At 46.4% G+C, this 72,089-nt stretch overlaps 1 protein-coding gene across 1 annotated transcript; it reads left to right on the plus strand.

Annotated features, from left to right (window-relative positions):
* Nucleotides 1–3,011: 3,011 nt before the first annotated feature.
* On the plus strand, nucleotides 3,012–60,189 carry LOC146026965 (cadherin-related family member 3-like). Its single transcript, XM_083157995.1, has 19 exons — nucleotides 3,012–3,054; nucleotides 5,302–5,498; nucleotides 6,483–6,648; nucleotides 14,306–14,394; nucleotides 17,663–17,763; nucleotides 19,740–19,844; nucleotides 21,873–22,063; nucleotides 27,215–27,392; nucleotides 29,400–29,562; nucleotides 38,648–38,738; nucleotides 42,843–42,941; nucleotides 44,459–44,688; nucleotides 52,575–52,743; nucleotides 52,966–53,210; nucleotides 56,628–56,821; nucleotides 56,913–56,932; nucleotides 57,026–57,057; nucleotides 58,341–58,389; nucleotides 59,918–60,189. Exons 1-19 carry the CDS (start codon nucleotides 3,012–3,014, stop codon nucleotides 60,064–60,066), a joined length of 2,511 nt encoding a protein of 836 aa, XP_083014121.1. The 3' UTR covers nucleotides 60,067–60,189.
* Nucleotides 60,190–72,089: the final 11,900 nt, after the last annotated feature.

Here is a 72,089-nt window from a genome sequence, read left to right on the forward strand (position 1 = left end):
ATTTGCTGCCACAAGAGGGTAGCAAATCTTTTTCAATGAAATGTTAATAGTTATTTGTTGAATAGCCAGAAGGTGTCAGCAGAGCCCTAAATATTGATCCTTTACGAAGCCGTTGTGCGTTCGGATTTATAACTTGTGTAAGCAGTGGTTCCCAAACTTTCTGAATCACGGTGCTCCTGGGTTTCAGAATTTGTTTCAGAGCAACTGAATTTGTTTTCAAAGCCAAAAGTTTCTTTACTGATAAATGTAAAAAGATTGTGTTTATGCTATGCTCAAATTTAATTATGGTGAGGATTTTTGTTTTGAGAATATATTTTATGATTGGTCGCCACAAGCAATGGTTTTGCCCTTTATATTGACCATAATTCATTTTAATTGGTTTTGGACCACCAACCCGAGTCACCCCTGATATTTGTACCTTATCATTACCTGTCCCTTATCATAGTACCATGCCTTACACCAGTGGTTCCCAAACGGGGTGCCTTAGGGGGTGATTCACGTTGGCTCGGTAAGCTGCATACATTAGCAGCTTACCGAGTGGTTAGACACGCCTCCCTGGCCGTGCGAGCTCACGCACGGTTGTCCCCGTGTGAACGGCCGCATTTGCCTGCAGATGGATGTGTACGGTCACACATCCATTTGCATGAGAGTGTACGGGAGGAAGTATTATTTGATGATTCTAATGATTGTTTCATTTGAATCATAAAATGGACATAGTTTTGTCCATTTCAGAAGGAATTTGCCTTTGCAAATGAACCAGAATAACCCCCAATAAATGTTCCCTACAACATGTACAAATAACACACTAGGTAAATTTTAACCTACCAGCAGGCTATTGGATTGTGGGAGGAAACCAGATTAGCCGGAGCAAATGCATATAAAACTGGGGGGAGAACATACAAACTCCACTTATTTTGGATTCTACATTCCAAGCCTTGGAAATGTATAAAGTGAATAGTGACCAAGTACCAGCCAATCAGCTCCTAACTGCTATATTACAGTAACAGTTGCACACATCGGGGTGCCCTCAAAAACGGTGGATGAAAATTGAAACAGAAAAATGCTGCGTGTCCCCATGCCATTGCAGGCATGATGAAGCTTGCATGGGTGGGCGGCTGACATCACACGACATCAACCCTCCGTTCTCGCCCATACCTGTGGTAAATAAAAGTCAGGCTAAAGTGACTTTTAATTACTAACAGGGAAAAAAAATCATTCAAAGGTCGATGACCGATGGAATGATTTTTCAACCGTACAGCCACATGCGAATGAATGTGGATGTGTACACATCCATTCGTATGAAATCACAGGCGTTCGTGTGGCGGTGGGGGCAGCATTCACTCCCCTGGCAGGTGGCATTTAGCCACTCGCTAAGCAGCGAAAGATCACTGCTTAGCAAGTGACTCTGAATCAGGCCCTTTATCTCTGTCCACTTTACCTCTTGCCAAGACTTATAGGCCCGACACACATGCTGATGTGTGTAGACTTTCTGGCTGCGCTAGTTCGCTCAGCACACAGCACTGACAGTCCACACACACAGCGCGAGCTGTCAGTGATGTGCGCTGAGCGATCCGACAGCGCCAGTGTTCTCCGGTGACAGAACACTGGCGATGACAATATCTATGGTCCTTGCTCATTCTACCGGCGATAGCGCTGGGCTGGGCCACACACCGCTATCGCTGGCCCCTACACACACAGCGATGTAGGGTGATTTTCTAAGCGATCTAGTGAGATCACTTATAAATTGGCTAAAAATAGCTATGTGTGTAGGCCCCATAAGTACATAGATCGCTTAGGACCTTGATGGGAATCAAACCCAAGACTTCAGCGCTGCTAACTATTGCTCCAGACAATATTTTGCTCTCTGAGCAGTGAGAATCTCAGCTCGATAGTCAGGTTGGAGTACTGCTGAGTTCAGGGTTGGACCTTTCATGGCTCTACAAGCTGTATCTGACAGGGAGAAGTGAGACAGGGGAGAAGTGGCCAATGGCAACCAATCAGCACTGAAGTAACATCTATCATTTGCATAATATAAAATTAAACAGAGCGGCTGATTGGTTGCCATGGGCCACGTCTCCTCTGGCTCACTTCTCCTCCCTTCGCACTGCTTCACACATCTACCACTGGTGAGTTATTTTAAAACATACTTGTGGACTTTCTGGCTGCTCCCCTCTGGTAGGACATGGACAGCGCATGGAGATTTAAATACTCTTCTGGACGCACAGGATTGCCACCTGAGATTCTGAAGCCTCCTGCCCATTCCTGGGAGAGTAGACAAGTCAGCTTTCAGATAGAGCTGGAAATGTATCAAACCTTCCAAAAAAGACAAATGAAGGTGTTGCCCATGGCAACTAAATGGATTCTAGTTATCATTTTATATAATGTATCATATAAATGATAGAAAAAAAATCTGATTGGTGTTGCTAGAGGCAACACTTCTCCATCCTCTTTTTAAAAGGTTTGATAAATCTCCCCCAGAATCCCCTAGCTAAGCAAGAAGATATCAGCTCAATATGGCTGCTGCATAGCCACACCCCTGCCGAAAGTATGTATTTAGGATGAGATCATCTATTTCCATTCCTTACAGAGAAAGGTTACAAACAGATGCACAGGAGATGAAGAGTAGAACACCTTGTAACCAATCAGAGAGGTGGAATTTGCAGGTGATATTAACGGCACACCATATTGTAACAATTACCTGTGCTTTTGTAAATACATACGGCATATTACAGAGGGAAATGTTTGCCGAGTCAGGGATGAGTTCCTCTGAATGCTGCTGCTGTGATCAGGAAACAAGTGGACATATAAATATATTTAGCAATATTTTCCAAGTGATTTGCTGTTCATTGTTAGTGTCTGCAACCAAAACAAACCGTATGGTGTATAGAGTTTCAGTGCAAGAGGAGTGTCCCGCTTTATATACCAAACCATTTGTATAATTGCTGTATAGAACTGAGGGCACCAACATTGTAAGTTCCCAGTATCAGAGATCTGCTCTGCGTACTGGAAGAATGAGCCTACTACTGGTGTCGATACTTTTCAGCATTTTTCAAAGTAAGTACATATAATATAAAGGGAAAAGACTTCTGTCTTGCAGTTTTTGGGCAATGTATTGCTGAATGGGGGGCAGGAGTTATGATGAGAGTCATTATGTGCTGGGGACATGAATTATCATGACAAGTTTAGAATATTTCTCTGCTTGTCACAAATAATGCAACTAGCCTTAGGAATCTGAGACCGACAGGGGGAATCCTGACGGACGGAATCTCGACGGATCCCGAAAGTATTTTCACCCTACCACTAATCCTTAACACAGCAGCCTAACCCTAATTCCCCCTCTCCAGCCTAACCCTAACCCACCCCCTGCAGCCTAACTCTCTCCCAACCCTAGCGCATAACCCTAACCTTAGTGCATACTTTGTTGGCATTCTGTCTGATGGGATCCCGACAGCTGGGATTTTGACTGCTGGGATATCGAGTTCTAGGAATTTGACTGTTGGGATCTCAACTTCTTAGATTTTGAATGTTGGGATCTCAACTTCTGGGACTTTGAATGTTGGGATCTCAACTTCTGGGATTTTGTCTGTTGGGATCTCAACCTCTGGTATTTTGACTTTTAGGATCTCAACTTCTGGGATTTTGACTGTTGGGATCCTGACTTCTGGGATTTTGATTGTTGGTGCAGTGTCTCGACTTCTGGGATTTTGAATTTTAGGATCTTGACTTCTGGGGTTTTGACTGCTGGGATCCCGATTTCTAGGATTTTGACTGTTGGGATCTCGACTTCTGGGATTTTGACTGTTGATATCTCGACTTTTGGGATTTTGACTGTTGGGATCTCGACTTCTGGGATTTTGACTTTTAGGATCTTGACCTCCTACTCCCTAGCTCCGTACATCCCCTTCTGTGTGCATGGAGGAGGAGTTGGAGTCCCCGGCCCTGCATCAGCAGCAGCTAGGTAGGAGGAGGGGGCAGAGCCGCTGGGGACCCATCCACCCTATGCCGGCTGCTTCGCAAAGGTCAGCTCTTATTGCAGCAACCTTTGGGATACTAATCACATATGTTAGACCATATGCGATTACTATCACTACAGTAGCTGGCGGAGGGGGCGTAAGGGGCTGAGGATGTTAGTACATCCAGCCCTTGATCTACGAATTCAACTGATCAGTTATGACCTTTGAATCAGGCCCTGTATACAGTAGTAAGGGGCAGGGCCGTCTTAACAGCAGTGTGGGCCCCTGGGTAAAGCAATGCACTCGGGCCCTTACCCATTCTCCCCTCCTAGGGGTGGGGGGTGCTATTAACAGCAGCTTTGATGTCCCACGGGTGGCAGGGGCTGCTATATCTTCCATTCAACATGTAGGACCTGGAGCAGTAACTTCTGCTAATTACTCCTTTACTGCACAGGTGGTGGGAGGGTGAACACTAACGTGTGGAAGGGGGCACTGAGCTGAATGAAGGGTCCCTTGTAAATGACTTCCAGGGAGGTAGGGGTGTTTTATACACAGGGGAGGGTTGGATAATGGAGTGGGCTTAATATTTGTCATTTTCCGGTAGAAGGGCAGCTTGTTTGACTGCAGATATCGGCAATTATCTGTAAATAGATTTCTTAGCCTTCAATAGTATAAAAACCTAGAGTCCCATCTTTCAGGAGGTGCTGGGAACTTGGGGATCAGAGATCAGGAGCCAGAGCAATCCATTGACAAAAATATAAAACTGTACACCAGACGTTTGGAGCTGGAGCAGGGACCGGCTGCTGGAAGGCTGATATCTCTGGTTCTGGGCATGATAGAGACAAGCCGCTAGTGTTGACAGAAAGGGGAGAGTCCCAGCTTTTGGACTATACTCTCAGAAAAACCAAGTCAGAGAGAACCTGAGAAATATGACTGGGAAGTAAATGAGTAATTAGCAGAAGTTAATGTGGACTGCTGCTTTGAAGTTGGATATCTCCAGTTCCCCAGGGCCGATTTTCAAAATTCTGGTATCCCTGGAAAAAGGGGATCCTCAGCTATCAGAAAAGGGCCCTTATACACCTGGGGCCCCTGGGCAAGTGCCCATTAAGCCCATACGAAAAGACGGCCCTGGTAAGGGGCTTGGCACATTGTTGGCATTTTAAAATCTTCTGTAAAGATTCCATGCGAAGAAGGCATCTGCTATTAGGTGAATCGTTCCATTATTCATCCTTGCAAAGTAAGCTGTAAAAATCAGGCACATTTATTTTGCCAGGAATGTATTAAGTCCCTTATATAACAGTGACATGTGCCTCTAATCTGTTTGTGTCCCCCCCCCCCCCCCCCCTAGTGCTCTCCGCTGCACCAAGATTGTTTCTGCCTAACAATGTGACTCTCCCGGAAAATGCCCCCCAAAGCACATTGGTAGCCAGGATGTCTGCCACAGTTGGTCCGTTTGATGACATTGCGGGAGCACCTTATATAGTGAATTCAAATCCAGTGGTGCACCCCTTCATCATTATTCCAAAAGCTGACAAAAATTGGGAGGTATGTACCATATAAAACTACAAAGCAAGATCCTAATTTCTATAGTCCACAACTATCAATGTCTTAAATAAAAAACATTAACCTCATCGCATTTCACCACCATAAAAGACCAAGGGGCAGATGTACTAACCCCCCCCCTTTGCGCTTCTGAAATAATGTCCCGCTTCTCCTGCATAATGACGAGAAGCGGGCACTCGTTATGGGGAGATGTATTAACATCCCCCATGCCGATAAGGAGAGCCGTTATCCCCAGCGTTAACGGCTCTCCTTATCGGCTCCCTCGCCGCCCCGCACATGCGCACTCGCCGTCGCCCCCCCTGCCCGGCTTACTGGGCATGCGCGAGATCTCGCTAAAACCGCGAGATCTCCAGCGCAGCCCAAGCCAGACGCAGGGCTAGCGTTGTCCCCATAGTGGGGGATAGGACAACGCTAGCCCTGAGCTGGCGAAGCGGCCGGGGCGAATTAACGCCTTGAAGGATGTTAATACATCGCCCCGGCCGTTAATCCCTGGGGGGGATTGCAGGGACAGCCCCGCCGAACGTAACTCGGCGGGCTGTCACTAGCGCACGTTAGGTGCGCTAGTAATACATAAGCAAAATCGTAAACCCCCCCAGTTAACCAGCGTTAAGTGCATTTTTGCACTTAACGCTGGTTGATACATCTGCCCCCAAGACCCCAGTTTAGCGCAAAGCCTTACTTGCTTGGAAATTTTAGTAGACTCCCAAATTTCTGGAAGTTCACCCGGTTCCCAGAAGAATGCGCAACCCGACTGCCTAACCCTAAGCCTTCTTTAAGCAAGCAGCCAATCAGCTCCCACCTGTAATTTTTCAAACCCAGCTTGTAACATGGCAGTTAGGAGCTGATTGGCTGGCTATTTATCACTTTCCACTTTTTGAAGCTTGATACATCTGGCCCATATTTGATTACAAGTCTGGTGGAATTGTATATATTCATTTAAAACTTCTCTTTGATTCTGCTTTCTAGTTAATAACAACCAACACTCCCAAGCTGAACTTCGAAGCAGTCCCGCTATACACTCTGCAAATACTCATTAAAGACAGCAAAGGGACAACAGCGACGTTGTCCATTGTTATCGAGATTTCAAAGGTCAACAAAGCCCCGGTCTTCACTGGAACCTTGGCTAAAAGAGGTACTACACATTTTACCAGGTCAGGAGGGTTGTGCAGACTTTCTGTCAATGTTGGACTAGGGTATGTAGACCATTCTTAGTTGTTGACCTAGTCACTGTCCACCATAAGTGGTCGACCCAGTGACTGTTGACATCATGACATCATTACCGTAACTGTCAGGAGTTTCTTTATTATTTTGGAAGCATTTAATTGCAGCCTAAGCCTACAGCTGACTCAGTCGCCCCCACTAGTGACCAAGATAACTAGGCAATCAGCCAGATACAGCCATCCATTCGGCCAGTGCGGCAGCCTTCATGGAGATGAGCTTTTGCTCTGCTGCTTATGGGTGAGGTGGAGGTGTCACCTAGGAGACGTAGACCGCGGAGGAGGCACCAAGACATGTGGCACACTGAGAGCTCATCAAGCACCGGCATGAAATGGATCGGCACGTAATGATTGGTGTGCAGTGTAGATCATTTGACCTGCTGCCACTGGAAGGGGAGTAGGAGTGGGCAGGTTGCCGCTGGACTCTCCCTGGACGGGGCCTCAGACAGCTCCTGGCACACTGGCAGGCTGTGTAGCAGGAAAAAACTTTCCATGTCTACACAAGCAAAGCCGATGCTCTGGGCCTATTTTATATTAGCAGCTTCCGTCCCCAGCCCAGCCCTCACTGTTGCAGTGCAGCGGCACATCAAGCATTAGCAGCTTCCATCCCCAGCCCACTGTAGCAGTGCAGCGGCACATCATGCATTAGCAGCTTCCGTCCCAGCCCAGCCCTCACTGTTGCAGTACAGCGGCACATCAAGCATTAGCAGCTTCCATCCCCAGCCCACTGTAGCAGTACAGCGGCACATCATGCATTAGCAGCTTCCGTCCCAGCCTAGCGCTCACTCACTGTAGCAGTGCAGTTGTACATCATGCATTAGCAGCTTCCGTCCCCAGCCTCACTGTTGCAGTGCAGTGGCACATCAAGCATTAGCAGCGTCCATCCCCAGCCCACTGTAGCGGCACATCATGCATTAGCAGCTTCCGTCCCCAGCCCAGCCCTCACTGTAGCAGTGCAGCGGCACATCATGCATTAGCAGCTTCCGTCCCCAGCCTCACTGTTGCAGTGCAGTGGCACATCAAGCATTAGCAGCGTCCATCCCCAGCCCACTGTAGCGGCACATCATGCATTAGCAGCTTCTGTCCCCAGCCCTCTCTGTTGCAGTGCAGTGGCACATCAAGCATTAGCAGCCTCCATCCCCAGCCCACTGTAGCAGTGCAGCTGCACATGCATTAGCAGCTTCCGTCCCCAGCCCAGTGCTCACTGTAGCAGTGCAGGGAAACATCATGCATTAGCAGCCTCTGTCCCCAGCCCAGCACTCATTGTAACAGTGCTGTGGCACATCATGCATTAGCAGCCTCCATCCCCAGCCCTCACTGTAACAGTGCTGTGGCACATCTGCAATAGCAGCCTCCATCCCCAGCCCAGCCCTCACTGTAGCAGTGCAGCAGCACATCATGCATTAGCAGCCTCTGTCCCCAGCCCAGCCCTCACTGTAGCAGTGCAGCAGTACATCATGCATTAGCAGCCTCCATCCCCAGCCCAGCCCTCACTGTAGCAGTGCAGCAGTACATCATGCATTAGCAGCTTCCGTCCCCAGCCCAGCCCTCACTGTAGCAGTGCAGGGGAACATCATACATTAGCAGCCTCTGTCCCCAGCCCAGCCCTCACTGTAGCAGTGCAGGGAAACATCATACATTAGCAGCCTCTGTCCCCAGCCCAGCACTCATTGTAGCAGTGCAGCAGTACATCATGCATTAGCAGCCTCCATCCCCAGCCCTCACTGTAACAGTGCTGTGGCACATCTGCAATAGCAGCCTCCGTCCCCAGCCCAGCCCTCACTGTAGCAGTGCAGCAGTACATCATGCATTAGCAGCCTCTGTTCCCACCCCAGCACTCACTGTAGCAGTGCAGCAGTACATCATGCATTAGCAGCCTCCGTCCCCAGCCCAGCGCTCACTGTAGCAGTGCAGCAGTACATCATGATTAGCACCCTCCATCCCCAGCCCAGCGCTCACTGTAGCAGTGCAGCAGTACATCATGTATTAGCAGCCTCCGTCCCCAGCCCAGATCTCACTGTAGCAGTGCAGCAGTACATCATGCATTAGCAGCCTCCGTCCCCAGCCCAGCCCTCACTGTAGCAGTGCAGCAGAACATCATGCATTAGCAGCCTCCGTCCCCAGCCCACGGTAGCAGTGCAGCAGCACATCATGAATTAGCAGCCTCCGTCCCCAGCCCAGTGCTCACTGTAGCAGTGCAGCAGTACATCATGCATTAGCAGCCTCCGTACCCAGCCCAGAGCTCACTGTAGCAGTGCAGCAGTACATCATGCATTAGCAGCCTCCATACCCAGCCCAGAGCTCACTGTAGCAGTGCAGCAGTACATCATGTATTAGCAGCCTCCGTACCCAGCCCAGAGCTCACTGTAGCAGTGCAGCAGTACATCATGCATTAGCAGCCTCCGTACCCAGCCCAGAGCTCACTGTAGCAGTGCAGCAGTACATCATGCATTAGCAGCCTCCGTACCCAGCCTAGCGCTCACTGTAGCAGTGCAGCAGCACATCATGCATTAGCAGCTTCCGTACCCAGCCCAGCACTCACTGTAGTATTGGCAGAGTGTATGTAAGTACGTGCAGTGTGGTTGTTAGACCTCACACTTAGAAGATATAACCAGTTTGAAGGGTTTATTCAAGTGGCAGGCTTGTAGGTTACAACAGTACTTTAGTAGTTAACTTCAAGCAGTAATACAACTTGTACATTTGGTAACGACAGTCTCTGGTTGTTACTTAGCTGTAGCGTTTTGGCGCGTGCAGGGTAAATGACAGTCTGCTGGTTTACGCTGCGGTATCTCTCCCAGTCTCGCTGCTGCCAATGATGACTGATCTCCCTGTGCAAAAGGTCACGCTGGTAACGGGTTTACAGCGGGGACTTGCTCCTATGCGCTCCGGTGCACGTGGAGCTACAAACAGCATGGACGGAGTCACACACGATCTGAGGCACACTCTAACGCGGGGACTTCCTCACAGGAAAGAGTAACGCTGCCAGCAGGGTCAGGGGTCTCTGCCCTGCTATTCGCTTAAGCGACCTGTCACTCAGGGTGACGCTTAACTACGTTGGCTGCAAGGGGGAAAAGGAAGACTGTAAGTCTTACACTAAGCAGTGTATGCGGAGACAGGCGCTGAGCGCTGCAATCTAACACTCCCCCTCGCTTAAGGCTGTCTTCGGCTACATAAAAGAACTCAATACAATGCTTTGTCCTTTTGTAATACCTGTAACCGAAAATATGGTTAGAGAGAAAAAACATTCAGAACATCAAAAACTTCAAATCAACATTTTTGAACTTAGACAAGTCCACAGTCCTTCACGAACTTAGTAAGCAAGTTTCCCGACAGTCCTTTAGTAAGCATGTCAGCGACATTCTGTTCACTTGCAATGTATTTAACATCAATGGACTTGTTCTCCACTAGTTCTCTGATGAAGTGATGTCTTATCGCGATGTGCTTTGACCTTCCATGGTGCTTGGTAGTACAGGAAAGATCTATTGCTCCCCTGTTATCACATGCGATACTGATAGTCTCTTCTTCATAAAGTAGACCTAACTCACACAAAGTCTCTTTGATCCAGAGTGCTTCTTTTGATGTCTCTGTAAGAGCCATGTATTCGGCCTCAGTTGTTGAGAGAGCAACGGTCGGTTGTTTTCTACTCGCCCAACTAACTGCTGCTCCGGCCAGTGTGAACAGGTAACCGGTGTGGGAACGACGATCATCTTCATCTGCTCCCCAGTCGGCATCGCAGAAGACTTTCAAATTTGAATTGCTTGTCTTGGCGAATTTTAATTTCAAGGAACTTGTACCTTTTAGGTATCTCAGGATCCTCTTCACTGCGATCCAATGTTGTCTTCCAGGATTTATTGCAAATTGGCTCACCCGACTGACTGCATGAGTGATGTCTGGACGAGTTCCAATACTTGCATACATAAGACTTCCAACCACGTTCTTGTAAGGAACATCTTGCATTTCCTCTATTTCTTCTTGTGTGGTTGGTGACATACCTTTTGTAATCTTGATGCTTTTGTCAATTGGTGTATTCACTGACTTGGAGTCTGCCATCCCATACTTCAAGATTGTTGCCTCGATGTACGTTTGTTGGTCAACTGTGACTGTTCCCTTTTGCAAGTCTTGAACAATTCTCATGCCCAACAGATGATTGGCTGGACCTAAGTCTTTCAACTTGAATCTCTGTTTCAGTTGATCTCTTACACTTGTGATGTGATCTTCGTGACCTGCTATAAGTATATCATCCACATAGTCAATTCCGGATCTCTGTGTGTATCCCTTAGCAACAAGACGGGCTTTGTAACGGGCAACTTCTCCGTCTGAATTTAACTTCTTGCAGAAGACCCACTTGTTCTTGACTGTCTTGCGGTTGCTTGGCCTATTTACTATGGTCCAAGTATCGTTCTCTCTCAGTGCTGATAACTCTGTGTCTATTGCAGATTTCCATTTCGCCCAATCACTGCACGCTTTCGCTTCTTGAATACTCTGAGGTTCACTGAAAGCAATATTCGCATATTCTTCCTCATATCTTCTGGCTGGTATGCCCTTGTTTCTTCTTACAGAAGCTCTTTTAGTTGGTTCGCTTCCTTCTTCAGTATTTTCTGTTGCAGGTATGCTTTCTATTTCACATACCTCTACTAGTGCTTGCTTTTCTTGCTCTTTTGCTTTTGTGGGTGATGCTGTTTCTTGAAATATCACATCTCTTGATTTCAGGAGACGTCTGTTCTCTGCATCCCAGAGCCTGTACCCTTTGCTCTCCTCACAATAGCCTAGCAATATGCACTGTCTTGATTTTGGGTCAAGTTTCTTCCTTCTTTCTTTTGGTATATGTGCATAAGCTCTGCTCCCAAAGACACGGAGGTGACTGATGTCTGGCTTCTTCCCAGACCAGGCCTCTAAGGGGGTTTTTCCCTTCACGGCCACTGTAGGTGTTCTGTTTTTCAGGTATACTGCAGTAGATACAGCTTCTGCCCAAAAACTCTTCTCCAGGCCAGCATCGTTCACCATCGCTCGTGCTCTTTCAACGATTGTTCTGTTCGCCCTTTCACTTACGCCATTCTGTTCAGGCGTGTAGGCCATCGTCAGCTGATGCTTTATGCCATGCCTTTTTAGGAAGTCGGTTAGTACTTCATTTTCGTACTCTCCCCCATTGTCGGATCTCAGGACCTTTAGTTTTAGGCCCGTCTGAGTTTCCACTAGGTTCTTGTACTCCACAATTTTCTTGACCACCTCACTTTTCTTCTTTATGAAGTATACGTGTGTCATTCTTGTGGCGTCATCGATGAGAGTCATGAAGTATTTGTAACCACTGGTTGACTCCTCTTCCATTGGTCCGCACACATCTGTGTGTACCAGAGCTAATTGCGTTTCTGCTCTGCCTGCTGACTTGGGAAATGGGTTGCGGGTCTGCTTGCCTTTTATGCAACTCTCGCACACAGGTCTTCCGGTGTCTTTCACTGTGATTCCTGTTGCCATCCCATCAGCTAATTTCTGGACATTATCATATCCTAAGTGTCCCAAACGTCTGTGCCAGAGCTCCATGGACTCATTTTCAGCAGAGGCTGCCAAAGCTACACATTCATCTGTGTCTAGGACGTATAGTTGGTTGCATCGGGTTGCTGAAGCAATTACAGTCCCTCTTTCATTATGCACCATACACTTGCCCTTTGCAAACTGGACTCTGTAGCCTTTTGCCTCGAGTACGCTGATAGCGATGAGGTTACTTCCCAATTCTGGTACATACAGGACGTCTTGGATATCTGTGACTACTGTCTGTCCCTCAATTCTTAGTCTCACTGTGATTGTCCCAACACTTGAAGCAGTAAGGATCTTTTCACCAATCCCGGTAACTGTTGTGGGGTTACACTGTGTTAAAGAATTGAACCACTCCTTGTTGCAGCTGAAGTGTCTAGAGGCTCCCGAGTCCATGTACCAGAGATCCCTCCTTGGCTTGTCTGTTACATTCAGTGCTGACTCGTTCTTTTTATCATGCCGCTTGTGCATGCCACTAGTGTTCTTCAGCCTGCATTCTGAAGCCTTGTGCCCTACTTTGTGGCACACATAACATTTGAATGTGCATTTCTTGGGTTTCGCACCCTTTGCTACTAAGGCAGAACCTTCAGCTATGGCATCCTTGTGGATTCTCTCTTGGAACTGTAGTAGCTTGGCTCTCACAACTTCAGTTGTAAGCTTGGTCTCATTTGACTCTAGTGCGACAACCAGAAAGTCAAATTCCTCTGTCAAATTCTGCAGCATTACCATTGCTACTTCTTCCTCATCCACTTTTGCTCCTACACACGCCAATTGCTGAGCTATCGATAGTATTTTATCAATATAATCGTTCATGTCCTTGCATGCATTCAATTTTGTTCCATACAGTGTGCGTCTCAGACTTATCCTTCTCATTAAGCCTTTATTTTCATAAGCACCTTGCAGAGTTGTCCACATGTCCTTAGCGGACTCCTTCCCACAGATAGTAGAATAAACATGCTGCTCCACAGCCAGGCCTATTGTGCCAATGGCCTTGTCTACCTCTTCTGGGTTTGGACTATCTCCTGGGGCTATTGTGACTTTCCATAGCTTCTCCCTCTTAAGCTGCATTTCCATAGCGAACTTCCATGTAGTGTAATTCTCTGAGCCTTTGAGCTTTGGAAAGTTCATGCTATGCCCTGTACTGTGCATTCTCGTTAACTCTTCCACAAATGGCAATTTAGAAATAATTCCTTTGTGTTCTTTTATGTACTGCGCTAGCACTTTGTCTTCAGGGGGTTAATCTTCGCGCACGTGACGTGCTGGGCCCATAACCTATTGGCAGAGTGTATGTAAGTACGTGCAGTGTGGTTGTTAGACCTCACACTTAGAAGATATAACCAGTTTGAAGGGTTTATTCAAGTGGCAGGCTTGTAGGTTACAACAGTACTTTAGTAGTTAACTTCAAGCAGTAATACAACTTGTACATTTGGTAACGACAGTCTCTGGTTGTTACTTAGCTGTAGCGTTTTGGCGCGTGCAGGGTAAATGACAGTCTGCTGGTTTACGCTGCGGTATCTCTCCCAGTCTCGCTGCTGCCAATGATGACTGATCTCCCTGTGCAAAAGGTCACGCTGGTAACGGGTTTACAGCGGGGACTTGCTCCTATGCGCTCCGGTGCACGTGGAGCTACAAACAGCATGGACGGAGTCACACACGATCTGAGGCACACTCTAACGCGGGGACTTCCTCACAGGAAAGAGTAACGCTGCCAGCAGGGTCAGGGGTCTCTGCCCTGCTATTCGCTTAAGCGACCTGTCACTCAGGGTGACGCTTAACTACGTTGGCTGCAAGGGGGAAAAGGAAGACTGTAAGTCTTACACTAAGCAGTGTATGCGGAGACAGGCGCTGAGCGCTGCAATCTAACATGTAGCAGTGCAGCTGCACTTTTTCCGGTCTTCTTAAAAGGCTGCTAAGTCCCATCCGCATGTTCCTGGCAATTATCTGGTAGCTGTTGCTGTCCAGTCTGTTGTTCGGTAAATTGAACATCTCTGATGGAATAATTGTTATGAGCACATCTGTTTTATTGTCCTTTCTTCCCATCAGACGCTGAGGTTTATATTGCTGAAAACACCATTATTTCCACAGTCATTTACAAAGTGGCAGCCAAGGATCCGGATAATGACGTACTGCAGGTAATACACAGGTTAGAAAGTGTTTAGTGATGGCCGGAACAAGAAGCCCATGTGATTTGGAATATTTTTTTTTAAGATAGTGGGGGAGATATATCAAAGAGAGATAAAGTACCGTGACAAGGATTACATACACCCGATGAAGGAACTAATTCAGTTAGACTGCAGATCTGCAAAAATTCAGTTCAGCAATATAGCAGTTGCGCATGCCAGCGTGCAAGTCTGTGACCTTCAATCGCATTGCAAAAAACACAACTGAAAATGAAGGGGGGATGCAACAGGGAGGCAAACGACCATTACAGGGGCAGTGACCGACCGTTTTTATTGCATCTTCCGGACAACGCAGGCATATTCGGATGCCACACCAGTCACTGTGGCCCAAGTATGCCCTACCTGTGCTTGGATGCACTGATAGGCTGTACAGCCAGGGAGCAGTGTGCAAGCAATTCACTGCACTATCGATGCCAACACATTTTTTTACAGTGCATAGCAGTGGTCCAACAATTTTGCAGAAAATTCAAAAAGTTACAACTCTTGCTGAATCAGGCCTGAAATTCCAAATGAAAAGGGTTTATTTCTCCAGAGGTTTCACAGACAGGCACTTCGTAGCAGAATGTCAGCAGTTCATTAGAAAGTTACTGGACATACCACAGGTCACAGCAGGTCTTTTATAAACAGTGTGTGAATTCCTTGAGAAACCATGAAGTTCCAGGACCATTAGTACTAACCACTTTCAGGCCTATTACCTGGCCAGCCTACTCAGCATCAGGAGCATGGTCTCTTGTCTCTGAAAGCATTTTAAAACACTGACAGGTGTCTGTAATCAGGCTTGCTTTAGACTGGATCACACCTAATGCTTGGTCAGGATTCAATGCAAACACACCCTGCTGTTCTATGGGTCTTATTCAGAGATGGCCACTGGGTTCAGAGCCCAGCGATCAGGTAAATGCCGCCCCACCCCTGTGCTGCAAATACGTTAGCAGCCGGGGAAAACCATTCACAATTACTTTCCATTTAATGTTCTTTCCCCTGTTCGCAGCTGCTGAGTAAGTCAAAACTTACTTGGAACTGTGATGACCGTGGGGAGAAGGAAACTGCTGCTGATCAGCGGCCTTCCCTCACAACGGCCGGGTAATGCCTGCATATTCCGGGGCACTCCCAGAAAAACTGTAACGCTATCAGCTCCTAACTGTCATCAAACATACTCTATAAAATGAAAGAAGCTGATTGGTGGAGGAAATGGCTGTCATTTAAGAAGGCCCCACCTGTGCTGCTAGATCCACAACAAATGTTCTTTGTGACGCTTTACTAAAACAGATCTCCCTGATGTGATACTGCAGTGCATGCATCTCCCATTATCTCAGGGTTTCCGACTTTCTTTTTCTCCTCTCCGGGAGAAGCCCGGAGAGGAGAGATTCAGTAGCCACTCAGGGGGCGGGGCTTAAGCGTGACATCACTAAGCCCCGCCCCCATGCTGGTAAACCAGCGAATTCAGTGATCTCCGTGGAGGGGGCGGGGCTAAAATGACACAATTGTGTAATTTTAGCTCCGCCCCCTCCTCTGAGACCCGAGGATTGCGGCATTTTAATGCCGCGATCCGTGGGACAGCGGGGATCCCCCCTGAATCCGGGAGGGTTGCCCACCCTTCCGGGGGGCCGGGAGGGAGCCCCGATTTTCAGGAGACTCCCGGAAATTTCAGGAGGGTCGGCAACCCTGCAGTATCTTATCACAACTCTGTGTGGGAAATTTACTAAGATGTGAATTCTACTTTGCATGTGATGTTGCTATCGGCAACCAATGAGATCCTGTCTAGATTCTGATTGGTAGCCCATAGCAACATCACATGTGAAGTAGAATAATACACATCTTAGTAAATTCCCCCGTGTCTTTTGGTAAGCACAGTTCACTATAGCATCTAGCATAATCTTATATCCCCCTATTATACAAGTACGGGAAGCCAGGTTGCCCCACCTTTATTTATCCTAATGTAGTGCTCGAAGCTTATGTTAGTCAGTTACTAAGAGACTGCTCGTCACTTAGGAGTCGGACGTCTCAGCTCAGTAATCACATAAGTAAATAAATTACATTTTTTGTGTCTTTTGTTTTGTTATTTTTTTTTTATTGCGGATCCACTAAGTACATACACTTGCCTATTGTGTATCACTTGCAACTCGTACTTGTAAGATTATCATAGCAAAACTAAATGGGGTGTGGATCGTTTGGTCTACAACAACTAGGTCGAAAAGCATTGGGTCAACATGCAGCAAGGTCGACATGAATTAAGGTCGACATGAGTCTAGGGCGACATGGGTCTATGTCGACATGGGTCTAGGTCGACATGAAATCAGGTCGACACAAGCATTAGGTCGACAGTCAAAAGGTCCGCATGTGGTTTTTCACTGTTTTTTGACCCGAATGTCGACACAGTCAACATGGACACAGTTTGAAGTGCACCGCATCCCCTCGCATAGCTCGCTTCGCTCGCAATGCTTTGGGCACAGTGTGACACTACGCTCGGCACACTATTTTATTCTCCCACCACGCCCTAGTGGATGGTCGTCACATGTCGGCTCAAAAACAGTGAAAAACCCCAGGTCGACCTTTTGACTGTCGACCTAGCCCATGTCGACCTAATGCTTGTGTCGACCTAGACCCATGTCGACCTTGACCCATGTCGACCTTGCTGCATGTCAACCTAGTGGTGTCAACCCAATGCTTGTTGACCTAGTTGTTGTAGACTTAATGACTGTATGCCACTAAATTTATATATATATACATCTATTGATTTAAACTAATAGTGACCTTTAATTACCCCAAATCAATCACTTTTTGCTACTTTTTTATTTTTGTTTAAATTCCTTTGTAATTAAACAAAATTTTTACAGTATATTACAAAAAAGAAAAACACATCAGCCATTTGACACTTTTTTAAATGTACAGGGCTTTCCTTATGCCTACTAACAGTCTTCTACAGGATTCTACTGACGGAGTTGCCAGTTTTGGGGGGGGGGGGTCTAGGAACGATCTCCCCACTTTTTCATGCTATTTTCCAAGTTTGCCTTTCGGATAAAATTCAGTAGCGGGATTTTATATTTCTAATGGTTTGAATCTCAGGTGCGCCTGAAGGTAATGTGTGTGTGAATTTAATTGGCGAAGTGTGTGAGTTTAATGCCTTTTGCAAATTCACACCTAATTGAATTCCCCCTTTATTGCGGATTCCCCTATTGCTATTTCCTTCATATTAAATACTAATATTCTGATCTTCCCACAGTATTCTGTCATAACTACTCCAGTGAACAAAGGATTTCAGATCGACAACACAGGAACAATCACAACTACCGAGACATTTGACTATGAAAGTAGCACAAAAAGGTAACGGATGTCACTGTCTCGGACGCAGGCGAGTCAAGTTCTGCCTACTTATTAGAGACATTGGGGCCGATTCATAGCGATCTGAATTCGGTCCCTTCCCCGATGTTTGGGTTTGCCCATGCTCTTTATGCGCATTCTTTGGGCATGAGGGTATGGCCATGCCTCTACTATTAGGCCACACCACCAACAGAACCCGCTTCCAGCCCTGATGGTTATTATTAGAGACAGGATTATATGCATTTGCATATTTGCATATGCATTTGCATATTTTGCCCATTCTCACTGGTTATTGCATATTTAACCTAAAATCTAGTATTGGTGCATATTTTAGGCCCTGTCCCCTTTTCACCCGCGAGTCACAGCACTGCTTTGCCCTGCTGCTGCTGGCCAGGTAGTGGTAGAGTGTGCAGGCTGGGGCAATATGTGCGCAGTGTGGGGAAACTTGGATGTCTGACAGTGCACTAGGCTGCCAATCCATGTTGATAAAAGTCAGTCGGGGCGGATGCCATTACGAAGCTCCTGAACCTTTGCCTGCCCCTGGCCTGGGACTTTACACCAAGAGACAGACATCTGCAGCAGAGGAGTCGGGCGGACGGGTTGTGACATCACGCGGCGCGGAGGAAATGCCGTGTCACAGTGAGTATGCGGTGCAGGGAGGATGCCTTCCACTGCGCCGCCCTCACACGCTAAGTTGACATTTGAACCATCGGCGCTGGAGATGAGGGTCCGTGTAGTTGATGCAAGAAAAGCTTTGGACATTGCAGTATGCTATAGCAGCCAGGAAGAAAGAAAATCCAGTGTAAAGCACTAGACATCTGCAGATGCTGTGAGCCTATTTTTGAGGTTTATTTGCAACTAATTGTATGCTGATTTTTAAATAAATAAGTTAAAAAGTACTTTTTTTATTATTTAATGTAGCATATTTTAACACTTTTCATGCATATTTTAAGTATTTTTCATGCATATTTGCATGCATATTTCAAGCTTTTTATGTTGCATATAATCCTGTCTCTAGTTATTATACATCAGTTATACACATCAGGGGCGCCGATTTAAATTTTTTTCTGGTGGGTGCTCCCACATACCACCCCCCCCCCCCTCCTCCCGGGTCTCACCCACTGCTCGCCGTTGGGGTCCAGGATCCTAGCAGCAGCAGTGCCACAGCGGGTCCCAGCAGCGGATATGCCGTCAGCAGCAGGGTCCCTGCGGAAGATGGGAACTAGCAGCGGTATTGATACAGCTACTAGTTCCCATCCGCCGAAGGGACCCCTGCTGCTGACAGCATATGTGCTGCTGGGACCCCGCTGCCGTGGCCCGTGCCGTAGGTGCTTGGGCCCCGGAGCACCCACAATTTCGTCGCCTATGATACACATAGGGCAGTATTCAATGAGGCTGATTAGCCATGTTCTACTGCGATTTTGTGCTATTTTCGTGCTGTAAGCTGATTTTTGTACTAATAGCACATGAATATATATTTAATTTAAAAAATATATATATTTTTTACACATAGCAGCCAGCAGGGGGCCGGGAGCCGAGCCACTCATTAGATATTCATATATTCATTACATATGCATGATCAGGTGCAGTGAATGCCCGATCCCCTGCTGGCTCTCCCGGGGGGCAGCCTGTGCTGCTTGGCTCCCGGGGAGCCCACCTCCCCCCCACATACGTTCTGGGGCAGGCAGGGAGACTTCCATCTCCCTGCCTGCCACCATCCTCAGGCTCCCTGCGGCGTCCGCCGCAATGGTTCATATTCGCGGTCAGGGGCAGCTAGCCCCTGCCTCATTGAATACGGGGGACAGCGAGGCTCCGGAACACGGCGACTGTGCAGCGAATCCTAAACAGGATTCGCTGCACGCCGTAAATATTTTCATTGAATACTGCCCATAGTTGGAACGTACAAATCCTGTGTTTGCCTCTGCTCAATGCTCAGTGTTGCCGATGTAACTCTTTGTTGCTCCTCTATTTCCATTCAGCTATACAATAACTGTGACTATAAGTGACGGTGCGCTATCAAACTCTGCAAATATAAAGGTTTACATCACCAATGTGAACGACAATGACCCAACACTGACTTGCGTGTAAGTACTATATATCGTTATATGAACATAGTCTTATTAATGCAAAGTTCAAAAACAGATTTTAGGAAAGTGCATTAAAAACACAGAAATGTTCCGGGTAGTTTGGCACTTGAGGTTGAATTTCATGTGTTATGTATATCATACAAATAATCAAAATGATAGATTACAATAAAGGGCACTGGTTAAATCCCCTTATGCAATTGACGAATTGACACTTTGACAAATGTGAAAGTGAACAAAAAGTGAAAATGACACATAAACATATTAGGCATCGGTAATGTTGGTGATAACAACTGAATAGGGGCCACCTTCTGTCCAGAAGTCCCAATTAAAAATCTAAAAATGACTGATACTATATTATAGTCTTGCAGAATTGTTTAATAATACATTTCCCCCCCCAGCACACTGAGTGGTAATAGTAACCAATCTAGAACACTACATGATAATAGAATTCAGAGATATTGGTTACATATACCTGCGCAGGTGTATGATATGCCCCCAAGCCACGTCAAGGCTTCTCTGTATATTGGGGGTCCCTAGCGCTATATCTAGTTGAAGGGTGTGGCACCCCAAAAACTGTCATAAGCTAGAAAGCCCAGTGCGGCACGCCAGTGAGATACTATAGTGTTAATAATTGGTGATAGGAAGCCGAAGCTATATATAAAGAGAGAGATTAAAAAAAAAAAAGCTTTCTAGCTTATGACAGTTTTTGGGGTGCCGCACCCTTCATCTAGATATAGCGCTAGGGACCCCCAATATACAGAGAAGCCTTGACGTAGCTTGGGGGCATAGCATACACCTGCGCAGGTATATGTAACCAATATCTCTGAATTCTATTATCATGTAGTGTTCAAGATTGGTTACGAATACCACTCAGTGTGCTGGGGGAAAAAATGTCTTGTTTTACTTAACCAGTATTAACCCCTCCCTTGCATGCACCTGAATGGTATTACTGAACTAATTTGAGCATCTACCACTATCTGTATGAAAATGGTTTAATAAACTCACCATCGGGTATCTCCAGGCCCACACTTTAAAACTTACTAAATCAACCATAACTTAACCTTAACTTATCTAATAACTTAACCTAAAATAAAGACACAGACACAAGTGCTGGCATTTCAAAATGAATGTCAATTTATTTTGACAATTAACTATATAACTATAAATGGTGGCGGCACCAAAGAACGGTCAATATAGGAATGTGGGGGTTGAACATCACCATGCATACAATTCGCTGGTGGTCACTCTCCCTACACAAACCACCCGGACAGAAGGTGTGGCCATCCCCCGTGCAGAAGCATGGCCCGTGACAATCGATGTCAAGGGAGAGTGCAGCCACTATCTACATACACACAGATCTATTAGAGATGACCTTTCTTTACCCCTGCCGAAGAAGAAAAATAGGGAAGGGTGGGGCTTCTCAGGACAGAGGCAGATCACTCTAGCACGTGATCACTCCTAACCATTCTAATTCCTCCCCCTTGCTCTGATAGGCCTTATGCCCACCTTCATTACCATAACACATGACTAGCTACTAAAGTGCAGCCTGCAAGAACCTTTCGTTGGTTTATGCCTACCTCACTGCTTAGTCAGCATTCAGTGTTTCTTTTGATTGGTCATGCCTAAAATAGATTTATTCTACTTTCTACTATTCTACTATGGGATTTGGACAATACAATGTTGGGATGCTTACAATTCAGTTTTATCATGTTGACTGTTTACATTTTAAGCAGGGTATACTAAGCATTTCGGGCCGGATGCAGTATGGGTTGCATTGGCCGCAACACAATAGTGATGCACCCACAAAATCTTACATACATGGCGAGGGGAAATGGTGGCGAGGGGGCGGGTATTCCCCGGAGGTCGCAGGGAGGCATCACATGCTGTGAGCTTTGCAGGTTACCGAGTCTATTAGTATGAGCGCCTCCTTGGTGTGTCTTGTGCAAAAACATCAGTAGTTCGGCCTGATTCCTGTGGAAACAATGGCAAGAGTACTGGAATAAGAACATTATCCCCTTAAAACAGCTTTTTCAGTATCATTGCAAGTGGCATTACGACACAGACGGAAACATCTGGGAACACGGTGACAATTAAGCTGGATGAGGAGCTTCCAGTTGGAACAACAGTGAACACCTGCACAGGTTATGACGCAGACCAAATGAATGATCTCACCTTTCTGTTGGACCCCGGAAATACCTACTTCACAATTCACAAAGGTAATATAGTCTCTTTGTAAGCAAATGCATCCAGTACCTCATTTAGGAAGCGTACCAGATATTCAGTACAAAATACCTCGGTGCGTACCAGATAGTCAAGGCAGTATACATCAACACTGGCCAAACTCAGTGCAAGGCAGTATACATCAACACTCGCCACACTCAGTGCAAGGCAGTATACATCAACACTCGCCACACTCAGTGCAAGGCAGTATACATCAACACTCGCCACACTCAGTGCAAGGCAGTATACATCAACACTCGCCACACTCAGTGCAAGGCAGTATACATCAACACTGGCCACACTCAGTGCAAGGCAGTATACATCAACACTCGCCACACTCAGTGCAAGGCAGTATACATCAACACTCGCCACACTCAGTGCAAGGCAGTATACATCAACAGTCGCCACACTCAGTGCAAGGCAGTATACATCAACACTCGCCACACTCAGTGCAAGGCAGTATACATCAACACTCGCCACACTCAGTGCAAGGCAGTATACATCAACACTCGCCACACTCAGTGCAAGGCAGTATACATCAACACTCGCCACACTCAGTGCAAGGCAGTATACGTCAACACTCGCCACACTCAGTGCAAGGCAGTATACATCAACACTCGCCACACTCAGTGCAAGGCAGTATACATCAACACTCGCCACACTCAGTGCAAGGCAGTATACGTCAACACTCGCCACACTCAGTGCAAGGCAGTATACATCAACACTCGCCACACTCAGTGCAAGGCAGTATACATCAACACTCGCCACACTCAGTGCAAGGCAGTATACATCAACACTCGCCACACTCAGTGCAAGGCAGTATACATCAACACTCGCCACACTCAGTGCAAGGCAGTATACATCAACACTCGCCACACTCAGTGCAAGGCAGTATACATCAACACTCGCCACACTCAGAGTGGGAGGACTCATTTCATGGGACACACTCTGCAAAGGTGTAAATGTCGCATCAAATGTCCACTTACAGCATGAATGACCCTTATACCTTAGAACCAAGGAGATAGTTGGGACTTTACTGGGCCTGTCTGCAAGAGAAGTACCCTCCCCTCACATGTGTCAAAGGGAGAATGGTGGTGGAGTATACAGTATTGACAAGGGGAAAGTGTTGCATATGGTGTATATACTCTCCCCGATCTACCCATAGGATATATGCCCCCACACCATTCTCCACATATCACACGTAGCCCCCCCCCCCCTCCCTCACATGTTCCTACTTCCCGTGCTGTGTGGTGGACGCTATATGGTTCTGTGTGTACGGGTGACCGATGTATTGTTACATCAGTCGCCCGTTCGGCCGTGATCTAATGTGTACCTAGTGTGTACCTAGCATTGCTCCCACTGATGATGTCATTGGTTGTCTGACATCATGGTGCTGTAAGTAGTGTGAGCTCCATTGTGTAGTGCAGCAGCCTGAACCTTCCTCTACTGGACAACACAGGGGATTGGTAGGGGTATGGATCATATGATCGACCTAAAGATGGTCGACAGTCATTAGGTCAACACCTCTAGGTCAACATACAGCAAGGTCAACATAGGTCTATGTCAACATGGGACAAGGTCGACAGAGATAAGAGATATGGATCAGACCACCACCAAAGACAATTTTGAGTGTCTACCCCACAACATAATCTTGACCCATAGCCTAAATACTTACCTCTCCTTCAAAGCTGCTGTAATCGTCAGAAAAAAAGGTGCCCATAAACATCTGCGCTTGTGCAGTAGAGAAATCACCAAGAAATGATGCCAGTGCTATTTTCCAGAGATCAGTGTATGAGCAGTGGAGTATTGCAGTCCTGTCTCGCCTGCTCCTTTGAAAACGTCCCTCACAAAATGGCCATGAGCAGGACTGCAGACAAGTATGTGTGCAGGTCCTGGCAGCTACGGACCCAGGGGCAGCCACCGCACGGGTGGGGGTTTCTCTGACAATGAGCAGAGCCGCTGTGACAACCGGGGCAGCCAAGGGGGGTGGGGGGGGATGGGGGGGGTAGGGTACTAATCACCCAGGCGCGGGCTTGCTGGAGGGGCCAGACGGGGGCCCTGGTCCCGCCCCCTTCCCCTCTTTCCCTCTGAGCAGCAGCAGGACACACCTCTACATCATGTGGTGTGCTGACAGCAGGCTCAGCATGGGTGTCTCACTGACAGCATGGTGTAGGTGTGTGCTGCTGCTGAGGAGGGGGGGGGGCAATAACAACCCCCCTTGACTTTAGCATGTTTTTTCAATCCCATCTAAACATTTGGGGGGGGGTGGCCTAATTATGGGAGGTGACCACACCTCCCACAATTATGCCACGCCCCCACAATTTTACCGGGGCCAGGCATACCTCTCAGCTGCCCTGGTGACACCTAGCAGGTAATAGGAGGGTAGAGGGGGGGGGGGGGGGGTGTCTCAACTTTTCTTGGAGGGAGGTTCCGAGTTGTTCATTATGACACTACACAAGGGTCCTCTCTTAGGACCTTATTCTGGTTCGGCCGGCCAAACGTACGTACGTTGCGTATCACCGTACATTTCCCGTACGCGGACGTTGAGCGAAAGCCCACCCACAAAACATCCGCATATGGACGGTCACAAACACCGACAAAGGGGAGTGGCGTACACTTGAGCGTACGCCACCGTACACGGACGGATCTCCTCTTAGACACCGACAACTGGCGTACAACAGAGCGTACACCACCGTATATGGGCCCTTATTCTGGTTGGTGCGGTCAGAGCCGCACACGGGGCTCCGACCGCACAAACCAAGGGCCGCCCACCAGACGGATCGCCACGGCCGTCCGTACACGGACGGCTGGCGATCCGCATTAAAATGGTGGAGGCTACGCCTCCACCATGGTGGGAGCTGCCCCCTGCATTCGATGGTCGTCGACCATCGAAGGCAGGCCCGCACGCCGCGGCAGCTCCCGCAAGCTAAGACCACACGGACAATCGTCCGTGTGGTAGCTTGTATGGGGGCTGAAAGCTGACATCCGGCGACGTCAGCTTTCCGCCCCCATGTCATGGTAATGAGGGCGTCATGCCCTCATTACCATGCATACGCCCCGCGTTTGCATGGGAACGCCCATGAAACGCGGGGCGTACACATAGGGAAATGAGGGGATGAAGCCCCTCACGCCCCTATACGCCCCCTTTGCGGCGGACGAAATACGTCTGCGGCGAAGGGGGCTGCACATGCGCAGATTGACCTCTGCGCATGTGCAGAGTCCAAACATCGGCGGTACGGCCGCACGCGGGCCGTACCGACCGAATCAGAATAAGGGCCATGGACGGGTCTCGTCCGTTTTCACACCAACATCTTCCGGCTATCTGAGCGTTCGCCACCTTGCACGGACGGGTGTCGCCTGTTTTTAACGGAAAACTCAGCGTATGTCACCGATCGTGAGAGTGAGCGTACGTCCGTGCACGCTGGCATACCCTTCACATATATGGACCTGCTAATCTAGCCTTTCAACTATGATTAAGTCAATTAAATGAATTATTCTAATTGTTCATCAATTATTGTTTTCTATGACCTCAATTGTCTACCTTAATGAACAGCCTAATAAAAATACATTTTACCCCTCCTTACATGTATTTTTATTATGTTCTAATGTTGCATTTTAATCACTATCTATGTGTCCCCACATTGCTGTTACTTTTAAATCAACTTATGTTGGGGTTACAGTGAAAACGTTGACACATGTCGACTTGTGTAGATTGAATGTGCTGCTGTTTAAAGTATATGAAAACACTTACTGAATGTGTGTAAATGGTTACAAAATAACTACCTTAGCATATATAAGCAGGTCTTAAAATGATTCTTACCTTAAATTAAACAAACCTTTAAATGTAGAGAAGTATAGAAAGATAAGCTTCCAATGTGTTTGAGTGCTGTGTGTGGCTTGCAGGTAGTGAAATAATGGTTTGGACTTAATAGACTGCAGCATTGCTTATTACATTCAGGTGTATGTGTTTGAGTAGTAATCAGCGTTAATTAGCAGACACAGGTGTCCGCTCTCATGCGGTATCTCTAGGGGTGGTCTGGAGGTGGCGGCGGCCACCTGTTTTATGTCCGAAATGCACGGTGCTTTCGCCGATCGAAACCGTACATTTTTGTGCACATCCCCCGTGTACGCCCATGTTTACGCCCAGTTTCCCTCATTATTTCGGCCGCTCCCCTCAACACGCCCCTATGCCGCCCACAATGACCGTACTCTTGCGGACACGTTTTTTCGCACGGAAAGACCCGTCCGTGAGCGTTGTGAAGTCGCCGCGCCTGCGCATTGCGGAAGGTACGCATGCGCAGATAAAAAAAAAACAGATCCGCCGGCGTACGTTAATAACGTACGAACCAGAATAACCCCCTTAATAACAGTCAGATGCTGGCTTGGCTAAAACTTTGTGTCACGACACTTTATCTTTCTCCAAGTTTTAATACATTTCCCCCTGAAAACCCCCCTCTAATGGTAGGTACATTTTCTATTTATACTGTAATTACGCATGTTGTGTTAAGTTATGGTAATTAACATTGATTGGCTTACTATAAAGGTGACCATACATGCACCGATTTTACCGGTGTGATGCTTGATGCGCGCTCCGACATACTTTCTGTACTGTCTTTTGATCGCATCGCACGCACGATGCGCATGCACAACACATGCAATCAGATGCGATGCGATTTAGCACAAAACGCACCGTAAAATCGCTGCGTGTATGGCCACGTTCTTTAGTTTGACTAGATTAAACTGGGTACAGGTATGAGTCATTGGGTCAACCAATATTAGGTTGACATAAATTGAGTCGACCACTGAAAACTGTGAAAAATGTCGACCTTTTGACTGTCGACCTACTGCTTGTGTCAACCTTCCAACCCTGTCGACCTATTACATGTATTGACCAAAGCCATGCAGACCTACAGTGGTCGACACAATGTATGTCAACCTAACGGCCGTATATTAATTAAACAATGTGCATAGTTAAAAACTAACTTTATTTTAAAATCCGTGAGTAAATCCCCCCTATTTGTGGCCTTGCCAAGAGATAGAAGCAGAGAAACATCAAAGCCCTGAGATTCGCTGGTTGTCCGTAAAAACACGATGATCATTTTATTGTGTATGAGGAAAAAAGAAAGTAAATGATTTTTATCCAACAGAGACGGGAACCGTAATCATCATTTCCAGGATGGACGGCGAGGCGTTCGGCTTTGTCAGCGTTCAGTCCTATACTGTGAAAGTATGTGACAGGGACAATAAGTGCGCCTCTATCTTAGCGACAGCGGAAATACTTCCAATTAACGATAACCCCCCGTTCTGTAGTCCGTACTTGTATTGGTGAGTGTCTCGATCTGTGTTTTAATGTACGTTACATGGACAGTGGGGGAAAATGACTAAGATGTGTATTCTACTTCTTGTGTTGCTCCTAGACCAAAAATACAAATATTGTTTTTCATGTCAGGTGCGTTTCGTGAAAGGTAATCAGTGTGTTTAACATATTTCCGACCACTATGGCTTCTGTACATTGCCACAGAATATCTATCCAATCGCACTTTGCTTTTTTTACATTTATTATTTATAAAAGGTTTACATCGTACCTCCCAACATTCTCAAAAAGTTGCGAATCCCAGGTGACCTTGCTGCCCTTTCTGGAAAAGGGGTGTGTCCTTGGAAATGGGAGTGTGGCTTGTCCGCAGGACAATGCTTCCTCCGGGTGGTGCCTGCTTGGGGTGGACGGCTGACATCACAACACTCAGAACCTTTTTTTCCAGGGCCCAGAGAGGTGGCGGAACTCCTTTCCCCTAACATCCCCCCCTCCCCTCATTAGGCAGAGCCTAGACCAGTGCCAGGGAGTTTGAGCCCTAAGTCCCAAAAAGGGATAATGGTTACACAAGGAAGTGGTGTGGTCACACAATAGTAACTCCAATAAAAACAACAACACACAGTAGCACAATCATATACACTCTACACTGCATGTAGTGCCCTTGATTTATATTAAATCGCACAGTAATGCCCCTTATACACATAGGAGGAAATTTACTAAGATGTGTATTCTACTTTGCATGCGATGTTGTTTTGGGCAACCAATCAGATCCTGTCTACTATCTTCTAGAGGGTGCTAAATAAATAAGAAGTAGATTCTGATTAGTTGCCCATAGCAACATCACATGTGAAGTAGAATAGACATCTTAGTAAATTTCCCCCACAATGTCCACAGTTGTGCTGCTTATACGCATCTGTCTCTGTCACTCCAAGAGCTCACTGTCTATGTCCCTCAGCAGCCCCATGCCCTTAGTCCCTCAGCAGCTTCCCCACCTCTGAATGCCTTCAGCCCCCTCTCACCCTGTCTTCAGCAAGCACAGGGCCTGCTCCTCTTAGGCCAGTATTCAATGAGAAAAATTTGCCTTGTTTTATGGCGAGTTTGTGCTGTTTTCACGTTGGAAGGAACATTTTGCTCTCCAAAAGTGAACCACCCTATTCAATGTGATATTTTTGCCGTCTTTTTAAGTGATTTTCGCCGTGTCTCTCCGTGTAGCAATTCACCATCTTTTCATGGAGAGCTGGAATGTGAACTTTTAAACTAAAAGTTTTTTTTTTTAAATTTTGGTGTCAAAAAATCAGGATTTTTTTCTGTGAAGGGGCATGTTATTTTTATTCATGTGCTTATAGCACATGAATATATATTTAATTTAAAAAATATATTTTTTTTTAACATTTTTTTTTTTTTACACAGAGCAGCCAGCAGGGGGCCGGAGCTCTCGAGCCGCACATTAGATATTCATATATTCACTGCACCCGATCATTACATATGCACGATCGGGTGCAGTGAATACTGGGTCCCCCGCTGGCTATAGGGGGGGCAGCTTGTGCTGCCTGGGTCCCGGGGAGCCCACCTCCCCTCCACATATGTTCTGGGGCAGCCAGGGAGACTTTAATCTCTCTGGCTGCTTCCGTCCCCCGGCTCCCTGCCAGCTCCCTGCCGCGGACGCTCGTCCGCTGCAGGGGTTAAGACTCGCCGCGAGTGGCGGCGAGTCTTAACCACATTGAATAGTGGGAGCAGGAGCGGCAGCGAGCCCTCCGGAACAGGGTGAGTGCATGGCGAGAGAAAAAATCTCTCGCCATGCACGGATAATTTTTTTCATTGAATACTGCCCACAGTGGCTCTTCTTCACTTCAGAGGTGGTGATGGCATGTCATCACATAAACCGTTCCAGAAGAAGGGACAGGCTTTATGTTGGAACTACTGTTCAGGGCCTTGGAGAGGTGGAACTTAGTTCCCCCTACCATTAAAGGTGGCGGAACCCCATTCCCCCTCACTTTAACCCCTCCTTATTTCCCCTTCAGGTTTACAGAACCAGAGCCCATTGCAGAAAACTCCATTGTCGCAACCTTGAATTGTCAGGATCCAGATGTCCCACCAGATGCTCTGGAATATCGCCCCCACAGCGGGCCACTTGGGGTAGACAGACTTTTCCGGCAGATGGCGGGCAGCCCAAATGTTATACAGGTGAGGTGCTAGCTGCAGTTACATCGCTCTTCCACGGTATATCGCAGTAAGCAGGAGTTCATTATTTACGTTTTTGCAGCAAAACAGTTTACACCATTAGCCTAATTCATGTATGTGTGCGATGGCCATTTACAACGCAGCGGAGGGGTCATCGTTGGACTGCGCAAATGTGTCACACTGCAATCTCACTTGCAATGAGGTTTTCAGAAAAAATTATTGACAGGAAGTGACTTTTTGGCGGTGGTACTTGCAAAAACATCGCACCTGGGTCGCTACTGCTGTGTTCACTCTTATGTGTTTAAACAGCACTAGAGGGGGGGGGGGGGGGGGTATTGTGGGGGTTATTTTGGTTCACTCTTTCTGATAAAATCCTTCTTAGATGGACAATACCATGTGCACTGCAGGGGGGCAGGTGTAAAATGTCCAGAGAGAATTAGATTTGGGTGAGTTATTTTGTTTCTGTGCAGGGAAAATACTAACTGCTTTATTTTTTACACTGCAATATAGATCTCACTTTGAAGTAAAACCCCACCCAAATCTAACTCTCTCTGCACAAGTTACATCTGACCCACCTGCAGTGCACATGGTTTTGTCCATCTAAGAAGAAATTTGTCAGAAAGAGTGAACCAAAATAATCCCCTATGTGTGTAAGCGGCATTACGGTGTGTGGCATATTGTGAAGACGGCATTACTATGGTGAGGGGGGAGGAACCTTGCTCTGGGCACCATGTCACCTAGCTGCACCTCTGATGCGGGCATATACTTGTACAGCTATAGATTTATGTGTGTAGATTCTCCCGGTTTGGTAAATATGTATTTATTTTTATAGGAAAAAGTCATAAGATTGCATCTCCTGAAATAGACTGCTGGTATATGACAGCTGAAATATAAAAACACAAACTCCGTCACAGTACAGATAATACACTGCAAGCAAATCCTCGCTGTTCTCTTTGTCAGTAATTCCCAAACGCGTCAGTAACTGCTGCAACCTGCACCAAACCTGTTAGAATTCCATGCAGGTCTGATGCCGAGAGTCGGCAGCACTGAATGCCAGCAGCCGCACCCAGGGCCTGTTGCTGATTTAGAACATGTTAAACATGTCCCCCTTAAACGTCTTTTCTAGCGTAAACAATCCTAAATGGTTCAATCTATCTTCATAGCTCAAATTCTCCATTCCCGTTACTAGTTTTGTTGCTCTTTGGACTTTTTCCAGTTCTATGATGTCCTTTTTATAGTGTGGGGCCCAGAATTGTACTTCATATTGCAGATGTGGTCTAACCAATGCTTTGTACAGTGCCATAATTACATTTGCGTTCCTAGTCTCCATGCCCCTTTTTATGCATGCTAGTATCCTGTTGGCCTTATTTGTTGCTATATGACATTGAGCACTACACCCCAGTTTGTTATCTATTTGGACTCCTAGGTCCTTTTCAAGTTCTGAATTACCTAGTGCCTCCCCTTTGAAACAGTTGTCTCAGGACGACGAAACACGTCAGCCCACACTCTTGATTTGGACTTGGACCTGTTATACACCCCACTTGGACCAGCTCTCCACCACCCTTTTGCATTGGGACCCTCAATACTCGCCATAATCACTGTACATTTACATCTGGGATACCCAGGGCCGGCACCACCACTAGGCAGGTCTAGGCATTTGCCTAGGGCGCCGGCCACTGGAGGGCGGCAGTTCGCCCCTAGACCCCCGTGCAAAGGGGTACCTGCTGCGCCGTCTGGGGAGCGGGCAGGGGGTCCATGCCGGCTTCTGACAGGAGCCTGCAGTGGTGTCCTTGCCGCGTGTGTACCTGCGGCGCTGTGTATAAAGCTGGCGGCGTTGGGGGTTCCTGCAGTGCATTTATCCACATTGAACCTCATTTTCCAATTTTTTTGCCTGAAGCCTGGAGACATCCTCAGTTGATCTAATTGCTCAGTTTTGTGTCATCAGCAAAAATGTAAACGCTGCTGAGTATACCCACCCCAATATCATTAATAAATATATGAAATAAAAGGGGCCCTAGTACCGACCCCTGTGGCTCTCCACAGGGGTACTAGTATCATATTCGATATTGCTCCGTTTACAACCACTCTCTGTTCACTATTTTGCATCCAGCTCCTTACCCATCTACAAATTCTTACCCCTATTCCCAGATCTTTCATTTTATTTATCAACCTCTTATGTGGAACCGTGTCAAAAGCCTTAGCGAAATCTAGGAAGACCACGTCTACTGCATTCCATTATCAAGGTTGTTGCTAACATCCCCATAAAAACCTATTACATTTGTTTGGCTTGATTAGACTGTGAAGCTCTAAATATTTTTGGATACCATCCCTTAAAAATCCCTCAATTAATTTACCCATTATTGATGTTAAGCTCACAGGTCTGTAATTAGCTGGGTCGTCCCTTTTTCCTGTTTTGAATATTGGCACTACCTCAGCTATTCCCCAGTCTTTTGGTACCTTACCAGATGAAAAAGAGTTTTAAAAAAGTAATACAGAGGGTTCCCTTAATTCCATTAGTACCCTACGATGAATCCTGTCTGGTCCTGGGGTTTTGTTTGTTTTGATTTTGTTGAGCCGTAATGTTATCTCCTCTGTCGTGGAAGACACAGTTGTGAGGCACCATCTAGTACAAGGAGTATTTTTACCTGTAGGTACATGCCAGGGGATCTAATCGTGGCACACATATGTGCAGCCTGTGTGACCTGGGTTAGTTATTATATATGTATATCTGCGTGGTGTGTCAGTACCACTGTGCGACACTTATACTTACAGCTGCAATGCTTCGGTGCTCCTGATTCTAAGCAACCTGAGCTTATCCAATCAGAGCTCAGAGCAGGACACTCTGACTTTGACATGTTGACTCCAATGAGCTCCTCTTTAACGTTCCCCATCTTGTCTGTCCCCAGACCCCCACATTGGCAAGCAGTTATGAATTTCCTGTAGGTTTTATTTTATATAGGGGCAGTAGGGATAGTGTAATGGTTAGCATTACTGCCTCACAGCGCTGAGGTCATGGGTTCTATCCCCACCATGGCCCTAACTGTGCGGAGTTTGTATATTCTCCCCGTACTTGCGTGGGTTTCCTCTGGGTACTCCGGTTTCCTACCCCATTCGAAAAATATACTGGTAGGCTAGTTGGCTTCCAACAAAAATTAACCCTATAATGTCTGTGTGTGCGTGTACATGTGGTAGGGAACATAGATTGTAAGCTCCACTGAGGCAGGGACTGATGTGAATGTTCAAATATTCTCTGTAAAGTGCTGCGGAATATGTGTGCGCCATATAAGAAACTGTTAATAAATAAATAAATAAATATAGATTCCAAGAATTCTAGTTACATTTTTAGTTAAAAATCCTTTATATACTGCAAGCTCTGGGTAATGAAGTATTTTATGAAGTGTGTGATTTAATTCATGTTACTTTTTAAATTAAAATGACCCCAAGGTTTGTACTTTGTATTACAATGGAAAACGGTTGACACATTGTTGCCAGCATTTCGTAAGGCCCCTTTCAAAATCTTGCATTTGCCCATGTGAGTAGCGGTATCATTTAAATTGGCATCATGCGGGCTATAGTATACAGATCTAGGACACATCCTCCCTATCTTCACATAAAGGGCCTTATTCAGATCTGATCGCAGTACAAATTTGTTTGGAAAATGGGCTGCAGGTGAGGCAATTGTAACCTGTGCAGAGAGAGTTAAATTTGGGGGGGGGGGGGGGTGCTGAAACTAAAATCTAAATTGCAGTGTAAAAATAATGCAGCCAGTATTTACCCTGCACAGAAACAAAATAACTCACACAAATCTAACTCTCTCTATACATGTTACATCTGCCCCACCTGCAGTGCACATGGTTTTGCCTATTTTCCAAACAAATTTGTACTGAGCTCAGATCTGAATAAGGCCCAAATTGTGGTTCAAGCTACTTCCGCATTTAATCATGTTGTCTGTCAATCATAATGTCGACATCCAAAGTGTTAACACGTCATTTTGAGTGTCATAATGTCGATATGATAAAAATGTTGACAGTTGCAGAATATCGCACAGTTAAAACAATTGTCGAGATCATGTACCAGTGGCAGTTGACATTCTATCAGTATCAATATTTTGTAAGTTGACATTGTGGCTATTGACACTCTGCATGTGTCACCATTGTAGACATGTATCTGGTGACAGGGCTGCCATCAGGAGTTTTGGGGCCCAGGATTCATTTCCAGTCCGGGGCCCACCTCCTCACTTGACTTATTGTAACCCAGCTCCTGCTCCCCATCTCCTCTTCTGCTGAGCTGCAGCCCGGAGGTTCCGGAGCACAGGCTTCTTCAACGCAGGAAGCCGGCGGCCAATAAAAATGCAGCACCGGGTGGTAAGCCAATCAAAGCTTGCATACCGGCAGCCGCTCTGATTGGCTGTGGTTAAGCAAGCTCTGATTTGCTCAAAAGTCGGCGCAGCATTTTAATTGGCCGCCGCTCTCCCGGGTAGAATAAACCTGCGATCTGGGACCTGCTTTACCCGAGGTAGTCGGTGGTGGTGGTGGTGGTGGTGGTGGTGGTGGTGGGGGGGGGGGGGGGGGGGAGGGTTTGCGGTGGGAAAGATGAGCTGTACCCACAATACCCCCCTATTGGAGGCTCTGCCTGGTGACATAACCAGATATTTGTGGGCCCCATAGCAATAGTTTAGCAATTGATGGTGATAAATGTATGTAAAACATATCACTTAGACAGCAAAGATGGGCCCCCTTCAGCTCTGGGCCCCATAGCAGCTGCACCCCTTGCACCTATGGTAGTTATGCCCTTGGACATGACAGTTTCTACGTAATGATTGTCGCGATTGTGACTGTCAGCAAGAAATACTGATGGCACCAACGGTCAGAGCTGAAATTTCTGGTTCCAGCAGCAGAGCTGTATCAAAGAAGTCTGTCTATGGTGTGATGACTAGTTGGCACTCCCATGTAATTTCCCACTGGTATCACAAATGTGTAACAGTTTTATGTGTGTGAGAAGATGATTATGTAGGAGGTAGGGCACAGGGCTGAACTGAACGGCAGCCACGATCCGCATGCCAGAGATATTTCAAACCTAGACTGGGAATTAGGAACAGTTGGCAACTCCGTATTTGGATGATTTGCAACATTTATATTCAAATTGTTCATGTTCCTGTTATTGTTTAGCTCAAAAGCAACAATTTCATTTATCTGCTTCTCTGCAGAATTAATGAAGGTTTTCAGGGTTCAGCAAAATTGTTTCAACAAAGCGAAGAAAGAGAAAAACGAATAACAGTTATGGCAGTTTGCCGGGTTTTGTAGTGCGGAATAGGGAAAGAGTGCGTGTATGTGTGTGTGTGTGAGTGTGGGGGGGGGGGGGGGGGGGGAGTGAGATGTGGTAGTGTTGGTATCTTTTTATATTCAGTAATTGTCATGTCAGTTGTCAGCTGAAAAATCCTGCACACACACACAGATGGGTTATCAGTGTTTAAGTATTTACATCAGGGTTGCCTACCCTCCCGGAATGGCCAGGAGGATCCCGAAAATCGGGTCCTCCTCCCGGCCCCCCGTAAAGGTGGGCAACCCTCCCGGATTTGGGGGGTCCCCCACGCCACCCCCCGATTGCGGTGTCTTCCTCCTGACCTCTGCATTTAAATGCAGCAATACGCAGGTCTCAGATGAGGGGGCAGAGCTAAAATGTCCACAATCGCATCGTCGGGGCTTAATGACGTCATGCTCAAGCTCCGCCCCCCCGAACTGCAGCTGGAAGCAGGGCCGGTGCAAGGCACCGGAGCATCCCAGGCGAGTCGGGGTGGGGGCGCCCCGGTGCCGGGGGGAGGGATGGGGCGGGGGGGGGGGTGGTACCTGTATAAAAAATTGCTGCCCCGGCGTCCCTGCAGTGCTGGGGCGGTCAGGGGTGTCCGTGCCCTAGGGGTACCTGCGGCGCCGTCATGTGTATAAAGCTGGCTGCGGCCGGCGGGGTCCCTGTAGTGAATAGCAAATAACTAGCGCTTCCGGCACCGCCGTGCGCATTGCGCTAGTTATTTGCTATTCACTACAGGGACCCCGCCGGCCGCAGCCAGCTTTATACACATGACGGCGCCGCAGGTACCCCTACGGCACGGACACCCCTGACCGCCCCAGCACTGCTGGGACGCCGGGGCAGCAATTTTTTTACACAGTTCGCTGGGGGTGAGGGGCGAACTGCCGCTCTCCAGGTGCCGGCACCCTAGGCAAATGCCTAGAGCTGCCTAGTGGTGGCGCCGGCCCTGGCTGAAAGTCTCCTCTCCATGCATCTCCCGGAGAGGAGCCTGATAAAGTCGGCAACCCTGATTTACATTTGGAACATGAAGAACAATAATTCACTGTTTATATGATCAATTACAGAGTGCAAATTTACATAGGGTGTAGAGATATTTGACATTAAGTGCCTTATTCTAGTTCACTCTCTCTGACAAAATCCTTCTTACAGATGGAGTGGGTCTCGCTCTTGCAGGGGATGGCGGAAGATTCGCCAGCTGCCATCCCCCGCCAGCTGCCATAAGGGGACACGTGCGCACGAGATGCGCGCGCATCGCCTTACAAAGGGGCTCCCCCGGGTCTCCGCCGCCTCGCTGAGGTTCAGCCGAGGTCCCTGCTGACTTGCCTGCCCGCCCCCCTAACCCTGTCTGTCTCCCTGAAGCGACAGGGAAACTGAGACGCGCGTGTGCGTGTGAGACTGACATTACTTGGTCCTGCCTCCCATGCCATAAAACGTTGTAATTCGCGGGCTATCACATCATTTTAGCCCCGCCTCCACTTGGCACAGACATCCGATTGGTGAGTGAGCAAGGGGGCATTCACTCCCCAGGTAGGTTTACGCGCTCACTAGGCAGCGAAAGAACGCTGCCTAGTGAGTGGTTCTGAATCAGGCCTTTTTTTTTGAAAGTGTGATGCTAATCCTTTCGGAAAAGGTTCTTGTCTAGACAGGCCTGTGTGCTACCCACAAGTGGAGCCGTTTGCTTGGACAATTAGCGGACTGTTTACCAATCTGGCAGAACATTGCATCACGTGTGGAATTAAGAAGAATCACTATAGATAAGTATTACACCAAACAATCCATGCTGTATCCTGCACTGTTCCTGCTAATATTGCCGTGCTGATCAGCATCATCAAAGCCTTTGTGTGCTGTAGTAGAAATTATTAGGACAAACAGTAACAAAGAAACATAGCTCAAGTCCATCTAAATCCTTTTAATTTCCTGATAGAAGCTTTGCAGTTTTGTGATTTCCAAATGTGATATCTTTGTATCATGGCTGCCTATCCTCTGTGGGAGACTCCATAAAATAGCAGCAATCTCCCTGTCTCCCTGCAGAGTCTAGCAATCTTCCCCTGATTTCAACTAGCCCACATTATGCAGCTGCTCCCTCTCCATCTGTGCCTCTGCCCCGTCTCCTTGTGTGCCTCTGCCCCGTCTCCTTGTGTGCCTCAGTTCCTTCTCCATCTGTGCCTCTGCCCCGTCTCCATCTGTAACTCTGCCCCATCTCCATCTGTAACTCTGCCCCATCTCCATCTGTGCCTCTGCCCCCATCTCCATCTGTAACTCTGCCCCGTCTCCATCTGTGCCTCTGCCCCCATCTCCATCTGTAACTCTGCCCGTCTCCATCTGTGCCTCTGCCCCCATCTCCATCTGTAACTCTGCCCCGTCTCCATCTGTGCCTCTGCCCCCATCTCCATCTGTAACTCTGCCCCGTCTCCATCTGTAACTCTGACTCGTCTCCATCTGTGCCTCTGCCCCCATCTCCATCTGCAACTCTGCCCCTCTCCATCTGTACCTCTGCCCCGTCTCCATCTGTAACTCTGCCCCCATCTCCATCTGTGCCTCTGCCCCCTCTCCATCTGTAACTCTGCCCCATCTCCATCTGTGCCTCTGCCCCCCTCTCCATCTGTAACTCTGCCCCATCTCCATCTGTGCCTCTGCCCCCATCTCCATCTGTGCCTCTGCCCCGTCTCCATCTGTGCCTCTGCCCCATCTCCATCTGTGCCTCTGTCCCCTCTCCATCTGTGCCTCTGCCCCGTCTCCATCTGTGCCTCTGCCCCCTCTCCATCTGTGCCTCTGCCCCCTCTCCATCTGTGCCTCTGTCCCCTCTCCATCTGTGCCTCTGCCCCCTCTCCATAAGTGCCTCTGCCCCCTCTCCATCTGTGCCTCTGCCCCCTCTCCATATGTGCCTCTGCCCCCTCTCCATATGTGCCTCTGCCCCCTCTCCATATGTGCCTCTGCCCCCTCTCCATATGTGCCTCTGCCCCCTCTCCATATGTGCCTCTGCCCCCTCTCCATATGTGCCTCTGCCCCCTCTCCATATGTGCCTCTTTATCAGTACACCTGTCCCCTCTCCATCAGTGCCTCTGTTCTCTCTCCATTTGTACTTTTGCCTCCTCTCCATCTGTGCCTCTATCCCCCTTCATCTGTGCCCCTGCCCCATCTCCATCTGTGCCTCTGTTCCGGAAACAGTAATGTACTTTGGATGGAAGGGGGTTTGTATGGGAGCCCGCTATTACACTGAGTGTGGGTGTGTTTGTGTGTGTGTGTGTGTATTGTGAATGCAGGCTGGAAGGTCGGGAGAGAGTGTGTGTGTGTGTGTGTATGGGGTAACCTACATTGGAGGTGGTGGTGTGGTATTTGCTGGTAATCTACTTAGGAGTGGGGCTAAATCGGTGTCTTCCTTAGGGCCCCATGAGGTCTGAATCCACCTCTGTCGGCTTTCCACACGGTCCCCGAACTCGTAGGCTTATTATATTTGACTCACAACACCCTGAAAGAACATTTTATGATTAGAGTAACAGCATTTAGTGGAATAATAAGCGGACTAGATCGGACAAGTGGTTCTCTTCTAGCATCAAATTCTATGTTTCTTATAAGTATCTGCACATTTAAATATATTTCTAAACACAATATTGTTACAGCCCTGGGTGTGGCACTTGTGGCCGTTACCAATTCTTCCAATTCTTCCAATGAAGACAGCATATGTCTAGTCATTCATGTGATAAATATATTGTTTCCCAATATGGTTAAAACCCCAGAGGAATGGTATTAATTGTTCTTCATTTATTTGCCTGTGTGTTACTAGGTCAGTGATACTTTGGTGTATGATACAGACCCAGTCACATCATATGAGATGATGGTATCAGTCTCGGATTCACCGGATACAGCACACACAGGTACAGTAAATCTCATCTAACAGAAAACATTGTCCATTCTAAAGGCGCCCATACACGTCCTCCCCCCTCCGTCGGCGCCGGGCAGGGGGTAATCTGCTCAGTGTGTATGCACTGAGCGGCTTTCCCCGCAGTGACGATTAACATCATCACTGTCCATACACGCTGGGCATAGTCGCCCAGTGTGTATGGACCTTTACTTTTATTCCTGTACTTCGTTGTAATTGTTAATTGTGCTATTGAAGATAACCACTAACCAGAACCTGTAGACACCAACGTTATTCTCCAGGTTCTGTGTAAACTTGTAAGCAGAGGAAATTATAACATGCCTGACATCCCCCATTCATGTTAATGAATTGCAAATAAGCAGAGAAATAAATTCCCTCTGAGGATGTAGTTATGCCAATAAGTTTTGTTGAATATTTTAATAAATTTGGCTTTGAATGTGCTACATATAACCTTTAAATTATCAACACTCCATTTTCCCACCACCTTCTGCTACTATTAAATATTAGGGTTAGGCTGTCAGAAGAGAGTGTTAGGGTTAGGCTGTGAAGAGAGAGTTAGTGATAGGCTGCAGAAAGAGAGAGTGTTAGGGTTTCAGGTGTGAACCCGCAGCCGTGACTGCTGTTTAGGACATCCACGGCAATGTCCTACACTGACTCTGTTGACCCCCAAGGTGGGGTGACTGACTCCTGCGGATGCTAGGCTTCGCCTGTAGTCGCCACATTTCAAGAAGCGAGTTAGGCCCGCTCTGGTGCAACCAGGTGTTATGTGGGGACAAAGAGTCAGCGACCCCCCAAGGGTACAGTCAAAAGGAAAACTGACTACAGGACCTGACTGGAAAAATAAGAAAGAAGGCAACTTGCCCAAATTAACTAATGCAGCTAATTGCGCCAGAGACCTAGTCGCCAACCACCAGTGACCACGTCGAATACACAAGAATAAATTACACCACACCAAAAAGCACACCACGAACAATACGCACAGAACACTGAACACAGAATAAGGCACCGGAAGTTAGCGCCCCAGCAAAAGCAAATAAGGATACAGCGTACTGCTGAGAGGACACCCTTGCACACCAAGCAGAGGGTGGGCAAATAAAGATATGCTCAGGAGAGTCACAAATAATAAGGAAATAAACCAGGCCCCTAGCAGGGACCAGGAATCAGCTGAAGAGACAGGGAACCACCACAGGGAATAATTCCCTGGCGCTGACAGGCACTGGTTCAGAGAAGAAATATGGCAGCTTGCCAGGACTTTATAAATAAACAAGGAACAAAACCAGGCTCCACTGGAGCATTTACATGACCTGGAACAGGCATAGCAGGACCGTGGAACATCCAGTAGCTCAGGATTGTAAAGAGCAGGCTGGGACAGGCTGGAGCAGACAGACAGGATGCTGCTACTGAAAGTAAGCAGGCTGGAACTGCCACAGGTCAGGAAGTAAGAAATAAAAAATAGTGCCTGCGCTGGCTGGTCCAAATAATTGTATCAGGCGTTTCTCAAAAATTAAACAACAATTTATTAAAATACACTCAAATAGAAATAAAAATTTACACTAGGCATGCAACTGACTTAGAGTCCATATTATGGGGTACATTGATCACTGGGATAGCGATTGTGCAAAATGGCTGAGAATTATAAGGTGCTATGAGATTATATTACCATCCTGGTCGGTCTGGAAGATATTCAATTAGCCAGATATGGGATCACAGTCCTGAATTGGCCCTGTTGTGGGCGGGGGCTTAGACGTTCCCCTCCGATGTAAGTGTCCTTTGGAGACTGGGATTTAGGGATCGTGCAGATATCCCAAGAGCTGGAACTCCAGTTTCTTCCAATTAGGACGTCGATGGATAGATGGTAGCTGTGTCCCTTGTTTTAGCAGCAAAGTTTAATGACCAAATTGTGGATGGGTCCCATTTAGGGAGATGCAGGGTCTCAGTCACCGGATCTCAGCGGCACAATAGGGGTTAATTTGAGAAGCTCAACGCGTTTCCCCGGATCTGACCTCCGGCTTCCTCAGGAGAAAGTGTGTCAATGTGAGCTCCTGGCTCACTATTTATACCTGAGGACTAATTGTCCATAGCATACACCTGAGTGTGATTACAATATTAAAAACCATCAAATAATATGAGAAACGTCTGTAACTACATAAAAAATACTTTTTCTTTTTGGAAAGAAGGCAGTCGAATTTACATAAATGCTTTTTTTGTACACAAAAGAATGTTTTAATCCACAATTGGGTATTTTATTTGCGGTCACGTGACCCGGACGTGGCATTCATTTTAATAATAAACCTTGAAACCTATAATCTGGGCATCAGATATGGTGAAAAAACATGGCCACGTAACAGGGTGCCCAGGGATCTGAACTGGGCCGCGGCTCCACGCACCGATTGCCGGTATCGGTGATGTGATCGCCGCGGGACCCGTCCACTCACCTGGACGCTACTCCGTCGTTGCCCGGCAACGCTCCCGGTCACATGCACGTCACATGACTCGGGAGCGTGCCGGACGGCGCGCAGTGACGTGCTCCCTTCCCCTCATTGGGTCGGGGCGTATGACGCCCTGTTCACGCACAGCGTATCGCGAGAACAAGGTCCACAGGTCAGGAAGGCTGCACACTGGGCTGAGTGCAGGGAGAAATTAACAAAAGACCAGCAGATGGCTGGTGGGCTCCTACCAGAGCAGTAACCTGACAGAGGGCCAGCAGGAAACAGGAACTAACAGCTACCTGCAAAAGGAACAGGAAGCTAGGACTCAGAAACTGAAGCTATCATTGGCAGGGCAGAGCTCTAGAGCAGGCATTCCAGCCATGGTCCTCAAGGCACACCAACAGTGCAGATTTTAGTGATATCCAGGCTTCAGCACAGATGGTTTAATCAGAATCACTAAGGTACTAATTAAGTCACCTGTGCTCAAGCCTGGATATCACTAAAACCTGTACTGTTAGTGTGCCTTGAGGACCGTGGTTGGGAATGCCTGCTCTAGAGAATGCCTTAAGAATGGCTCAAGTGATTAGTTTCACATGGGAGAGATCCAGGCAACACCAAGCTGTGATAACAAGCTCTTTACCACTCAGACTAGTGAATAAATTAAGTTCACAGAATATTGAGCTGTAATGACACAGACCTACCACTGGAGGCCACCAGAGAGTCAAATGCAAAACACAAACTGAACATAACACAAAACAGAACTGGACCATTAATCATGGTTCCTAACAGAGAGTGGGGGTTAGGCTGCAGGAAGGGAGAATTAGTGATAGGCTGCGGAGAGGGAGAGTTAGGGTTAGGCTGCGGGAAAGGAGAGTTAGTGATAGGCTGCAGGGAGAGAGAGAGTTAGAGTTAGGATCTGGGAAGGGAGATTTAGGGCTAGAAAGTTAGGGTTAGGCTGCGGGAAGGAGTTAGGGTTAAGCTGGCCATACATCTACAGATCGATTGTCAGATTGGGCTGTTTGGAATAAAAACCTGGTAATGGATGAGAGCAAATTGAAATGAAATTACTCTATCATTGTGAGCACACTGTGCATTGACATCATTACTGTGTAGCACACTCCCAACCAATCACTGACTCAGAGCAGCCACATCATGGATGAGAGCAAATGACAGTTGACCATTTGCTTTGAAATGATGGAAAACTGCCAAATTCTGTCATTCAGATATTACCAAGTTTTTGTCCCAACCAGCCCAATCTGACAATCGATCTGTAGCTGTATGGCCACCTTTAGGCTGCGGGAAGGTAGAGTTCGGGTTACTTTAGTTGCTCATACATATTGAGATTATGGCAGTCGAGATGCTGGTGTCAGTATTCTGACCGCTAGCATCCTTGCTGATGGAATTCCATACCCAACCCAATCTATTATATGATATCACATTACCATAACAGACAGAAATACATACTGTACCTGCATGGAAGAAATTCACAGGGCTTTTACTCATTATGTTAATGAAGTATCATTGGACCCAGTTCTCGCTGCACCATACCTATTGCACACGTCATCAGATGTCACAGTAAAGGGGGCTTTGAGATATATATATATATATATATATATATATTCCTTATACCTACTGTAATATTAGCATCACAATGTGCTTCCTTCATTCAGTGACTACAACTATAATCGTGTCCGTGACTCCAGTGAACAACTTTGATCCAGTGTTTGATCCGAGCACGTACACCTTCACTGTGCGGGAAACATCTGAAGGTAATGTACTGTATGCCTGACACCTTCCTCTCTGCAGGAACACTAGTCTGGGTGGTAGATATACTAAACTCCTCAGAGGGTCCATGGCTGTTCCCATAGCTCCAAATCAGATTCCATACGTCCCAACTGTCACAATTTTCACAGGACCGTCCTGTTTTTTTGGGGACGGTCCCACATCTCAGCCTTGTTCCGCAGTGGGGGGGGGGGTCAGTTGGAAGACCCCTCTGCCCGGTGCATGTGCACAGCATCTATTCAGATGGGACAGAAGGGCGGGGGGGCATTTCTACCTGCTCTGAGAGGTGCTGGCCATGCTCAAACAGCGTTGAAAATGGGGCATGGCCTTTCGGGCGCCCCGGGAGAACCTGGTACCTGATAGATTGCAGAAATTTAGCTTTTTTAGTGTGTGTTGATAGTTGTCATGTTGACCTTTTGAAACGTGTCATGTTGACCTTTTGAATCGTTTTCTACCTATCGACTGTCAACCTTTCTTCTGTTGACCGCACCTAGCAAACTTTTGTGTCTGCTGATTAAATGCATGTCGACTATTTGGTGGCAACTAGGGTGGCCAATCCCGGGATCGGAATCGGCGGGATCCCGGGATTTGGACCCCAAAACCCCCGGATTTCAATCCCGGGATTGGAATTTCCAATCCCGGGATTTGGGGATTAGACTGCGCATGCGCAGTCTACTGCCGGGCAGCGTCTGAGCACACGCTCAGATGCTGCCCGGATTCTCCCATACCCGGCAGAGCAGCCCTGCGCAGCGTGACCTCTCAGCGTGACAAGATCAGAGGTCACGCTGCGCAGGCAGGCAGAGATGAAGCCGCCCGTCCACCTAGCCAGCCCACCCACCCAGCAAGCAAGTCCGCAATATGAAGCCGCCCTCCCACCTAGCCAGCCAGCCAGCCAGCAACTCAAGTCTCAAGCAGTATGAACCACCCGCCCCCAACCCAGCAACCCGGCTCCCGGCAGTATGATGCTGACCACCCAGCATCCCGGCTCCCACCCAGAAACCCGGCCGCCGGCCGCACCTGCCAGGGCCTTTTTTTATTAGGAAAGCCAATACTGGGATCCCGGGAATCCCGGGATCGAGCATTTTTCAATCCTGAATCTCGGGATTGAAGAAAATGCCCCGGGATTGGCTTCCCTAGTGGCAAAGTGTTGGCACTGTTGACCTGTCATCCCAATACCTCATACATTATCGTAAAAAGACAGCATCGTCAATGATCAGTTTGACTTTTTCCAGTTTCGTAACTTAATTACCCTAAAGGGGTGATTCAGCTGTTTCCCCATCTCTACTGTGCCGGGGGGCATTTTCCCAGTGATTTCTGTCTGCATCGCTGGGACTCCGGAGGGGTAAGTATAACTATTTGGGTACAGGGTTTGCAGTGTGGGCCCCAAGGAGCCGTTATAGAGACACCACTGATCAGTTATTATTTTTATGCTATTTTATATAATTTGCTTTGATATTGTGATAAAGAGTTGTACATTAACTCAGTGTTATTTTGGTGTTTCAAGCTGAGACCACAGTTGGACAGGTGACTGCTACAGATAGAGATCAACCAAGCTGCATAATGTATAATATACGGGACGGCAACACTGGAGTTATTGATTTATTCTGGATAAACCCAAATTCTGGAACCATTCAGTTAGTGACCCGGCCAGATTATGAGGTTCAGACATCACACACATTGACTATTGAGGCTACAGACTGTGACCTCATCAAACCTCGTACAGCTCTTGCAACAGTAAGTAGAGTATTTGATGTGTCGTTATGTGATTTATATGAACTAGGGTAGTTACTCTTGTATCTACAGATGTAGACGTGCTCTTCATTGCCGGATTGCCATCGTGCATGCCCGTTTATCACATCAAACTCACACCCGCGGTGCGGAATCTCCACACTGCAATATTGCTGCTCAATGCAATTCTATGAGCCGCAGGTACGAATTAGAAGCACAAGCGTCGCTAAGGGATTGTGACAATCGCCACGGGAGTCGCACGGCAACATCTGCATATCTGTGGTTCCCAATCTCATGAAAGAAATTTTTCTCTTGAGAGAAGGAGAACCTCTCTCTCAAGAGTCCCACCGCTAATGGAAAAAAATGTATACACGAAGTATGTAATATAAAGATCAACTTTTGCACTTGGGTACCTGCTGCTGGTGTGTAGAGTTTGCTAGACTCTAGGAAGGTTTGCTGGGGGCAGGAGTTGTTTGGGGGTACACACCGCGCTATAACCAAGATAATGAATTTAGAGAAAAGAATAGTAATCTGAGCACAATAATGCTGGACACGCTGTTGAAATATAATAAAATAAAATAATTTTATATTAGAAAACAAAAATATATAAACAGCACAGGGGGGTACAAAAACTGAAATTGGAGTATAAATGGACGAATAAACATGTAAAATCTTAAAACAGACAATGGGTGACATTCTCATTCATGTGTAGCGGTAAAAACCACATGATTTTTACCGCACCTAATCGCACTTTGAAAATCGCAAGATTGGGCTGTTTTTCGCATATTTAAAGAGATGCGAAAAACGGCCCAAATAGTGCGAATAGGTGCGATTTGATGCGATTTCTTTAGTCCTGAAAATGTGCAATTTTCAGGTCTGAAAATCGCACATTTGCAGGAAATCGCAATTAAAAAAAAAAAAACAACAACCGCGCGGGGTCCCCCGCCAGAGCATAACCAGCCCCGGGCTCATTGAGCCGGTGCTGGTGACATAAAATCACGGTCCCCGACAAATAGAGGTCCTCTTTATTTATTGAAACCAGCACCAGACTCAAGGTCCGGCGCTGGTTCCCAAAATACGGGGGACAAAATGACTAGGGGTCCCCCACATTTCAAGAACCAGCACCAGACCCAACCAGCCAGCAGGGTAATGCCACAGCCGGGGGACACTTATTATATAAGGTCCCGCGGCCAAAGCATTATCCCCGTGGCTGGTCAGCATGGGCAGGGGTCCTGGGGAAGTGGGGACCACCCAAAAGAAGGCCCCCCCCCCTCCAGGACTTACCAGCCCATGCTGAAAGTCCGGGGCTGTCCCCGATGCCCCTGGGCGGTGGGCATCGGGCTGATGAAAAGTGTAAAAAAAGAATAAAAACTATTGTCTTATACTGTAGAACTATGAGTCCCAGCAAGCCTACCCCGCATGCTGGGACTTGGAGAACCACAAGTCCCAGCATGCAAGGCATTAAAGGGCCCGCTGGCACTTGTAGTTCCACAGTACAAGAAATAGTTAAATAAAACACACACTGACACCCAGAAAAATAAACGTTTAATACATCCACAGCCCACACATACTGATACTTACCTACCTTGAGCCCGTGGGTCGGTCCCTGGATCCGGGGTCCGGGGTCCTGGCTCCAGGGCTGAAGAGTCCGGTTCCGGGGCCTTGGTCCTGGTTCCGGGGCTTGTCCGGGGTCCGGGGCTCCTGGGCTGAAGTGTCCGGTTCCGGGGCCTTGGTCCTGGTTCCTGGGCTGGTCCGGGGTCCTGGCTCCAGGGCTGAAGAGTCCGGTTCCGGGGCCTTGGTCCTGGTTCAGGGGCTGGTCCGGGGTCCGGGGCTCCTGGGCTGAAGATTCCGGGGTCCTGGATCCGTAGTAATCCAAAGGGGTACCTGAGGAAGTCAATCCTACTCACCTGGTCCCCGGCAACGACCCCAGCATCTTCAGCTCCAGACGCGCTGCTCCCGGCTGGTACCCGCTCACGGACTGGAGAGACGCAGAGATTTTCATCTTCCACGCCTCTCCTCAGACTGATTCTATTGGCCGCCTAGCGGCCAATCAGGAGCCGACTTTCTCGGCTCCTGCGATTTCGGCCGTTTTTGCGAAAAAAATCGCAAAAAAAAAAAATCTCATTCTATAGAATGTCACCCATTATATCTGTGAAGTGTAAAAGCTGGACTTGATTCCTGACAGGTTCCGTGCTGGCGTCCCAGCTAGATTATATGTAAAGTATGGGGGAAATGGGAGATGCAATCCACATTAAATAAGCCGCAAGCACAGCAGTAAATTATACAGCTGCCCATGACTGGTTTTGAAATATTTGCATGTCAGCTACTAAGTAAGGCTTTCGCTTGACTGTACTAACAAAACTTGCTGATTCCAAGCTACTAACTGCTCAATTGACCAATCGGCTTATTTAATGTGGATTGCATCTCCCATTTCCCCCATACTTTACATATAATCTAGCTGGGACGCCAGCACGGAACCTGTCAGGAATCAAGTCCAGCTTTTACACTTCACAGATATATTGTCTGTTTTAAGATTTTACATGTTTGTTTGTCCAAAATACTCCAATTTCAGTTTTTGTACCCCCTGTACTGTTTATATATTTTTGTTTTGTAATATAAAAGTATGTTATTTTATTATATTTCAACAGCGTGTCCTACATTATTGTGCTCAGCGTGAGATTACTATTCTTTTCTCTAAATTTATTATCTTGGTTATAGCGCGGTGTGTACCCCCAAACAACTCCTGTTCCCGATCTCATACCTCACAGCATTCAATCCAGATTTTAAGGATTCCTATGGTTGAGCGTAGAAGATTTAGTGGGGTATTCGATCCGGGATTCCGGAACGTCCCGACATTCGGAATCCAAGGCTGTTTTCGTTTCTCTCGAATTCAATGTTACGACTGTCAAGTGTCAGAAAGTCAGAGGATGGTCGAAAATGACTGCGAATTGTCAAAAAAACAGATGTGAATTTGTCAATACGAGGCAGTTTCGGACAGATCCGTTTTGTTGGAGTTGTTGGAAATGGCAGCATTGAAGGAGGGGGCCACTATTTCCACCGGCGGACATAGCGGCCGGGATTGAATACCCCATTGAATCAGATTTACTCAGGTACTAATTAAGTCACCTGTGCACGATCAAAGATATCCCTTGACTTCCCAAGGTGGGTCCAGGCTTCACCCAGTGTCACCCTCGAAAGAGGTGTTAACAAAGGCAGACTCTTCTGAAGTGACAGGAACCAGGTGCTGTAGTGTGATACTCTCCTGCAGCTCTTGGCTCACGTCACAGATGAAGTCAGCACTGTCACAGATGAAGTCAGCACTCAGCATTACAGACAGCCCAGTCTCTGGGGGAAGCCAGCATAACCGGGGATGCTGGGCAGGCCACGCCCCCTTTATATTAGGTCACACCACCTGTAAGACTCTGGTGCAGGGGTGGGGACCAGGGGCCTGATTCAGACCTGGCCGCTAATTTGAGAATTTGCAGTGGATTGCAAGAAAAAAAGACTGCCCAGACACAAAGAATAAACGCCCCCCAAAATTATGAGAGAATAATGAATGGATCGCTCATCACTAACCGCTTGCAAATTCATGCGCAATTCACAGAGAACCAGAAAATGGTAGGCTTCTGCCCCCCACCGCCGGCTTCCTGTCAGTCAATACCCAGCCACATTGCGTTACGATCCATACGCATTTTCTGTTGCTATGCAACCTCATGCATGTGTGATGCGAACAGTATGTCATTGTATAATCACTTGATTTACGAATTCTCTAATTAGCGCTCAAGTCTGAATTGGGCCCTATATACATATCCTTAAAAACTGTGCCTTTTTTTTGTGCTGATATCCCTACACCTTGGTCCTTATTCTCGTTCACTCGCAAAGGCAAATTCCTTCTGAAATGGACAAAACCATGTGCACTGCAGGTGGGGCAGATGTAACTTGTGCAGAGAGAATTAGATTTGGGTTGGGCTTTACTTCATAGTGAGATATTGCAGTGTAGAAATAAAGCAGTCAGTATTTTCCCTGCACAGAAACAAAATTACTCACCCAAATCTAATTCATTAAAATGTTACATCTGCCCCTCCCCCTGCATTGCACATGGTTTAGTCTATTTGAGAAGGAATTTGCCTTTGCGAGTGAACCAGACTAAGGGCCCATACTGTATGTACACAGCTTTAGGGATGAGATAGGAGATGTTAGTCTACTTTCTGTTTAACTGCCATACAGTACCACCAACAAACCATTCATCTCGAGTACATGTTTTTTCAGGATTATATGGACTTTGTACCCTATATAGCGCTTGTGAATTGCTAATATTGTAAATATAATTCATATTTTTCACCCCACAAGTAGCGCAGATTAGATGGATGGTCCAAGAACCATTAATCTGTGAACCATTGTTCTATAATACAATGATGCCAATATCCGTATTACACATGCTCCCTCCCAACCAATGGTATTTTCCTCTTGTTGCTATGACGATGGGTTCCGGTGGTAATTGCTGTTTGAATTTCGATTTATAGATCTTTTGGCAGCTACGTATATCTCAATCTTTAGATGGCTTTAAATCAATGGCTGAAGAATTCTTGTATTCAAGCTGAAAGGGGCTTAGAAGTATCCTGGGGGTATGGATCATAGGATAGACGGGGGTACATTGGGGAAGATGGGAGTTCTACTGAAGATGGGATGTTGCCCATAGCAACCAATAAGATTCTACTTATAATTTATTTAGCACCTTCTAGAAGATAATAGATAGAACCTTATAGTCTGACACCAAAAGGTCGACATGCACAAAGTCGATTTAAAAAAAGGTTGACATTGAGAAAAAAGTTGACACAATTAGAAATGTTGACATGGACAAGGTCGACACATAAGGCCAACATGTGTTTTTTGCTATCAACACCTGAGCATGTGGACCATCAATTAGTGTTTCGCATAATCTCGCTTCGGTCCACTTTACTGTGTGTTTGTGTTGACCTTTTTGTCAATGCAGACTTAGGCCCTTATTCTGGTTCACTCGCAAAGGCAAATTCCATCTTAAATGGACAAAACCATGTGCACTGCAGGGGGGGCCGATGTAACATGTGCAGAGAGAATTCGATTTTGGGTGAGTTATTTTGTTTCTGTGCAGGGTAAATACTGGCTGCTTTATTGTTACACTGCAATATAGATCTCACTTTGAAGTAAAATCCCGCCCAAATCTTACTCTCTCTGCACAAGTTACATCTGCCCCACCTGCAGTGCACATTGTTTTCTCCATTTGTGAAGGAATTTGCCTTTGCGAGTGAACCAGAACAAGGCCCTTAATGCACGTTTATTCCCCGCTCTGCAGCGACGGACAGAGGTGTCTCCCAACTGCCCCCACCCCCCTACCTGACACAACCTGACACTGCCGGCCCTGGGCGGGACGTGGAACGTCCCAAAAAAGTGGGATGGTCCTGAGAAAATGGCGACAGTTGGGAGTCATAATAGGTAAAGGTTCAAATGTATTTTTATTGTCACCTATAAACAGCATGGTTTTACTGCAGGGAGATCATGCCAAACAAGTCTCATTGACTTTTTTGACTCCGTGACCAAAATACTAGATGAAGGGGGGGCTGTAGATGTGGCATATCTAGACTTTAGTAAGGCATTTGACACTGTCCCACATCGCAGGCTGCTAAATAAACTTGAAAGTGTGGGATTGGATTATAAAACAATTAAATGGATAAGAACCTGGTTGCAGGATAGGAAACAGACAGTTGTCGTAAATGGAGTGCATTCTATGGAGGGACATGTTACCAGTGGAGTACCCCAGGGATCTGTACTTGGACCAGTGCTCTTTAATATCTTTGTTAGTGACATTGCAAATGGTATTGAAGGGAAAGTATGCCTTTTTGCAGATGATACAAAGATATGCAACAGAGTAGACACACCAGGAGGGGTAAATCAAATGACTGATGATCTAAGTAAACTTGAGAATTGGTCAAGAGAATGGCAACTACAGTTTAATGCTAAAAAATGCAAAATTATGCACTTGGGACTCAAAAACCCAAAGGCTCAATATAGTATCAAGGGTACTATAATGGAAACTACTGAGGAGGAAAGAGATCTAGGAGTCACTATTTCAAGTGACTTAAAGGCAGGGAGGCAATGTAACAAAGCAATGAGGAAGGCTAGTCAGATGCTTGGTTGCATAGGGAGAGGAATCAGTAGCAGAAAAAAAGACGTAATAATGCCACTTTATAGGTCATTGGTACGACCTCATCTGGAATACTGTGTCCAGTTCTGGAGACCATATCTTCAGAAGGATATAAATACATTGGAGAGTGTACAAAGAAGGGCAACTAAAATGGTGCATGGCCTACATCACAAAACTTACCTGGATAGACTAAAAGATCTTAACATGTATAGTTTGGAGCAGAGAAGGGAAAGGGGGGACATGATAGAAATCTTCAAATATATCAAGGGTTTTAACATAGTACAGGTGGGAAATTTTCTTCAAAGGAAAACAAGTAATAAAACACGAGGACATGCACTGAAACTGGAGGGAGGTAGGTTCAGGGGAAATGTTAGAAAGAATTACTTCACAGAAAGGGTAGTGGATAAGTGGAATAGCCTCCCATCAGAGGTGGTAGAGGCTAAGACAGTAGAACAATTTAAACATGCTTGGGATAGGCATATGAATATCCTTACAAAGAAATAAGGATTAAAAAGGGTTGAGTTTACCTGAAGGGTAAAAAAGGGGCAGACTAGATGGGCCAAATGGTTCTTATCTGCCGTCAAATTCTATGTTTCTATGTTTCTAAACAAGTATTTCATTAAATAATACATGATTTTAGAAGGAAAGGGTTGAAGTGTTTTTTGGTAACAAATCTATACTTCTGGAGTATACAGCATCACGGTGTCATATGTCTGGAGTATACAGCATCACGGTGTCATATGTCTGGAGTATACAGCATCACAGCGTCATATGTCTGGAGTATACAGCATCACGGTGTCATATGTCTGGAGTATACAGCATCACGGTGTCATATGTCTGGAGTATACAGCATCACGGTGTCATATGTCTGGAGTATACAGCATCACGGTGTCATATGTCTGGAGTATACAGCATCACGGTATCATATGGCTAGAGTATACAGCATCACGTTGTCATATGTCTGGAGTATACAGCATCACGTTGTCATATGTCTGGAGTATACAGCATCACGGTGTCATATGTCTGGAGTATACAGCATCACAGCGTCATATGTCTGGAGTATCGAGCATCACGGTGTCATATGTCTGGAGTATCGAGCATCACGGTGTCATATGTCTGGAGTATACAGCATCACGGTGTCATATGTCTGGAGTATACAGCATCACAGTGTCATATGTCTGGAGTATACAGCATCACGGTGTCATATGTCTGGAGTATACAGCATCACTGTGTCATATGTCTGGAGTATACAGCATCACAGCGTCATATGTCTGGAGTATACAGCATCACGGTGTCATATGTCTGGAGTATACAGCATCACGGTGTCATATGTCTGGAGTATCAAGCATCACTGTGTCATATGTCTGGAGTATACAGCATCACAGTGTCATATGTCTGGAGTATACAGCATCATGGTGTCATATGTCTGGAGTATACAGCATCACGGTGTCATATGTCTGGAGTATACAGCATCACGGTGTCATATGTCTGGAGTATACAGCATCATGGTGTCATATGTCTGGAGTATACAGCATCACAGTATAGTTTGACAGTGGCACAAAGTAACATAGAGCAGCACTGCTGTACATCCTACCCGAGGACAAGATCCGTAGCCCCAGCTTAGAGTAGACATACTGTACTATTGTTCCAAATTGAGACATTCTTCTTTAATGTCTTTTTACTGATACACTGTTTCTATGTATTTTAATAGGTCACAATTGACATAATAGAAGAGAATGACGAGGCCCCAGTGTGCAGGCCATCTAGGTACTCTGCTGTAATCTATGACAATGTCACCTCTGGGGTGAACATCAACAACTTCAGACTCAACTGCAAAGACCGAGACTCAGATGACACTTCCCTGCGCTTTCACATAGAAGGTACATTTACATGTAGCACAACCTTCCCCTGTACAAGGGGCCTCATTCAGAACCTGTCAGCAATGCTGCAATTTTTGCAGATGGACAAAACCATGAGCACTGCAGGTGGGGCAGATGTAACGTGCATTCTTACCATATAACTGCTGCAGGTCCAGTATCCTTGATATGTAACCCATGTTTCCAAGACTAATGGGCGTCTTTTGTTTTTTTCTTTCTTTCAAGAAAACATGAATAACCACTTCGCTTTTGACCCCACTCATGGCTCCCACAATCCTAAACTCATTGTGAAAACCCCTTTTGATTTTGACAATGGGGCAGATATGCAACAGAAATACAATTTGGTGGTCCATATAATCGATGACAATGTTAAGAATGTCTCTGTTAAAAATCCGCAGACAGGAACAGCAATGATAATGATAAGGGTGATACGGACCAATACCCCAGCCCCGCCCACAACGGATTACTTTGTAAGTGTTGCAGCAGAACTTCTGTTACTCTGTTATCTCAAATAGTTTCCATGCAGATTTATCAAACGTTTTAAAGAAGATTCATTGCCGATAGCAACCAATCAGATATTGGCTACGGTTTTATAGAGAGCACTAGATAAGGGATCACTACAATCTGATTGGTAGAGATCTCAGTTTAGTAACTAGTACTCCATTTGCTCTTGTCTGTGACTTATATGATTTCCTTCCTACTGTACCTCCGCCCTAACTCAAATATGTTTCTACCCTTGTCATGTTTGGCTCTCACCATCACTTCCATTGTTGCATGTCATCTCCACCATTGTCTTATTGATAACTGTAACATCAGCCCTCCCACTTTTTATTGCCACATATGCTCCCCCAACATCTGCATTTGTGACTCACTGTACATCCCAAACCCTTCAATCCAGCGATGGACTGGGCCGCTGAATCGCATGTGCACACACACATGCATCGCGCACACATGCATCGCACATACATGCATTGTGCATGCGTGTGCTGCCCCTCCCGGCTTGCAGGAGTGTGATGCCCCCCTCTCTCATGGACCTCAGTGGCGCACAGAGAGAGCTGATGGACTCGCCGCGAGTCCAGCAGCTCTCTCTGGGCGAGATGTACTAAAGGGAAAATGCGGTAAAACCCCCGTTTTACCGCATTTTCCTATGTACTAAAACCCGTTTGCAGCGATATCGCGGGGCAGGGTATCGCCACCTTTGGGTGGCGATACCCTATAGAAGCCTATTGGCTTCTTTTCGCCGCCCGCCGCAACCCCGCCGCCTCGCCGACCCCCCCTTTCCCCCCTCCCTTGGGCTTACCTTCTTGCAGGTCCTCCTGGACCCCGGAAGGTAAGCCCTTCCTCCCCCTAGCAACGCAGCCGGATGTCCTTCCGGCTGCAGGGGGAGGAGGAAGCGCCGGGGACAGCTTGCTTAGCTGTCCCCGGCGTGAAAGCTGCTGAAGCCGGCTGGGAGGTGACGGAGACCCCCCGCAGACCACAGTACAGGTATCGCGGGGGGCCTCCGTCACCGCATCGCGATGCCAGCCGCATATGTTAGTACATATGCGGCGGCATCGCGGCGGGGGGGCGCGAAGGGCGGCGATGTATTTTAATACATCCCGCCCTCTGTGTGCCGATCGGGAGGCGGAGCCTCCACCTACAAGAAGAAATTGTCCCACCTGGCCATTGGCAGATGGCCAGTCCGGCCCTGCTTCACCCGGGGAAATGATTGCTGTTCTACTGCACGGTGACTACATTCGCTGCTCTGCCATGTGCGGATAAGCTGCTAGCAGAGCACCGGCGACTCCCACTGATGAGGTCACTGGCACTCCACATAGACCACCAACATCATGGAGCAGCTGAATGAGCTCTGGACTGTCCTCAACACAATAACAGCTATCATTGAGTCTGGTGGATGGAAATAACCTCCCATAATGCCCTGGGCTAAATGAGAACTGACCAAAAAACAAGTATAGAAATGTGGTGCCCTACGGTCGGTAAATCCAAATATTTATACAGTCGGCAGGCAATCTTACATATACAGGTCACGAGTGTCCATATCCTCAACGTAATCCTTTTTCTCTCCAAAATACATAAAAAGAAAATATATAGGCCAAAATTTACTAAGAAAAATCGTATTTGTATTCTTAATACGAATGGATATGAATGCATAGGGCTGTTTTAGCCGTATGCAAATTCGTATTCCGGAGGAAAATTTACTAATCAGTCGTATTTGAATGATTCATATTTTTCGATGGCATATATATATATTATTGTAAATACAAATACTTATGTGCCATAAATACGAATTCGAATTGATGTATTTTCAGGATAGTAAATAGTATACGCCTAAAAAAATTCGTATTTTACTATACGAATACGATTTTTTAGGCTATTAGCCTTAGTAAATTTCCCCCATAGTGTAGTATGTATGTCAAACAATGAAAAAAGTTATACAGTAATTAGCAGCTGGAGGTTCTACGGGTTCCTTCTCCTTGTTCAGTGAGAAGATGGAGAAGTTATGGGGTCACCTCGTGTATCGGAAATATACGGCTATGCTTACACATTAGCTTACATATAGCGCCTTATTCTAGTTCATTCTTTCTGACAAAATCCTTCTTAGATGGACAAAACCATGTGCACTGCAGGTGGGGCAGATGTAAAATGTGCAGAGAGAATTATACCCCTTTCATATCGCACTTTTAAAACGGTAAATTGCCGATTTTTTTTCATTTTAAAACGTTTAAGCCTGCACTGTGAATGCACCAGAGCCGATTTACCGTTTAAAGTTAACTGGTATTTCGAACCGTGTAAAAAGCAGAGTCCTACACGGTTCCTTGCCGTTTTTTGAGCAATGTGAATGTGTACAATGTGTCTGAAACGGTATTTCAGGCAAACAACACAAGCTACAGAGCAGTGATAGGCTGTCCCCTTTAAAATGACAGGCAATGTTGACACTCTGGCTTGAAACGTGTTCGGGTTGAAACGGTTTGACTGCTATGTTGAATGAGACTTAACCGGTATTTAAAACGGTAATCTGCGGCAATGTTAAGGCTCTGACTCGTTTTAATTACCGTTTTAAAATACCGTTTTTTAAAACGTGTCGGCGGTGTGAAAGGGGTATTAGATTTGGGTGAGTTATTTTGTTTCTGTGCAGGGTAACTACGGACTGCTTTATTTTTTTACACTGCAATATAGATCTCACTTTGAGGTAAAACCCCACCCAAATCTAATTCTCTCTGCACAAGTAACATCTGCCCCACCTGCAGTGCACATGGTTTTGTCCATCTAAGAAGGATTTTGTCAGAAAGAGTGAACTAGAATAAGGCCCATAGTGAGCTATGATTCCACACTCATTACCTGTTCCCATTTACAGTTACACTACCTTTTTCATACTGCACCCACCCTGTGGACCCTGTGGATGCTCTCCCATGCACAATAAGACTTTCCTCTAGTCTCCAAACATTCAAGAATTCACATGCAGCTTATCAGATTCCAGAACCACTTATATAACCTTCATAAGTTACCCTACCCACATCCCTTTTATACTGTCCACACATACTTTAACTTTACATATTTTCCCTTTCTCCACGTTTCCCATCCTGCTGACCCTAGTCCAACATTCCAGTATAACAGCCCTCCAGTTACCTCTGACTGGACCAATATCAGCTTGTGTGAGAGTGTAAGCTTGTTTGCAGGGCCCTCTTACCTTTGTCCGTCTGTAATTACCCAGTCTTGTTTTATTACTGATTTGTTCCCAATTGTAAAGCACAGAGTATGTGCTGGTTCTATATAAGTAACTACTAATAAATAAACGAATTTGACTGGAATGTTAATTCATGAGGAAAATAATTACATTTTAAATCTCTGTATATTTAACAACTTTTTCAAAATCTAATTTTCAACAGAAGAGAAGAGGGCTAACAGTAGTAGACAAAGAAGTCAACACGTATGACAATTCCGCCTGGTACGTTCCATTCCTTCTATCTCTGTTGGCATTGTTCCTTGCCGCTCTGGTTGGCTGGACGTGCCACCTTCTATGGAAATATACAAACATGAAAACACTGTGCCAGAGAGTTCGAAACAGGATGCCCAAAAAGAGGTGAGGCCCATGTATGGGTATATATATAGTATGTGTTTGTATATTTTTATATAGAAGATTTGCAAGTAAGTTTCCTTCTCTTTATTGATAGGGTGAACACGTACAAAGCAGGTAGGAGTGTGTTCCTCTCTTTCTGAATTAGACGTGTATTGAGTCCCTTCTATCGTCTTCTGAATATTTATTGTTTTCTGTTCCATCAATAAGGAACTAAGAAGGAGAAGGTGGAGGTGATAACGGTGAGTTACTTTTATGTTTGTAATGCTACTTACTGGTTCTTCTCAGCATCAAATATGGGTCAAGAGGGGGGGTTTTTGTCAATCGCACAAGATACAAATAGAGAACAGTAGGACCCCTCAAATGTACAGTCTACAATTGAATTGAAAGACAGGGGTGTGCTACCTAGGGACATGGGTATGAGAACACTTAATAGAAAGAAAAGATATGTCCTTGGTTAGGTGCACCTAAGAGATGTGTAGGCACCCAAAGGCTTTGGGTGCCTACACATCATACAACCTGAGTGTGGATTTACCAACATAAGGAAATCCACACCTCGTTGACAAGGACACACATGCATTAAAATCCTTTATTCAAACAGCAGTTTCTGCCTGCCACCTTCAGTTTTAAATTGTGTTAACCCCATTTATGTTGTACGTCTATGTTTTAGAAATTTTCGCAGCCTTTTAATTGATAATGAAATAAAGGTTACATTTTATTATATTCTCTTAGGTGCACCTAACCAAGGACATATCTTTTCTTTCTATTAAGTGTTCAAATATGGGTCAGAAACTGTGTTACAGCATTTTGTTCTAACGTTATATAACAGAATATGAAAAGAAACTTCAAATATAGTGTCGTTCTAATAACCCTTATCCACCAAAGTCTGACCAAGAGTTAAGAATATGGGTCCAAGCTGGGTCAGACCCACGCTTTACCTCTTTCCCAGTGCGGCGCCAACCCAGTATATTCCCTGATCAGTGTGGGTGTGCCCGGTTTTCCTGTTTACACTGCCCTTTAATCATGATCCTACCTGTATCCAACCCTGCAAGTTTCCTTGGTTGGATTGACCCCAGGTTGTTTTTTGGGACCCCTTTCCACGGAACAAAAATCCAAGTTAATGCGCGTTGATGTGTAAAAACTGAGGTTTTTCAAGGCATTGGAAAAGGTGTATAACTAAGGATCACCATACAAAGATATTGTCAAACATCGCACGTCAGAGCACTTAGGACTAAATAAACTCAAGATCTCCTATACAATCCCCATTGGCTAGTCCACATGTCCTGCAAACCCCAACCAATGTTTTGCACCTGTTCTTCCTACGCTATTTAGTAATAGCGCTGTTTGTAACTATACTGTTGCAAATGGGCTGGATGTCCACTACCATACTTATGGGATGGTAACATTGATGAGTGGATTACTGTGCACTTCTCTCAAGGAAGGCGTGGTATAGGATAGCAACACAGACATATAAGCAATGCGTTCAGGTTTACTTATAACTTTACATTTCGATATTTTCTTCTAGGAAACAACAACCTATGGAACAGTTTTTGATGGCGAAGCTGTGGACCCAGGTGAATCTTTTATTTCCCTTTTATTTTTAACTTGGAAGTTGATGACATGGTTCGAAAGGACATGTTCAACAAGCACATACAGTATGTGTGTAATCTTCTAGCTTTTCATAGTGTTGGTCGTGTAGCGCTGATGCTGAGTGAGCCTCAAAATTTGTGTAACTTACATCACGAAAGAATCATGGGTAAAATCTAAGTTTTGATCATATGCAAATGCACCCACAATATGCACTCCTGGGGACATGGGAATGTCAGGAAAGGGTCATTGGCTTGTAGCACGTACACTGCATGGAAGCCAGCTTCTGACAGATTGTTCAACAGGATCATTAGGTCAATACATGCAAGGTCAACAGTCAAAACTTAGACATGGTTTTTTTTCACTTTTTTACCCCAAATGTCGATACAGTTGATATGGACAGCTCGCATGGCTCGCTGTGCTCGCCATGCTTCGGGCACGGTACCTCGCCATGCTCCGGGCACACTAATATATTCTCCCGCCACGCTGTAGTGGATGGTAGGGCATGTCAGCACATATCGATTCAAATAAAAGTGAAAAACACCATGTCGACCTTTTAACTGTCAATCTTAATGATTGTAGTGACCAAATTAACCTGTCGACCTAAGCTCATGTCTACCTTCAGTGATTGACCCAATGAATGTTTGCCTTATTGCTATCGACCTACAGTAATGACCGTATACTCACAAAAGATGGTCATCTATGGCTTTGAAACGCAGTAAGTTAATCTTGAAGATGATTCGCTATCTTATAGGCAGCCAGTGGAGGGAGTAGAGCAGTGGTTGGCAACCTTATTTGGGGTGTGAGTTACTCGAGAAAAATGAAACCACTGGAAGAGCTACAATTTTTTTTTTTTAAATCTGCTCATTTCAAAAGTGATCCCTATACCTGTCTGGTCGACTCCCAACTACCTTCCCACTTATCTCTGTGGGAGAGTCTGCTGTCTCCCACCAGTGGCTCCCAGTGGGGTGCATCTTCATGGGTCCCCAGAGCAGCCTCCAGTCTACTATGGGACAATGACACTGGATCCCTCTGCAGCTGCCAGTGGCTTCCAGGTTCTAGGCTTCCTGCCTTGTGGTGGTTCCTGGAGTCAGGTCCTGATTTCAGACACTTCATCCTAGCTGACAGCAGTACTGCAGCTAGGCGAGCTACCCAAACTATGACCGTGAGCTACTGGTAGCTTGTGAGCTACAGGTTGGAGACCACTGGAGTAGAGAATGGGAGGTATGTGGCTAGAACAGGGTTGGTTGGGTAACAGCCTGGCCGCTGTGTTTTGTACAAGCTTTGTCTCATAACAAGTATTGTCTCATAAGTTCCCTGTAAAACAAGTCTCGCCGAAAAAGGTGGTGGTGGTGGTGATTCTAATTACCTGAGCCCACGTCTGATGGAGGGGACAGTGGAGCTAAGAAGTATCTGGACCCAGCTAAACTCTCTACTGCCCTGTAATCTATAATCCTGATTGCAGCCTCCTGCCAATTCTTTCACTGTCCATTACATTCCCCCCTCTTGTTACAGTCACGGGGAACAGATATGAGTACAACACAAAGTCCGGAGCCAGACGATGGAAGCCCGATCAAGGCAAGGGAGACAATGTGAAACTTTCTGATATTTCTACTGTGTCGGAAACCCTGGGGCCCAGTATCCCATCTGCCCCAGCTACCTAAGGAGAAAGCTAACCGGGGAGGAGGACATTTTAAGATCATCTGATAATATTTAATGGATAGTTTCAACTGGTTATTTTATGTATTGTCTGATTTTTGGATGAAAAATAAACACAAAACACATCACATTCTACAATTTATAGTAAACGCAATGTTACCCATCAATAATTAATCACCATGTCTATTATGGATTGTTAGATTCTATACTTATCTCATGTAAGGGGAGATGTTTCCAGTCTTGTAGAGAGATAAAGTAGAGAAGTTGCCCATAGCAACCAATAAGATTCTGTCTTATATCTAGCATAGTCTATGAAATTACAGAAGCTGACTGGGCAACTTTTAAGTTTTATCTTTCTCCTAGGCTTGATGCATCTCCTCCATAGTTAATCTACTGCTTTCAAATAGCTCAACAGGATTTTTAAAATTTTTGGTTACCATTTACCATTTTAAGCCACATGTAACCCCTATATGTGTACTACATCCCATAGCATGGCATTACTATTCCCAGTCAAAGTCTTAATGGATGGTACAGGATGAAAAAGTTGACACCCCCCCCCCTCAAAAAAAAAAACCCAAAAAACACACAAACAAAAAAACCTTGAGTCGACTCTACAGTATGCGTTAATTTTGGCATGGCGACAATATGAACCTGTCGATCTTTTGCACTATCACATTTTATATGTCGACATATTGACCACGTTGACTATATTTCGTTGACCATATTGTCTCTTGACCTAGTTAAGCTTGACCTATTATATGGCGGCCCCTGGTGAAATTGGATTTTAGATTCATCACTGTAGGACAGGGGTGGGGAACCTTTTTTGTGCCAAGGGCCGTTTGTATGGGGAAAAAATACTTTCGGGGGCCATATGTAAAAATTTATTTTACGAATTGTCCTGCTGCAGCCGCCCCACTCTCCGGCGGCTGCCACTGAATAGGACTGACAGTCTCCGGCTGCTGTTGATTAAGAGGAATCTCACGAGAACTACTGGCCTCTTGCGAGAATTCCCCTGTACTTGACTCCCGGCAAAGCCGCCGGGCGGGTGAGAGGGCCAGTCAGACCGGCTACGGGGGCCACATACGGCTCCCAGTCCTGAGGTTCCCCACCCCTGCTGTAGGATTTATATTACTGGGCACCAGTCAGTGATCCTTTGAAGAACCTATGTTGTCCAAAATTCTCATTACTATAAATTAGAGATGCCAATCCTGGGGAATTTTTTCCATCCCGGGAATCCGAATTAAAAAATGCTCAATTTCGGGATCCTGAGATCCTGGGATTGGCATCCCTAAAAGAAAAAAAAAACCAGCCTCCACATTAACTTACTTGGGGGAGCCAGGCAGGCGGCAGCGGTGTGATGGAGCCACCAGGTGGAGGCAGTCGGCGGGGATGTAATAGCGGGCGGCAGAGGAGTTTGCATGCCGCTGGAAGCGGTCAGTCAGCTGAGGGTTCTGGCGGTGGAGGTGTGGCCTGCACAGCAGGACCTATGAACAAGTAATGCTGCGCAGAGCCACACCCCGGGGGCGGGAACGTGCGGGCAGTGTCTGAGCAATAGACTGCGCATGTGCAGTCTATTCCCAGGATTGGACACCCTACTATAACTCTTATTACTCGCTCTATTGTGCTATAAGAAGGATACTGAATCTGTATGTTATACTGAGCAACGCACCTCAAAGTCTTTCTGTTCTCGTTAGCCCTACACTAAGTAGTACATTTACTAAAACTTCTAAAAGTTAAAAGAGGTGATGTTGTCTATAGCAACCAATCAGATGCTTCTTTGTCTGTGTTTTTTTTTTTTTTATTGAGCAGGATATACTTTACTACAGAAAGCACCTCTTACTTCCCATTTTCTTAATGACTTATGTATTGTTTTTATTGTTCTTGATGATGACATACATTTATTAAAGAGCGTAGGTCCTTGTACGCACCCCGCACTAGTAGAAACATGGATGTTCTAAAATAAATAATTCACAAATCTCTAGTAGAAACCAATAATATATTCCTCTCCTTGCAGATCTTTCCCTTTGATATTCAGTATAACCAATATACATCTTTACGAATTCAATGCAATCATTATCAAAGTAGAGGGGGAATATATAGTCCAGAATTTCTTCATTAACAGCGTGAACTCAATTTAAAAAAAAAAATGGAAACGCTGCCATATTAATTAGCTTTCCTCAATATAAAAAAGTAATGTAATAAAAAGTCTGTGACGCCAGAAAGAATTCATTATTGTCAGATTCTTTGAAAATTAAATTGGTTTTATATTCTTAACATGTAACATAGCTATAATATATGATGCATAAATATTATTTGTATAAACTGATCTCATTACGTCAGTGGAACCACATACCCAGAATCCTCTAGGATAAAAGGCTGATGCTGCTCCTCACCTCTATGGAAACAATTCAAGCGAAAAATAAAATTTTTGATACATTCAGCGCTGACATTACTGTTATGTTGTTCTGTCACAGGCTGGTAACTAGTTGTAGATAATTATGGGTATATCAGTTTGCCAGGGATCCCCCTGACCTGTATTGAACCAATCAACCTGCAGCCTTTTGTCTTGAAGCAGTCACATGACTCCTAGAAGGTATAATATTGTTTTAATTCACAGACAAGGGTGCATGTTGTCTATTCGTACAAAAGTGCTGTAAAGAGAGTCTTGGCTTCATGATCTATGCAAGGGGGTGGACATATTTGATTGTGAATTGAACAGGAAGTGAGGGTTAGACAAAAATAAAGTTATAATAACTAAATTGATAATGATGACTGCATTGCCAACAAACTATTAATAAGGGGAGGAAACCACACATGTTACGGGCATATTTGTGGTCTATTCTCCAAAAAAGTCATTTCTGGAGCATTTCCACAATATTTATGTATTACATCTATTTATTCTGAGAATATACATAATAGACATATCTGCCTGCCACTAAATTTTACAATTCAGGAACAGTCTCTACAGCTTTCTGTGAGGACCACAAAAATAGAAAATTTATCAGAAATTCTTGATGAATTGAACACAGAAATAATTTCTATAGCTTTCACCACAGATGCAAATGGCCATTCTTTCAACCTGACCTGTATACTGGGGCATCAGGGAATCACCCTGTCACCTATATGCACCTAATATGGCCGATGGTTGCCCACGGCCCACTTTCCACCAGCCACCTACATTTACAGCGGTAGGCAGCAGGTTGTCCACTGCAAATGGCCATTCTATCTACCTGACCGGTATTCTGGGGCATCAGGGAATCACCATGCCACCTATATGCACCTAATATGGCCGATGGTTGCCCACGGCCCGTTTTCCACCAGCCACCTACATTTACAGCGGTGTGCCGCAGGTTGTCCACTGCCGCTGCCCGCCACACATTGTTCGTCAGCCTCCTTCATATGGCTGCGGGTTGTCTGCTGCCACAGCCGCCACGTGCCACCCGCCACCCACCAGCCTCCTGCCACAAGCAGGGAACTGCGACTCAGGCTGCAAGGTGGGGGGCCTTAATCTCTCTTCATGATCTGTTACATCTCTCGACTCCCCCATTGTATCAAGCAATGTGTGGAGGACCAGTGGAGGATAGCAACCAAGAATACCGATTGGTTGCTATGGGCTACTTCTCAATTGGTCCACATCTCGAATCTTGCTAATGCTTGATATATCACCCCTGTAAATCTTAACAAACACCTTAAAGCAGTGGTGGCCAATTCCTTGAGATCTAGCAACAGATCATGTTGTCCAGAGCACCTGTGGATCTGTAGAAGGTGTCAGTTAGGAATGTTTGAATATGTGACAGTAATAACCAGAGGTGTAGTGAGGGTGGTGCTGGTGGAGCTCGGGCTCCAGGCGCCTGCTATGGTGATGGCACCACAGTGCAGGTAGACGACAGCACTGCTGCGCCCTAGAAGAGCGGAGTGAGATGCCGGCAGCAGGGGGATGAGACTCTGCAGTGGACAGTGTGACGGCAGCGGGGTCTGAGCGGCAGCGTAGAAGGGAATGATCGGCGGGCAGGTGAGCAGTGCACTGATGGAGAGCGGGGGAGAGACGCCGCCCAACTCCTGCAGTCCTGCTGCGCGCCCTCCCAGGCAGCCTCCCCCACTATGAGTGGCAGATTTATTAAGCTTGGAGAAGAGATAAACTGGAGATAAAGCGGAGAAAAGGTAAAAGGAGATAACGCACCAGCCAATCAGCTGTGTTTGAAAAAGACAGTTGGGAGTTGATTGGCTGGTGCTATATCTCCTTTTACCTTTTCTCCGCTTTATCTCCAGTTTATCTCTTCTCCAAGGTTAATAAATCTGCCCCAAAGTTCGGGCCAGTGCCTGAGTGCTGAGTCCCCCCCCAACTATGGGAAAGGTGCTGCTTTAGAGGAGTGGAGGAGCAATGTGCGGTCAGGTGAAATACCGCACATCTCCTCTCCATACGGGGACATGCAGTCACATTGAGCGGCAAAGAGCTGGAACGGGCGCTGGATATGCAGTGCTGCCATTTGATTGGCAGGTGTTCCCCACTGTTAGCCGTGCCGCCTAAAGCAATAGATGAGGCGAGAGTAGTAGTGATGAGCTACTCCTGCCCCCACCACCTTCCCTCAACTCCTCCCTTCCAGAAGTGCTGCCATAGAGATTAGGAGAGGACTCGGGAGGACTCTGTTCGCTAGGCTGTGTATGTTCGCAGCCTAGTGAACAGATAAATGCCGCCCGCCGCCTGACCGAACGACCACCCCCCCCCGCATTTGTATGTGAGTGGTTGTTGTGCATGTTTACACATTCCCTAGCATGCGGCCGAACGGGGAATTCATTCATTGGTTGCTGGCCATCAAATGCTTTCTGCAGCCTTCGGTCTTAGACTGCCATCATCGAAAAGGGGCCAAAGTGCGCACCCGATTGAACAGGTGTAAATCGGCCCCTAAGTTCATATCAAGGCATATGATTTAGGTCTCTATAAGTGTCAGCTCATGGGACAACCAATTACTTTTCAGATCCCAGATCCTGGATTCATTTCTCAGGAAAGAAAACTTTTCCACTGCTTACTTCTTACAAGCTAAAAATAATCTCATATATAATACAGTGTCTGCAGATATATAGCAAATTCAATGGCAATTATATCGGTGATACAACAGAATATTTATGCTGTTCCAGGAGTTGCAGCGAGCGGCATTAATTTTAAACCATCGACGCCTTCTTGAGATTGCTTTATAATGTAAAGTAATTGTTTGTCTTCAAACACTTCTGCTGTTCTTTGTAAAATCCTGAACTGCCTATAAATACAGATAGAAAATATTGCAGCCTCTATTACAGAGTTCTGCAGTCTTTCCATCCTTGAGGCACCGGCTATAAAAATCACCTGATTTTATCGCAGATAACCAAATGCAATCTTTTCACTGCTCTATGGGCACTTTGGAGTTGTTTCATAAAAGTTTTATTAATTGACTTAATCTTGCATACCTCCCAACTGTCCCGGTTACCGTGGGAACGTCCCGGTTTTTGGGGACGTTCCTGCGTCCTGCCCGGGGCCGGCAGTGTCCCGCGGGGTGGGGATAGTTGGGAGCCCCCCCTGTCACCCATGGATAAATGCTGTGTGCATGCGTACTCATGCCCCACAGCGGTGAAAATGGGGGTGTGGCCTTGTGGGAGCATAGCGAGTATAGGCCACATCGCCTTTAGCTAGGCCATGCCCCAAAATGTTCAGCGTGCCTTCAGTGCGCGTGTGAGCATCCCTCCTCTGGCTGGGAGTATGTAGTAGCATTCGGCTATAGACAGGTTTGTCTTGCCCATGGGCCTACTGCAGACCTGAATGCAATTTGCAGTGAGCAGAGTTCAGTTAAGCCACCGCCAGGGCGAGGGGGGGTGGGGCGCCCCGGTGCCTACGGCTGGGGGGGGGGTACCTGAGGCACTGTGTGATCTGGCGGCGGGGTCCCTGCAGTGATGCGCGCTATCCGGCAGTCAGGCGGCGGCACGGGAAACGCTGATGGGTTTGAAAACTCGCCGCACGCTGATTGGCTGAATCTCAGCCAATCAGCATGCGGAATGTTTTCAAACCCAGCAACAGCGCTTCCCGCGCCGCCTGGCTGCCGGATAGCGCGCATCACTGCAGGGACCCCGCCGCCAGATCACACAGCGCCGCAGGTACCCGGCACGGACACCCCTGCAGCCTCCATGCGAGAGGCGAGGGGCGGAGTGCCGCCCTCCAGTGGCTGGCGCCCTAGGCAAATGCCTAGATTTTTCTAGTGGTGGCGCCGGCCCTGGCCACCGCCCTGCTAGAATGAAATCCCACCTTGAGAATCAATGTGCACGCAGTGCGAATGGACGTGTACAGCTACACATTCGCAGTGGAGCGAAATTGTCCAAAACCCATCACAACAGGCTCTTCATCGAATGATTTTTTCACTGGCAACAACTCATCGCAGGGGCCATGTTGCCCTGGACTTGCTCGGCGGTGCAATGGAAAAATACATATCCAGCTTGAAACTGACATCACACACCCTGCCCTAAAACCCTTAGGCACACCTAGCGTTTTCCTCAACGCTCCCTGGTATGCCTGCGTTTTTCTTAGCACTCCCCCCTGAATGCCCAGTTTTCACCCCCACAAGCCTGCTTCAATCATCTTGAGAACAGCGTGCGTTTAGAAAAAGTTGCAGGACTTCACCGCAGAATGGCTTTGCACATGTGTACTGCGAACCATAGCCATGCACAGTTTATCCATAATCAGCATTCACTGGCAGGTCTCATCTCACAGTCCAGCAGTAGAGACCAGTGCAGTGTGCACAGTTGCTTGCTGCAGCGCAGACTGAGCGCTACCAGCTACCAGCCGGGAGCCGTCCTGTCCCCTATTGCAGGTGTTAGTAGGGCTCCTGGGATAGAGACGATTAACTCTGCAGCAGCGGGTGTGCCACAGAGCTCCATTGGAATAGTAGCGGTCACACTTGGATCCTATGTGGACCACACAGGTGCTGCGGTAGATGCAGGTGCCCCATTCAGGGCTTGGAGCCCAGAAGCAGACGACTCCATTGTCTCTGGACGTTACACCCCTGTCAACGCTCCATTTAACTTCTGTTCCACGTATTCAATGTTTCACTCAAGCGATGGCAATTTTTTTGCAAATCATCTGCCTCTGTTTATATTACATATAATAAATGTAATCACTTGCTGGAAAAATTTGTCAGTAGCACGGCATTGAACACAATATTCAAAAGACCCTAAACTAGAGTGTGATCTGATTCCTCTGATCTGTGCTGCACAGAACAACCTGATTTCCAGATCTGATTCCTCTGATCTCTGCTGCACAGAACAACCTGATTTCCATTAAATATTAGGTGACATTTTGTTCTGTTGAAGTAGAAATTCTGAGTTTCCTCTTCATCTGCACATATTTACCCATCATTAATGTTATGCAATTCTAAGTTTCTAATTATCATTATTTATTTGTTTATACAGCTAAATCATGTTTAAGAAGGTCTAGTAAAACTACATTATTAGATGCCTCCTTGTCCCAGGTTCCTTCTCCCCTGTCATTGCTCAAAGCCTCCTTCCTAGGACGGGCACTCTCAGGCTCCGCCATTCTTGAGATTAGTGTTAGTATTGTGATACCTAAGCACTCAATACCAGTTTGTATCTCTGCTGGTTAATATATTTATAATAATAAAGTTTTTTAACGGTCTATACCGGCTAAAATAAACTGTATCGATTGTACCTTTTTTAAACATCAGCTCTGGCTGACTGAGGGACTCTGGGTAATGTAGTTCATAACACCACGGACTGCCCAGGGAGCGTGGGGGAGCGGCCGGCCAGGACTACATCTCCCAGGGTATGCTGGGATCAAAGATTGGGTGGCATGACGTCACCAGTGGGTGGCTTGATGTACCGCAGCATGGAGAACCCGTCAGCGGGGACATCCTATGACCAGACCCCATACAGCTGATGAGACTGATTTGTTCCAGGTAGGGACAGACAGAGCAGTATTTATACTAAAATGAGATGCTTAAAGAAATTGGCATATGTAGTTGAAAGTAAAAGGGTCCAGGCCATGCCCCCTTTACCCATGACCATGCCCCTCTATCTATGGCCACACCCTCTGTACCAGTTTTGAGTTGGAAATGTAGGAGGGTATGCAACATTGCCCTCAGATGTAGCTGGATATTGCCCATGGTCTAAGAGGGCTCCAGCTCCAGGCCTGATGCAAAAGTATCTACACATGTGCTGCTAACTAAACTGAAGGTGAGCAAGGCCACATCCCCTAACATTTAATGGGGGATATATCATCCCTTGTAAGGAGAGCACAAATGCATTCTATTAAATGATGAGTGGAAGCTGATTGGTTAATATGAACAACTACTCCATTTGTCCACTTCTCCACTCTTCAGAAAGTTTTGCTACTGTACATCCCCCCCATAGTAAGGTCTCATCTAGCAGTCAGTGCTAGGTGATTACTAGAGACAGGATTATATGCATTTGCATATTTGCATATGCATTTGCATATTTTGCCCATTCTCACTGGTTATTGCATATTTTACCTAAAATCTAGTGATGGTGCATATTTTAGGTCCCACCCTCTTCCCACCCACGAGTCACAGCACTGCTTTGCCCTGCTGCTGTTGGCCAGGTAGTGGTAGAGTGTGCAGGCTGTGGCAATATGTTCGCAGTGTGGGGAACCTTGGATGTACGCTATGTCTGACACTGCTCTAGGCTGCCAATCCATGTTGATAAAAGTCAGTCGTGGGCGGATGCCATTACGAAGCTCCTGAACCTTTGCCTGCCCCTGGCCTGGGACTTTACACCAAGAGACAGACTTCTGCAGCAGAGGAGGTGGGCAGAAGGGTTGTGACATCATGCGGCACGGAGAAAATGCTGTGTCACAGTGAGTATGCGGCGCAGGGAGGAAGCCTACCACTGCGCCAAACGCACATGCTATGCTGACATTTGATCCATCTGCGCTGGAGATGAGGGTCCGTGTAGTTGATGCAAGAAGAGCTTTGGACGCTGCAGTATTCTGTAGCAGCCAGCTTACTGACATCTGCAGATGCTGTGGGCCTATTTTTGAGGTTTATTTGCAACTAATTGTATGTTGATTTTTAAATAAATAAGTTAAAAAATACTTTTTTTTATTATTTAATGTAGCATATTTTAACACTTTTCATGCATATTTTAAGTATTTTTCATGCATATTTGCATGCATATTTCAAGCTTTTTTTGTTGCAGATAATCCTGTCTCTAGTGATTACTCTATTAGCCAGCTGCAATGCACACCCTGCGATCATTTGACAGGCACATTGGCATCTGACCGCTGACTTGTGTTTCGGCTAATCTGTCTGTTACCAGCTTGGGTGCATTGTGTACCAACTTATCTTGTTTACTAACCATGCATTGCAAACCACTTGTCTGCTAAAATACCCCATTGTGTACAGAAAATTGGAATTTGTTTCTGGATAACAATTCTGTTTCATCCCTGCTTGTCATTATTGCCTTTCTGCACACCCAATGTATTGTCTGTTATTTGGATCTTGTTTGATTAAACCAGTGGAGGAATTTCTAAGTGGTTGGCCCAGGTGCAAAAATATAATTTGGGACCTCCTCCTACTCTCCAAACCTAGTTTACAAATTTCTACACAGAAGTGGGTGACAGAGAGAGGCAGAGAGAAGCAGAGGGTGACAGTATAAGGCAGGGAGAGTCAGAGGGTGACAGTGGAAAGCTGGGGTGTGAGAAGGGCAGGGGGAACCAATAGGTGACTGAGAGGCAGACGGTAGAGGTTGACAGCAGAAGGCAGAGGAGCAGGGAGCATTGGGTGACAGGGAGAGGCAGTCACATACTCTGAAAACATGAACACACCTGTAGTTTAGTGCCGACACACCCTGTTAGCTCTCCCAAACTCCACTTGCTGGAATTTAGCTTACGGATGGGCTTTCTGGGCAGCTGCCCTAGGGCCCCACAATTCTAGGGGCCTTCGAGCAGGGGTTTCCTGGTGCCTTATGGAGTTTCTTCTGTGGCTAGTAGAGATTGCTGCCCGGCTGCTTTGGTTGTGAATTAGACAAAATCAAAATCAGAGGGGCTGGGAAACATTTTCTGCCTGCTGTAAGCATGCTAATTGCTGGATGGCTGATAGCAGCTGGATATTTTATTAACTTCTGTAAGGGCCCCAGTGCATTGTTTAGCTTAGGGCCCACAATACCGTTAAGATGGCCCTGTAAGGATGTTCTGTGTGCACAGATCTGTAGAACGGGGACTTTTATGAAGCTGCAGAAATCCAAAATGACTTCTTATAAACCCCAAAATGAATTGATTAATTCCTTATAATTAGAGACAGGATTATATGCAACATAAAAAGCTTGAAATATGCATGCAAATATGCATGAAAAATACTTAAAATATGCATGAAAAGTGTTAAAATATGCTACATTAAGTAATAAAAAAAGTAATTCTTAACTTATTAATTTAAAAATCTGCATACAATTAGTTGCAAATAAACCTCAAAAATAGGCCCACAGCATCTGCAGATGTCTAGTTCTGTACATAGGACTTATTTTCTTCCTGGTTGCTACAGCATACTGCAGCGTCCAAAGCTCTTCTTGCATCAACTACACGGACCCTCATCTCCAGCGCCGATGGATCAAATGTCAGTATAGCGTGTGAGGGCGGTGCAGTTGAAGGCTTCCTCCGTGCGCCGCATACTCACTGACACAGCATTTCCTCTGCGCTGCGTGATGTCACAACCCTTCTGCCTGCCTCCTCTGCTGCAGAAGCCTGTCTCTTGTAAAGTCCCAGGCCAGGGGCAGGCAAAGGTTCAGGAGCTTCGTAATGGCATCCGCCCCGACTGACTTTTATCAACATGGATTGGCAGCCTAGATCAGTGTCAGGCATATCGTACATCCAAGGTTCCCCCACACTGAACACATATTGCCCCAGCCTGCACACTCTACCACTACCTGGCCAGCAGCAGGGCAAAGCAGTGCAGAGACTCGCGGGTGGAAAGGGGGCAGGGCCTAAAATATGCACCATCACTAGATTTAAGGTAAAATATGCAATAACCAGTGAGAATGGGCAAAATATGCAAATGCATATGCAAATATGCAAATGCATATAATCCTGTCTCTACTTATAATAAATGCTTTCCTAAATGGCAGCCAAGTGATTACATCTGATCCCACTGTTTATACATATTTTATTCATAGGAGTTTATTCATATATTATTATTGTGTAATGTACAATAATTCTGCACCGTTTATGCCTTTTTTTGTCCATTCACATAAAAGGCAGTATATTCGCCTAGGGGATCTTCATCTCAGCCAAGACGTCATTGCTTAATCTGGTCTCAAATATCACACCTGGTGATACTTTAACCTCCACCCTGGTTGATCTTGAAAGCTGGGGCAAGGTGGCAGATGCAAGGGCCTAGGTGACATGACACGTCATTTTGGACTATCCCCTTGTCATGCAGGGCAGTGATTCCAGGCATTACACCGCAGGGAGCAGCCCTATGATTCTTTATTAATTATACCATCAGAATTGCATGCAACTCAAAATCAGGCCAACAGTACATAAAGCAAAAACTCATGTATGTCCTGCTGTGGAAACATCTGCCAATTAGAATGCCAGAGAAAATCCGAATGCTGAGTAAGTAATGAGGAAGCATGAACTACCAAAGGGTGCTGACATGCCAACACTTTAGTTAGTGCATCAGGTGGTATGTAAATGAGATAGGGGTGAGCCAATCAGGGTGTTTAGGGAGTAGTAGGCAGGATAGAAAGGATCACATGCTATAGTGATCTTCCTCTGTTCATGTGAATCCCCACCCCGCCCTCCCATCCCTATTTCTTCTTCTTGGCGGAGGTAAAGAACGGTCATCTTGTGTAGTTGTGTGAGGTAGATAGTGGGTGCACTCTCCCACGACATCGATTGTCATGGGCCATGCTTCTGCATGGGGGATGGCCGCACCATCTGCAAGAGTGGTGGTGCTGGGAGAGTGATCACCAGCAGTGTATGGATAGTATGGTGATGCTTACCCCCACTTTCCTATCTTGATCGTTCTTTGGTGCCGCC

The sequence above is a fragment of the Crinia signifera genome, chromosome 8 (assembly GCF_055691185.1).
Source record: "Crinia signifera chromosome 8, ASM5569118v1, whole genome shotgun sequence".
Classification (NCBI taxonomy): Eukaryota; Metazoa; Chordata; class Amphibia; order Anura; family Myobatrachidae; genus Crinia; species Crinia signifera.

Coding starts and splice junctions, on each gene's coding strand:
- LOC146026965 (XM_083157995.1), top strand. CDS start 3,012: ATGAGCCTACTACTGGTGTCGATACTTTTCAGCATTTTTCAAA. Junction 3,055..5,301: donor ACTTTTCAGCATTTTTCAAA/GTAAGTACATAT, acceptor CCCCCCCCCTAG/TGCTCTCCGCTGCACCAAGA. Junction 22,064..27,214: donor CTACTTCACAATTCACAAAG/GTAATATAGTCT, acceptor TTTATCCAACAG/AGACGGGAACCGTAATCATC.